The sequence below is a fragment of the Miscanthus floridulus genome, chromosome 14 (assembly GCF_019320115.1).
Source record: "Miscanthus floridulus cultivar M001 chromosome 14, ASM1932011v1, whole genome shotgun sequence".
Lineage (NCBI taxonomy): Eukaryota > Viridiplantae > Streptophyta > Magnoliopsida > Poales > Poaceae > Miscanthus > Miscanthus floridulus.
In genome coordinates this window covers 9538455-9610247 of record NC_089593.1, presented here as the reverse complement: position 1 = coordinate 9610247, position 71793 = coordinate 9538455, and the positions used below count along the sequence as shown (strand labels likewise).

General features: G+C 45.2%; 2 protein-coding genes and 2 pseudogenes across 5 annotated transcripts in view; 1 reads left to right on the top strand and 3 right to left on the bottom strand.

Moving 5' to 3' along the window:
- LOC136504628 (suppressor of mec-8 and unc-52 protein homolog 2-like) overlaps nucleotides 1-2753 on the bottom strand; it is a 12005-nt gene extending 9252 nt beyond the window's left edge. The window contains exons 1-4 of one of the 2 annotated variants that reach the window (XM_066499582.1): nucleotides 2494-2753; nucleotides 2330-2398; nucleotides 1382-1519; nucleotides 1234-1283 (exon numbers count right to left, since the gene is read on the bottom strand). In XM_066499582.1, coding sequence (XP_066355679.1) covers nucleotides 1234-1283; nucleotides 1382-1519; nucleotides 2330-2376 — 235 coding nt within the window. In that variant the 5' untranslated portion in view covers nucleotides 2377-2398; nucleotides 2494-2753. The remainder of the gene's footprint in view (nucleotides 1-1233; nucleotides 1284-1381; nucleotides 1520-2329; nucleotides 2399-2493) is intronic. The other variant, XM_066499583.1, reaches the window with a different exon arrangement.
- Nucleotides 2754-23676: 20923 nt separating this feature from the next.
- LOC136504596 (long chain acyl-CoA synthetase 6, peroxisomal-like) lies at nucleotides 23677-33150 on the bottom strand. Of its 3 annotated transcripts, none has more exons than XM_066499548.1 (24): nucleotides 32707-33150; nucleotides 31791-31851; nucleotides 31631-31708; nucleotides 31359-31430; nucleotides 31185-31266; nucleotides 30972-31077; nucleotides 30800-30876; nucleotides 30319-30363; nucleotides 30136-30222; nucleotides 29114-29203; nucleotides 28927-29006; nucleotides 28543-28636; nucleotides 27928-28016; nucleotides 27737-27825; nucleotides 27023-27152; nucleotides 26825-26943; nucleotides 26179-26302; nucleotides 26004-26090; nucleotides 25222-25325; nucleotides 25056-25141; nucleotides 24448-24534; nucleotides 24267-24353; nucleotides 24068-24177; nucleotides 23678-23987 (listed from the first exon to the last, which is right to left on the bottom strand). In XM_066499548.1, the coding sequence occupies exons 1-23, from the start codon at nucleotides 32807-32809 to the stop codon at nucleotides 24082-24084; spliced, it is 2073 nt and encodes a 690-aa protein (XP_066355645.1). In that variant the 5' UTR covers nucleotides 32810-33150; the 3' UTR covers nucleotides 23678-23987; nucleotides 24068-24081. The 3 variants fall into 3 exon arrangements, with proteins under 3 accessions (XP_066355647.1, XP_066355645.1, XP_066355646.1); XM_066499549.1 differs by having other exon boundaries at nucleotides 24080-24177; XM_066499550.1 differs by having other exon boundaries at nucleotides 23677-24177; nucleotides 32707-33007.
- Nucleotides 33151-38437: 5287 nt separating this feature from the next.
- LOC136503002 (uncharacterized) lies at nucleotides 38438-40336 on the top strand (annotated as a pseudogene).
- Nucleotides 40337-67179: 26843 nt separating this feature from the next.
- Nucleotides 67180-71793, bottom strand: part of LOC136505301 (phosphoglucomutase, cytoplasmic 2-like) — a 7384-nt pseudogene continuing 2770 nt past the window's right edge.

Below are 71793 nucleotides of genomic sequence, written 5' to 3'. Positions count from 1 at the left end.
GGCCACTGCGATACATCAAGGCATCGCTGGATCAAGCGATCATCTTCCCCAAGCACGGCGACGGGAGTGGGCTGCGGCTCACGGTCTTCAGCGAGGCACCCCCCAAGACCGACGAAGGTGAGCCAGAGCTCACGGTCTTCAGCGATGCAGACATGGCGAGCGACATCGACGGACGGCGAAGCACCTCCGGCATGCTAGTCTTCCTCGGGTCGGCTCCAATTGCTTAGCAGTCGCTGAAGCAGAAGATTGTGGCACTGTCAACATGTGAGGCGGAGTATGTTGCAGCGGCCACAGCGGCGTGCCAGGTGCTTTGGCTACGCCAGCTGCTGGGCGAGCTGACCGGCGTGGAAGCTCACCGACCAGCACTGATGGTGGACAACAAGCCCGCCATCACCCTCACCAAGAACCCGGTCCTCCACGACCGGAGCAAGCACATCGACATCAAGTTCCACTTCCTCAGGGACTGTGTCGATGGAGGGCAGATCGTCATCGAGTTCGTCGAAACTTGTCGGCAACTCACTGAGATCCTCATCAAGTCACTCGGGCGTCTTCGGTTCACGGAGCTGAGGAGGATGATTGGCATGGATGAGGTCTAGGCTTTGGGTTAGCAGCAAGATTAGGGGAAGAATTGTAAGATATAACCTGCTGCTCTCCCTCTCTCTCACGTGCGACAGCAATGGTCAGCCCTGCTGTCATTTCTAGTCACTGTAGTGACGTGGCAATAGGTCATGTATGTTGTACTAGGATTAGATAGGACTAGTTGAGGGTTGGAGTACTTGCCAACTGCCCTTGTACCTGGCAAGGTACAGCTAGAGTTGTATATATTCTATCCAAAGACAATGGAATACTTAGTTCAGCTAGCCACACTTGAAGCAGAGTTCGGCCAACGCTAGTGCTTGTGCTGTGTGTGTGCTCTGCGCTCACCCCCTTTCTTCAACCTCTAGCCTAGTGTGAGTGTGTAAGTGTGCTGGTGAGCTGATTGCTCACCTGTGCAGGAGTCCTCGGGCCAACAAGAACATCAAGCATTACCAATTTACCAAATTTATAAGACTATGTTAAACAGCTCTCATTTTTACAGAAGTCGTGATTCAGACAGCTCAAGCACAGGTATGCCCACTTGTTCATACACATAAAAAGCAGTACAACACAGAAGTAAGACATAGACATGCCAAAGGGAGTTTTGCCACAAAAAGGAAATTATCTCCTTATAGAAAGTATAGAATCATAACCAACCTCCGAGATATTTGCTTTTCTCAATTGAAATCTTATGAGCATCTGCCAACCTGTGACACAAATATTGCAGAGATTAGGATTCCAGAAAAAAATGAAATAAACTAAGCACAAATGGAAGTGTTGCATAAATGAACATGTGATCTATTACCTCAAATCAGTCCCAGGAGGTGCCACTGCATGAAATGAACCAAGTTCTGTAGGTTCATAATCTGGGTTTTGATCTTCACGACGCTCCTTAGCACGATCACGATACCTGGGTGTCTCTGGCTCTTCTTTTTTCTCCTCTCTGAATGGAAAACAAGAGATATTTAGGTTCGCCAAATCACTTATACAGTAAATAACATGAGTCCTAGTTTGCATCTAATTTTCCTTTATCAGTTACTACTTTAACATGATTACAGGTTCTGATACATATCCTAGAAGGCTAAAAACGTGAACGGATTATATCCAAGACCATAGTCCCTGAGTGTGGGATCCTGAATATTTTCATAGCTCCCTTGCTTTAGCACTTTAGCCATTTTAATGCAGTTCCTCTGCAGCAACAGCTTGTGACATGTATGCAAAATAGAATTCCACAGAGATGGATAGTGTATTAGAGAGACAAACAAAATGGCGGCTATTTGAGCTTTTACAAAGGAGTGCAAGTAACAGTGAATCACCACCAAAGGGTGAAGGTAAATCCAAGTAATGTAGCAGATGGACTAGGTGACTAGAATGTTAAGCTACAACAACAACCGTGGATGCATTAAGTTCCAGGCATTCATGTAATCGTGCTACAACAGTAAGAAATTAACGGTAGCATCAAGAGCTGTGGTTTCACCGACGAAATTTTCTGCATAATAAGTTTCAGACATATGAAACACAAATAAGTTGTCCCCTTTCCAGTCTCATTCAAAAAGCTGTTTGCATGAACAAAAAGACAGCTATCATTGGGGGGACAATTTGGCAAGAACTAACTGCAATAGGTTAGAGACAGCCCTAATTCTTCTTCTTTTTTTCGAAACGAACGAGCTCTAATTCTACTGTCCAATCCCGAAGCACATGGCACTAAGAAATGTGCAGAACAAATGAAGCAAATGTGCTGTGGAGCGCTTACTTCCGCCGCATCATCTTCTCCTTATAGTAGTTCTTCTTCGACGACATCTTCTCTCCCTCTTCTGTATCCCTAGAATCATTCGGTAGGGGAATTAGATAGAACCTCGGCGCAAAAAAATGTAGGCGCGGCTCACAGACTCGCCCGGAGACTCGGTCTTAGGGTACCTGCTCACAGTAGCTACGGCGGCGGAAGATGGGAAGGAGCGAGGCAACGGAGCTTGACAGACGGGAGGCAGACGGCGCCGCGGCGAGAAGCGGAGTGGCGGAGGCGAGCCGGGATGCGCCCGGTGGGAAACCCGAGCGGCGGTGGAAGACGAGACGGAGGCACCGTTCGGGGGCTGGAGAAGCGGCGGGAGACGGACGGTGCGGCGGTGCCGGAGTGACTTTTTCGATTTGGCCCTCGGATTCCGCTGGTGTTTGTCTGCGGCTGCACGGGACAGGACGGGACGAGATCAGGATCCTCTGTATCGACGAGATCCGACGGTCCAAATCAAGACAAGTGAGAAATGGAATATATACATCTGACAAATTTGTTGTTCATATATATAAAAACCATACGTGCAATATCTATATCTATACTATAGTATTAGTATTAGTATTTAGTATTTAGTATTTAGTATAGAGAGCGTGCAAGCCGACAACTTCCGTCGCTCTCACAGATCACTGTTACCGGCACAGTCAACGTGCGATGGTTTCTGTGGTGAACAGCAACGGATTTTCTGTGAATAGTACCGGGTTTCTATGAACAGTAACGGGTTACTTTAAACAGTACTTTACCCATTAATAAACAGTACGAACCTGTTTTTCTTTTTTTTTTCAAAGACGCAATATAAACCTTTTTCCCCCACTATTACCCGCGCAAAGCGCGGGGTTACCTGCTAGTTTTACTTTGTTTTCAAACCCGTATTAACAAGAAACGGGGAGGCGTGCTTTTTATTTTTTACTTTTTCGCTACAAGGACAGACACGACCACCTCCACAGCTCCACTGACCATCCAAGCGATTGCTTTTATTTTTAGATTGTATGGAGTTTGGTTTGCCGAGGGATCGGAGGACCGGCTGTTCCGTTGCCCGTTGGCAGCGACGGTGGCGCAGCGTGTTTGAGCAGACGCCTGTCGCATAATAGCCGCCGCCGCGGCAGTTGGAAGCACCCGTGTACACGCCGAGGAAGAAGCTTGTTTGTGGTTGAGGAGCGTCTACCTAGGCCGGTTCCTCGGGAAGACAGAAGGAAGCCAACCACAACTGCACGGAGTGCCACAGTTCGCTTGCTACCATTGGCTGATTCGTCGTGAGAGAAAGAGAAAAATATTATTTATTAACTAAAAAAATATAACTTATAAGCCAAACGAACAAGACGTACATCTTCGGCTGCAGGAACGGGAAGCATGCCCGTGTCAGAGGGAGCAGCAGGTCAGGAACCGGAAAAGCAACAGGATGATCCAGCGCAGCGATAAATAAACAATACCAATCCCTCTCTGCTCTGCCCGGAATCGGATCGGATCGACCAAGACACAGATTAGCAGCAGTAGCTTGCTCATCTGTTCCAACAAGAGTTGCGATCTGAACGAGCAGCTTTACCTTCCCTTCAATGTCAAACCAAAACTAAGTATTATCAAGAGAGAAGCACAGTGCCATTTACGCAAGCATGGGGCATTAAGCATGTAGATGGGCTCTGCCTAGCACTCTTTTGGGAAGCCATAAAACATGTACAACTGGTTCCATACTTCCATATCAAATTCCGCTGGCAAAAATAACCCAATGGGAGGCCTAAGCAACATAGAGTTCTGCCTACTTTTTCCATGTCAAAGATAAAACAGAGCAACACGGCGGTAACTTCTCTCATGCAAGTCAATTTCCTCAAGAAAGATGAACAATCTTCTTGGGCAGAAGGCCAGAAGCACACTGGCTGGAAAACCGAATCAGTCTTTTGCGTCCATGATTCCACCTGACGTAACCTGGAAAACGTGCTATTGGTCAAGGGAAACAAGCTACATGGCAGCTAGCACTTGGCAATTTGTATCATCTAAAACATTCGCTCATGGCAGCTAGCACTTGGCACGTAAGGTTCACTATCACTAGAGTTTGCTACGCAAGTTAAGCAAGGCAATAGCTAGATTTTAGCAAGCTATGAAAGTAAGGCGATCATTAGCGCAAGCAGTAAACATGGACCATCAAAGCAAAAGGAAAAGGATATAGCTTCTCCTTCAGGAAGGTTAGGGGCATCGAAGATCTTGCAGACACGCTGCTCGCCTTTGCCTTTCCTCAGCATTTATCTGATTGTGGCAGCATGTGCCATCACATGGCCGCCTGCTGGTTTCTTTGGATCGGTTATGAACATGCCGCCACCTGGATCAGCAATCACTGGAACACAGAAGGGGCACAGCATTGGGATCCATCCCAAATCTCTCAGCAATTGGCACAATGCGTTCAGGTCGGCTGAAAACTCATTAAGGAAACAATTTGGAGATGATAGAGATAAATACAAACTCTTGAGAGAAACAGCTTGACAAATTACTCATGAAATTCCAAAGATACAATGTTCCCTCAGTGTCAATGTAGGCAACCTTCCCATTCCCCCCATGCATGTGGATTGGAAGCTGCATTTTCATCAATCGGAAATAAGAAAGTAATTCTGTTGCTTCTTTGTTTCCTCAAATTCTATTGCTTCTATATTTACGTGCTATCTACAAAATTTGATATGGGGGATGAACCTGAGTGGAGACACATAGGGTATGAGCCAACTGGGTCTTCCCTGACCTGCAAGACAACCCCAGATGTCATGTATTTCAAACTAAAAAGCTAGAACTGAACTTACAAAAGCACATCATAAGTCAACATTCACTGTGACTAATTGGTTATTCTTAGTAAATACTTAAGAATTTCTTTCATGTAAGAGGTTTGTGCGCGATTGTGTGTTGTATACAATGGCAAATTATTCCCAGTCCCAGCAATAGTATACAAGAATTGTTTCATATACTGTTCAATTTAGAGAAAACAGAGATCCCACCTTAATTTCATTGTCATTAACGAATCACTTCACATCAAGAAAATGGCAAGAAATTGTATTCATGTGGTTAAGTTAGCAAAGCAAAAGCATGATGATTAGAAACTATAAGATGCACTGCTAGTGCTAGCAATACCTCTGGAAGATGAGACAACAGAAAAAGGCAGTACAAGAGGGTTGGAAAGGTTGTATCATCGACCTAAATACACTAATACATAACTGAGCTAGGCCTAAATACATTTATTACAAGTGTGACCCCATATCATAACATTCTATACACGTAATATGGCTCCTCAAGCAGAACTTCAGAGAAAAAGAAACAACAGGAACAAGAAAATCAACATACCGGAATTCCCCGAATGCCTCTGTGATGCAAAGTGTTTCAATCCCTCCTTCAAAATTTAAACATGTCCATCTATTAGACTAATATGATGGCATGACTGATCACACAACAGATTTCAGATATATTACCGCCAAGCAGCTCATCAAGTGCCTGGCTCCCAGTTGTAATCCGAACAACAGACTTCCGCTTCAAATAAGCCAAAATAAATCAAACAGCCTTAAAGGACAATGCATATGAGAAGTACTCCCTCCTTTCCAAATTATAAGTCATTCCAACTTTCTTGGAGGGTCAAAGCATCCTAAGTTTGACCAAATTTATATAATAAAATAATAACATTTATAATACCAAATAGGTATCATCTGATTTTTCATTAATTATATTTTTATAGTATACTTATTTGATGTCATGAATCTCTGTAATTTTCTCTATAATTTTGGTCCAACATGAGAATCTTTAACTCTCCAAAATAGTTGGAATAACTTATAATTTGGGACGGAGGGAGTAATTAAAAGTGCTCAACTAGATTCAATAACTGAACAACCTTTGTCAGTTAGTTTACATACTACAAGCAGTCAAGCATTAGTTATCACTCATCAGACACACCAAACTGGTAAACCATACACCGATTAGTAGCTTAAATGCAATTTTCTTACCTTAAGAAGGAGATCATTTCCTGTCATGACGCCCTGGTTCTGTGACAAACAAACAAGAAGAGAATTTGAAGATACTATATCATACAGAACTAGTTGCGTGGAAGTTTAGTAAGCAAAACCAACTTAAAGGATCAGACCAGAAGTTTTTCAGCTGCCTCGCAGATCTTATCAACTTTTGCTTCAAATAAACCTTTGATTCCTGTGAGGTTCTGCAAGATGATCCATAAATTAGAACAATATTTTTTTTGAAGAACCATAAATTAGAACAATAGCGATAAGTTCAGAATATTAGAATATTGAACAAATGAAAGCAAGCATGCAAGTGCCACAAACAAGATATCAATTTAAGCACTGTGCAACAAGAATTCAGACAGACAGAACAAAGATTTGGGTATCGGGATGCATAGTTCAGAACCTTCTTGGTATGCATCATTAGGCCATTGCAAGTGTAAATCCCTGCATCCTGCAGCTTCTTCACGTCTCCTGCATTTATCCCCTGAGAGATCACTGTGCCAAACAGAAGCATTCAACACAGATTAGCTTGAGCGCAGGAACTATATATGCTGAGAACTCAAATTAATAGCATTGGACACAAATAGAAAATACAAGGCAACGTGAATCCTGTTTCCCAACAAAACATGAACCCAAGCCTAAAACGCTGAGTGCCGAAGTGCAACGGTAGCAGTAGCACACACTGACTAAAACGAACTAACCGCAGAATTTCAATCAAACGTGGGGAAAACTAACCCATCAATTTAGCCACAACGCATCACTAGTTTATTCCCAAAACTCTAGAAATTTTTGGGGAATCGGAAGGGGCGCAAAACCCCATCACGCTCAAATCACACCAACTTCACTTCGAAGCCGCACCAATACAGACCGAAATTCCCGAACCCAAAAGCGAAACAGCAGATGGCAGAAGCGATCCACCATGCTCGGCGACTGGAGCATCGATCGATCAAGGTACGACACAAACGGAGATAATAATTGCTAGAAAAAAGTATTCACACAAAAGTCTCAGGATAGAACGAGCTAATTTCGAATTCCACTGCACTTCACTGATCATTTTGACAGAGTGAGGTCGTGAACTCAGACTGAGGCTAAATTCAGACCAATCTATGCAGAAGCAACGGTAGCACACACTGATTAAAACGAACTAACCGCAGGATTCCGAGCAAAGGTGGGGAATACTAGAACCCCACGAACTCATGCCATGATCAGCAAAACCTCAACTAATTTTGGAGGAATCAGAAGGAACGCAAAACTCCAACTAAGCGCACCGAACAAAAACAAACAAATGCCGACCCCAAGCACAAATCGCACCAAATTCACTTTCACCAACTCGGATCGAAATTTGCGAACCCAAAAGCGAAACGTCAGAAGGCGGAAACGATCCGCCCGCCGTGAAGGCGACTGCAGTGCAGCATCGGTCAGGGTGGTAGGATAGGAAGCCGCGCGCGCAGAAAAGTAATGCGGGAGGCGAGAAGGGAGGTGAGAGGGCGCGACGTACGCTTGTCGATGGACTCCAAGCACTCCTCAAACAGATTGACAGGTGCGGGTGTGCGTGATAGAAATCGGATGGTAAAATAATGCACATAGATAGTGATTTAGATAAGTTTGGGTCGTTTAATTGACGTAATACTCTATATCATGTGTCTTTGTTGTATTGTATTGAATATGAGGTGTATGTAGATATTGACTAGAGGACTCCTGCATCTCCTTATATACTTTGGAGAGGTTTGGTTATAAGCAAAATATTCTATTTGGTATTATACAATATCTTGCGGTGCACGTCGATCAGTGCTGTGTATGTCTTAATCTTGTGGGCTGGGGCATCTCTGATTGTGTGGCTCATGTCTTGTCTTATGGATACTGGGGATCATATCCCCATAGCTAGTCCCCGAGCGTCTTATATCCTTTGAGGAACGCTGTCTTGAAAGTCCGAGCACTTTGACGTGAAGCCGATCATTTTAACTGGTGATCCGAGCAGTGGAAGTCAAAACCGACCAGTTTAACTGGTGACCTGGACGGTGAAGGTCGAAACCGACCAGTTTAATTGGTGACCCGAACAGTGAATGTCATAGCCGACTAGTTTAACTAGTGACCTGGACGGTGAAAGTCAATGTCGACCAGTTTAACTGGTTAGGAGACCTCGGACTTAGCCAAATAAAGCTTGCTAGAAGGATGTAAGGGGCTCAAGATAAAATTTGAAAATTCCCACTTAGGAGAAGTGTAGCCACTAAGACTCCGTCAACAAGAAGGGTAAATCAAAAAATAAGCACTACATTCACCGCCAGGCGAAGTATAGCCACTTAGTCCCCGAGCTTGCTGGAAGATGAAGAATGAATCTTGTAGTAGGGTCAAAGAAAAGAAGTCTGAAAGCTTACCGACATTATCTGATATGCGCGTATCAAGACCCCAGACGTGCTGCAAAGATCAGCATCCTGATCCGAACAGCATGGAGCAGCTTGATAGTACACCGATGAGACGTAGCAAGATCCGACCACCAAGGGAGTTCTCAGCTAAGCTGGCGATGCTTGCACCAAGAATCCGAACACTGAGGAGTCCCCAGCATATCTGGCGATGTCCGAGTACCGAGGAGTTCCCGACGTAGCTGACGATGTCCGAGCACCGAGGAGTCCTCGGCGTAGCTGGTGATGTCTGAGCGCCGAGGAGTCCGGTTAATTGGTCGGCGACGAAGTGAGCATCGAGTAGAAGCAACCGGTGAACAGTCTGATCAACTGGTCGGCGACGAAGTTTATGAACCTAGCGGTCCGACCAGTTGATCGGTGGAGAAGTCAGAGCACCAGGTGGTCCGATCACCTAGACGATGATCCTGTAATGCAAATATGTAGAACGGATAGTACATGATGTAAAAATATATGAACTCCAGAGAAGAATCAGCAATGATGATGAAATAGCATATGCAGCTCGACGATCAGTTAGTGTGAACACTTAGTGTTATTCTAAAAATGTATTTATATTTAATACAAACCGTCCGACCAGTTAGTGTGTAGCTGAGTCTCCAGCCCTAACTAGCCCGTTAACCATAACGCGGAGCGCGGAGCCCATGTGCGTGTAGGAAGAACAACGCGTCGCTAAGGAACCGTTGCCGACCACCCATAACACAGAGGGCAGGCGCTCGTGCACGTGTAGGGATGAGCCGAAGACAGGGCCGTCTCTGGGGACATCCGAGCGTCAACATGACTGTTCAGGGGTTCGCCTTAGACTTAGCTGTATGTCATCTTTAAGATAGTATACATGAAAGAAAATCGTTTGGAGAGCAAACATAGAAAAAACAGCTCGGAGAAACATTATGGCGATATACGAAGATTGAGGAATATTTAGAAAAGTATTAAAGCGTGACTTAGCTTTAAACAGAACGTCTGGTCGGCGGCGTATGGCGTTATCTAGTCGGCGACGCGGGCAGCTCGCTTAGTGGCTGGAACGAAGTAGATCTCGTGTTGGAGTAGGACGGACGTAGTCGAAGCTTGGCGGTGTCAATCCGCGTACGAAGACGTGCGCCATGGTTGTCGAAAGATGTCGACGCGATCAGCCAAGTTGCCACGAAGGATGTTGATCTTGAGTTACGCCATCTAGTTCGCCAGGGATCTGTGCGCACGAGCCCCACGGTGGGCGCCAACTGTCGATAAAAGATGCTCGGCAGTCCTTCGAGGGATATCCCACGAAGGTAGATTGATCGGTGGAGGTGCGCATGATAGGAACCAGATGGTGACACAAGGCGTAGAGACAGTGATTTAGACAGGTTCGGGCCGTCTGATCGACGTAATGCCCTACGTCCGGTGTCTTTGTTGTATTGTATTGAATATGAGGTGTATGTAGATATCGACTAGGGGACCCCTGCCTCTCCTTATATACTCTAGAGAGGTATGGTTATAAGGAAAGTATCCTATTTGGTACTATACAATATCTTGCGGTGCACGTCAACCAGTGCCATACACGGCTTAATCTTGTGCGCTGGGCCACCTCTGATGGTGTGACCCATGTCTTGTCTTATGGATACCGGGGGTCATATCCCCCACATCGATCTTGTCGGCGTCTATGAGCTGGAGCTGCTCGCCCTCGTCCGCATGCCTGGACGGCGCCATGTGCCTACAATAGTAGCGCGATCGGGAGACGGAGGAGTTAAGCGCGAGCTCGGCGAGTGCGGGACACGCGAACGGCGGCAAGAGAGAAGGGGGAGGAGCGGCGGCGCGTACCTACAGCAGGAGTAGGAGGAGGAGGCGGTGCCCGCGAGGCACGAGAGAGCGAGTGTCGGTGCGGGACCCACGGCATACCCCACAAGGAAGGGAGAAGACCTAGTCTAATTAGGATTCTTCCCCTGTAATCTTAGTAGCAGTATTACTCTGTAATCCTACTAGGAACTCTCATTGTAAACTGACTAGGACTCTGGCCTCCTGACTATATAAAGGAGGGCAGGGCTCCTTGGATCGGGAGTTCAGAGAACAATTGTACAACACAATACACTTTACGATCAATCCAACGCAAAGGCTAATGCCGATTGGACGTAGGGCTATTACTCGATCATCGATCGAGGGTCCGAACCAGGATAAATCGACTGTCTCTTGCGTTAACCGTTGAGTTCTGCATACACTGAAGCCCGAACAATACTGCCCCGGGGACCCCCATGGCAAGCTATCGGTGGTCAAACATCGACAGCTGGCGCGCCAGATAGGGACTTTCGGTGACTTTGCATCCGAGAGCTCGATGGACCTCGACAACATGATCTTCCTAAAGGGATCAACATTCATCTTTGGTTCATGGATCTGTGAGGCAGGCGACAATGGCAAGCTCCAAGGCCGTCTCCTCAAAGATTCAGATCATCATCAAGACTTTTTCATTTCAGCGACAACGATAGATCAGCTTGCCGGAAGGTTCACGCACCTCGTAATATCCAATCCAACTCGGATTTTGCGACTTGACGCATCCAATTCAAACTCAAGTTCTACTTCCGAGATGAAGTCTTATCCAAGCTCTTTTGGAAAACCGAGTTCTTTTTCGACAAGGTTCCGAGGCACGATGTCAACTTATCAAGGAAACAACTCAGAGTATAATCAGAGTACTAAAAAGAAGTCGGGCCCTCTTCCGTTCGGACTCCACAACATGACAACATGGCCCGAAAGATCCACCTATCCCATGCTTAGAATGCCACTAAAAGGAGCCCAGGAAGGTCTCGTCTTAACTATAACCTCTCTAGACTACATCGTCCACTGGCCAGGTTCCGTTCCTGAGGATAGCGGCACTCAACTAGTCGACAACGCGACAACAACAGCTCTACCCTATCAAGAAGGAGACTCGATCTATGACCTTGAAGCCTTTATGGAAGTTATTAACAACTCTGGCAGTATGGAAACCAAAGACAATGACAGAACAACTCACGCTAGAGAAGTATTCATGATTCACCATTCTCGATCACCATTGATCCTCCCAGAAGCACCCGACATCAGATCTTCAGATGAATCCAAATCCAACATATCACCATTTATCCAGGGGCACGATGGTGAGACAGAGAGTCAGAGGCAAGCCAGAGAGAGAAAGAACAAATTGAAACAAGGACGTCAACGTCGTGCTAAGCAGCGAAAGGACACTTAGACCAAATATGAGTCAGACCTAGCCGAGTACAATAGAAGAAAATCAGAGCAAGAGGTCAAAGAAGGACGAGCAGCGAATACACCCTACGATAAGATCCGAGAAGCACTAGAAGAACTCAGAGCAACTTCACATCCCAATAAAAAACAAGAACAGCTTCGGGACTTTCTCCGATCAACAGTCCTAAGGATGCACGATGAAAGGGCCCGCTCAAGACTACCAGACAAGTCAACATCTCATGAACAGGAAGATCAAAATCAAAGGAAGTCTGCTTTCGAAAGACTTGGACCAAGTGGAAGTCACAACAGAGAAAGTAGGAGAAATCATAGTCAAAACGACCGGGTTAAACAAACAAGAAAGGCCAGAAGCAAAGCACCTACTCGGACAGCTATGCAAAACTACTCTCACCAAGATAACAGTTGGCAAGAAGGGGGCGCTGAATTAGAATATACAGAAGCCAGAACGCACGATAGATTCCCCTGTTTTGCAAACAGACTTGCTTCAATACGACTACCTCATAAGTTCAAGCCGTCCAACCACTCTAAGTATGATGGCAAGACCAAACCAAAGCAATGGCTCAGGATTTACTCGCAATCGATTGAATTGGCCGAAGGGGACGATGACATCAAGACCTTGTTCTTTCTCATGACCCTAAAAACTAAGCCACTTCAATGGTTTGACAAATTGAATCCAGGATCAATTAGAAATTAGGAGGACTTGCAAAGAGCTTTCTGTGAAAATTTCGAGGGTATTATTACACACCCAATCACCCACGTAGAGTTAAAAGGACTCAAGCAGAAAGGAGGTGAAAGTCTCAGAAATTACTATCGATGATTTGGTGAACTACGAGCTCAAGTACATGACATCACACAACGAGAAGTAATCGAAGCTTTCTCTCATGGAATCATGGCTAGGTGGCAATTTCAAGACTTCTGCAAAGAAAATCCAAGAAATAATAAAGAATTCAGACAGACAGTGGAAAAGATTATTACTGCAGAGGAGAAGACATGAGAAAGATTCCTGGATAGAAACAACAGAGACAACCCAGACAGGCAAAATCCTCGAAACAATAGACATCAGGAGAGAAAGTGTGGTCCAGACAACACAGTAGCAATGACTGACAAATCAAAGAAGTTTTCAAAACCTAGAAGATATGACGACATTGAGAACATATGTTGCCCCTTGCACCCCAATGGAAAGCACACCATCGGAAATTGCTACACCTTCAACGAAAGATACACAAGAAAAGATAGTAAGGGGAACAATAAAGAAGACAATCAGAAAAAAGAAGATGACAAACATGAAGACAAGGGATTCCAAAAATCTAGAGGGACAGTGGCAGTAATCTTCGCCGGGGTTCCAGATTCCAGAAGCAAACATCAAGAAAAGCTAGCGTTACGAACCATTATGGCAGCAGAACCTGCTACACCAAGATATCTCAATTGATCAGAATATCCAATCCAATTGTCAAGAGAAGACCAATGGACCAGCGTAGGAAACACAGGCCATTACCCACTGGTTCTAGATCCGACCATTGTCGGTATGACTGTTATGAAAGTACTAATCAACGGAGGAGCCAGACTCAACATCATCTTTTCAGAAACACTAAGGAAGATGGGACTATAACTCATCGGGATGATTACACCAACAAGTACACTTTTTTATGGCATAGTTCCTGGCAAGGCAGACATGCCACTTGGGCAAATCACTCTACTAGTTACTTTTGGGACTCCCTCGAACTATCGTACAGAGTTCATCAAGTTTGAAGTTGTAGACTTTAATTCATCATACCATGCAATCCTCGAGCGCCCAGCACTAGCAAAATTCATGGCAATACCACATTATCCATACCTATTGCTTAAGATGCCAGGACCTAATGGTGTCCTTTCTCTTCGAAGTGATTTGAAGCGCACCTTCGACTGCGACGTTCAGGCAATCCAAATTACAGCCAAAGCACAAGCCGACAATGGTAGAAAAGAAATAGCCATTATTGTCGTAGAAATAAGCACACCTCTGAAGAAATACGAAGACATGATGCTATACATTGTGGCAACTTCTACGGTGATCAGCACTGCAATTGTCGTAGAAAGAGAAGAAGGGCATGTATATAAAGTACAACGTCACGTATACTACATCAGCGAAGTACTACCAGAATAAAAAATCTGGTACCCGCATGTGCAAAAACTACTCTACGCCCTCCTAATCACTTCACACAAGCTTCACCACTATTTTGAAAGCCACAGGATTACCGTGGTGACAGATTTCCCACTCGGAGACATCCTACACAACAGAGATGCAATGGGGCACATATCTAAGTGGGCAGTTGAACTTAGTGCTCTTAATATCGATTTTACCCCATGGAAGGCAATTAAATCTCAAGCCCTGGCTGATTTTGTGGCCGAATGGACATAAATTCAACAACCTATGTCAAATACCATCCTTGATCACTAGAAGATGTACTTCGACGGATCACTCAAGCTAGGCGGAGCCGGTGCAGGCGTCCTCCAAATTTCTCCAGATGGAAAGCAACTCAAGTACGTCCTTCAGATATTATGGCAAGCTATAAACAATGAAGCAGAATACGAAGCCCTCATCCACGGGTTACGAGTGGCAATTACCCTCGGAATCAAGCGTTTACTCGTTTACGGCGATTCAACAGTGGTAATCAATCAAGTCAATAAAGATTGAGACTGCACCAAAGAAAACATGGGCGCTTACTGTGCTGAAATACGAAAGCACGAAAAATATTTTCAAGGATTAGAAATTCTACATGTCCTACGTGATTCTAATGTTGCGGCAGATATCCTCACAAAACTTGGATCAAACAGGGCGAAGGTCCCACCCGGTGTATTCATAGAGGAGTTATCAGCTCCCTCTATCAAACAACCCGGTGAGATAACCCCTGAAATCTCAGCTAAAGACACCCAGATTTTGGTAATCACCACTTCATGGACCCATATTTTTATTGATTACATCAAAGAGAATAAGTTGCCAGCGGAAAAAGAGGAAGCTACCCGAGTTGTTCGCAGAAGCAAGAATTACATCTTAGTAGGAGACAAGCTCTATAGAAGAGCCGCATCATCAGGAGTACTCCTAAAATGCATCTCATTTGAAGAAGGCAAAGAGATCCTAGATGAAATACACTCAGGTTGCTGTGGAAATCACGCCGCTTCAAGAACACTACTCGGTAAAGCATTCCGCACCGGTTACTACTGGCCAACCACTTTGAAAGACGCAGAAGAACTCGTCAGAAGATGCAAAAGTTATCAAATATTCGCAAGACAAGCTCATGTGCTAGCTCACAACCTCATCTGCATCCCACCCGCTTGGCCTTTCTTCTGCTAGGGGCTGGATCAAGTAGGACCCCTCAAGAAAGCAAAAGGTGGCTTCGAGTACATCTTTGTAGCAATTGACAAGTTCACCAAGTGGATTGAATTCAAACCACTCGCAAAATACAGCGCAACCAAAGCAGTCGAGTTCATCCAAGACATTACGCACTGCTTCGACATGCCCAATAGAATCATCACGGATTTGGGTTCTCCCTTTACAGCCATAGAATTTCAAAGTTGGGCACAGGACTGCAGCTTCAGAATAGATTACGCATCAGTCGCACATCTAGAGACCAACGGACAGGTAGAAAGGGCAAATGGACTCATACTAGCTGGATTAAAACCAAGACTGTATGAAGAACTAGTAGACTATGGATCAAAATAGATTGAAGAATTACCCAAGGTTGTATGGGGGCTACGGACTCAAATAAGCAGAGCAACCGGATACTCACATTTCTTCCTAGTTTATGGATCAGAAGCCGTGCTACCCGCAGACTTGATCTGGATGTCACCAAGGATAGAACAATACGACGAAGGAGAAGCAGAACACACCCGAAGATTAGAACTCAACAGTACAGAAGAAGTCAGAGTAAACGCTACCCTCCAATCAGCAAGATACCTCCAAGGACTAAGATGCCACTACAACAAGAATACCTAGTCTCAATCATTACAAGTCGGAGACCTAGTACTAAGAAGAATATAAAAAACTAACAGACGCCATAAACTACTCAGTCCATGGGAGGGTCATTTTATCGTCACAAAAGTCACCGGACTAGACACATACAAGTTGATAACTAAAGACGGAAAAGAAGTCAACAATACATGGCACATCAGTCAGCTACAAAGATTCTATGCATGAAAACAACTCAAGGGAAAATATGTATACAAGACACAAGAGATCAACGATCATGATCAACAAAGATATCGCTCATCAATAACATATGTATTGTTATGGCTTATCAACGATTCACGATCAATAAAGATGGTCTTTCCACAAAACATATGTCTTGTTATGACTTTCTCTGAAGTTGTCTTCAATAAGCAAAATGGCTGAAAAGACGCCTAAGCATACCGGCCGAGAGCAAAATAGCTGAAAAGACACTTGAGCCCGCCGATGAGGATAGCTAATAAGCTAACACCCGAACTAAAAAGCAAAATGGCTGAAAACACGCCTGAGCATACCGGCCGAGAGCAAAATAGCTGAAAAGACGCTTGAGCCCGCCGATGAGGGTAGCTAATAAGCTAACACCTGAACTAAAAAGCAAAATGGCTGAAAAGACACCTGAGCATACCGGCCGAGAGCAAAATAGCTGAAAAGATGCTTGAGCCTGCCGATGAGGATAGCTAATAAGCTAACACCCGAACTAAAAAGCAAAATGGCTGAAAAGACGCCTGAGCATACCGACCGAGAGCAAAAGAGCTGAAAACATGCTTGAGCCCGTCGATGAGGGCAGCTAATAAGCTAACACCCGAATTAAAAAGCAAAATGGCTGAAAAGACGCCTGAGCATACCGGCCGAGAGCAAAAGAGCTGAAAACATGCTTGAGCCCGCCGATGAGGGTAGCTAATAAGCTAACACCCGAACTAAAAAGCAAAATGGCTGAAAAAACGCCTGAGCATACCGACCGAGAGCAAAAGAGCTGAAAACATGCTTGAGCTCGCCGATGAGGGTAGCTAATAAGCTAACACCCGAACCAAAAAAGCAAAACGACTGAAAATAAGCCTGAACATAAATCAGAGCAATTTCAAGACAAGACCCTCCAGCTCCTTGTTCCAAATAGCAAGAGGCTCAGGGGCTACACTCAGAAGGTCCCAAGAAGCACCACACAGTTTTGCTCAAGAAAGCACTCGGATGACGCTTGTTCCCGCTAGACAAGACTTGAAGGAACAAGACGAGGCTTCCAAAACTCTACCATGAAGTGCTCGGGGGCTACACCAGAATGCTGATCACATCTCGAGTTAAGCAAAAAAGCTAAGATCACTGGTCCTAAGTCTTTTCAATACTAACAAGAACATAAAGTTTATCAAGACAACGATCTACACCGAGTTGTTTCACATGGCACAGATGAAAGCTAGACAAGTACTCGGCAAAACAAGAAAATTTGTCAAATACAACGATCTACATACACCGAGTGGTTTATACAACGCAGATGAAAGTCAGAACGGATAACTACTTGGACAAAATTCTGATCACTTGGACAACACATTTAAAGAGTAAGCAAGGGTTAGACATCCAGACAAAGAAGACGTCAACAAAGATAAAGGATCTTCATTCAAGAAAGCATATAAGTATTCTGTTACAAAAGTCGGAGTACAAAGGTCGATTACATTCAAGCATTGTCATCAGGAGTAGAGACATCAATGTTAAGATTATCTACAATCTTCCTAGCTAAGTCATCAACCTCAGGCTCCAACCTCTCAACAGCATCCAAGTACTCTTGGCTCTCGGCTTCATCGATGACCTTGGACAAAGGAAAATCCAGGGAAAGAACCCAGACCTAGGCAAGAACGTTTCTGGTGCAAAGATGGGCACTACGCTTCACGAACTCCTAGAAACGGGTTGGCACTTGGGGAATGAATTGAGCCCAAGAATGACCATCGTCTGCTGAAGTCTGAAGAAGGTTGGCTACTAAATGAAAAGACTTCCACAAAGCTTTCCAGTTTTCAGTAGCCGTTACCAACTTACCAGTCAAGTCCTCGACGGTCTTTTGGGCCTACACAAGATCTCTGTCAGCTCCACGCCTAATCAATTTAGCAAGCACGATTTCTTCAGCTTGAGTAATTACCTTCTCAGCCTTATTATGGCTAGTTCGAACGAGTGTCTTCATCTCCTTGATACCCTCTGAGAGCTTCTGTTTTTCAACTCGAAGAGCTAGACCAAACAAGAAAATACAAGTTAGCAGAGAAGCAAATTTGAATACAAAGGGAAGCGAAAAAGAACTCACGATACCATGGCACTCTTTCTTCATGGACTCCATATTTTTTATGGCCTCCTAGGCAGCCGCATCCCGCTGTTTTTCCACCTCAACTACCCAGGCACGAATGGCTTTCTCCTCATTCTGATGCGTCTGACGCTCAGACTCCAACTTGGCCCGATAGAGGTCAAGCTCAGTCTTTAGAGTACTCACCTCAGAAGACAACTTCTTCTCGTTCTCAGACAAGAAAAAGAAGCCGGTATGATCATGAGAAAAAGACTGAGCAAAAAGAAAGAAAGAAAAACAAGAAATGAGGATAGGAGAAAAACGAACACCCAAAGAATGAATTGTAGAAAAACTTACCTAGAGCCTTTCCCCAAAAGAAGTCGCAAGGGTCGACAAGCTTCCCTAGGCAGTGGTTAGCTCCGACAATCGATGAGTGGCATCAAACTCTACACCACATCATCAGCCGAAGGCGGACCACCAGAAGCAAGAAGAGGAGAGGAAGAAGACGGCTGAGGCGAAGAAGCCACGACCAGGGCAATCTCCTGGGAAGCAACAGCCAGTACCTCTGATGAACCCACAGCCACGGCCATGGTCACCTCAGGAGCCAGAACGGCCAACCCCTCAGATGAACCCGCTGCCATGGCCACGGTCACCTCAGGAGCCAGCAATTCAGCAACAGTAGACTCTATCCCCCTCACAGCCACCTCGGCGACCATACGTTCCGAGTCCTGAGACTCAGTACGCAAGGGCGCACCAGAGGTTTGATAAGAAGTCGACTGGAGGCTCGGGGAAGACGAAGGCCTGAAAGTTGATAAGGAAACTCATAAAAAAGAATAAGAAAAAAGGAGAATAGAAGCAAAGAAATAAAACTAGAATTCACTTACCCAGCTATCTTCTTCTTCATAAAGCCAAAAGAAGACCTCGCAGGGGGGACCACAGCGGCAAAAACATCACTGCCACCCTACGACAAGAGTGGTGTAGCCGGTACTAGAGCCCCAGAAGAGCTCGATAATGGAGCTATAGAAGAACTCGACGCCGGACCTCCAGAAGAACTGGTACCCGACAACCGATTACTACAAAGAAATCAAGACCAAAGTTAGAACAAAGGAGGGTTTCAACAACAGGAAAATGAAAAAAGAACTGACCGACGCGCAATAAGAGGCACATCATCAACCTCGTCCTCCTCACTCTCAATCAAGGCCACCATGGCTCTAGCTGAAAAAGGACAAAAGTACTCGGTCAAAGGTATAAGCAAACAACAAAAGGATAGAGCGTATTAATATGCTCACCTAAGAGCATGCTAGCTACGACTGGAGTACCTGGACGAGTACTTGTCTGACGGGACTTCTTAGCAGCAGATGGAGCAGAAGAAGAACTATCCACTCGCCCCCTCTTGTCGACACTATGAGGGCCTCGAGGAACTAGATGAGGAACATACTCTTCATATATGTCAGAAAATACGGAAGAAACACCAGGAAGCATTACGGTGGTTTGCGACTTACTAGTTAAAGAAACCCTAGCAAGACTACCCCCAGCCCCCACGATGGCAGGGAGGTCATGAAGGGGAATCGGGTCGACGAAGTTACGCCCCAATTCCTATGAAAAGAATAAGAAAACAAGACAAGAAAGATTAAGCGAAAATAGATATAGCAAAAGGAAATACAAAAAGTACCCACACCAAGAGAAAACAACTTACAGCTAGAGGCGGGTTCTTCGCACAGAACTCGGAGATGGTAAGCGGGACAACGCTTGCTCCTTTCAGCATCTTCTGAAGACGCTCGAGTACCTCCTCGTCGGTCAACTCAAGGGCAGGGACCATGCGTGAAAGATCCTCAGCCCCAGAGTACTCGAAGCCAAAGTTCTCTCGCTCTTTCAGAGGCTAAACACGACGATGAAGAAAACTCGAGATGATTTCAAAGCCAGTCAAGCCCCGCTGCTTTAGAGTGCTTATCCGCTCAAGGAAAGGTTGGATAGCCTGGAGCTTGTCCGACATCAAGGAGTTCTTTTCCCACTGGTCGTTAACTGAGGGACCAGATCTAGAATGTACAGCGAGAGAAGGAATCAAATTGGCGGCATAGAACCAGTTAGCACGCCAATCCCTCACAGAATCAACCAGGTCATAGTCAAAGAACTTGCTTTTAAGATCCTAGCAAAACTGAATCCCGCAGCCACCAAGAACATTGGTGTCTTCACAGCGGGGTTGAGGCTTCAGACGAAAGAAGTGATGGAAGAGAGAAAGAGAAGGAGGAATTCCAAGGAAAGCTTCACAGAGATATACAAAAACAGAAAGATGGAGGACGACATTGGAAGTTAGATGGTTCAGACTAACCCCAAAATAACTAAGAAATTGATGAAGGAAGGCGAAAGCAGGAAGGCAAAGTCCAGCATGGATAAAGGAGACAAAAAGAATAATCTCACCAGGACCTAGAGCAGGGACCCGATGCTTGCCTGGAACTCTCCATTCCGCAATGCCCTTGCTCTAGATCAGACCATCACCGGCAAGCTCGCGAAGCTGGTCTTCAGTCGTTGTCGGAGCCGGCCAAGCCTTCTGGGCAGCCCTCATGGCCACGAACTCTTGGTTCTCGATCACGAAAAGAGACGACTCCTCGTCCATGAAGGTTGCATGGGACTTGCTCGTGGCTTTCTTCCTACCCATGAACTAACAGAGGCAAAAAGGCACTAGGGAAAGAGAAAGCTTGGACGACAACGCTCAGATGGCGGCAGCAATAATGACGGTGGAGGTGCAAAGGCTAGGGTTTTCAAGGCAAAGGCATGGTACCAAAGAAAAGGAGGAGAAAGGCCTTTAAATAGATTTTACACCGGTAAAAACGCGGCCCACCAGGCCCGTTTTAACACGACATGAGGACGCAACAGTTCATTTACCGACGCAGCTAAAATGACGGACGACTCAAATCCACACAATGGTACAGTTCAACAGGCAGATTTCAGACTTATCCATCCAACACCACGGCAGAGTTATCATATCACCACAAAAAGAACTCATCAACAATGAAGCAAAGAAGGGTTATCTCACAAGGAGCGCAACAACCCGGTCCTTACAGAAAGAACTCAGAAATCTCATCAACAACCAGGACAACAGGAAAATAAGGAATTGCAACTCAGAAGACAAGATTCTTTCCATTATAACTAGTTTCAAAAATAGAAGATTACACATCTTACAAGACCTAGCGAACTCGGTACCACGAAAAGCAAAGTAGCAAAGAGGAACCCGGACACGGCTAGGCTCTGGAATGACTACGCATTCCAAATTGCTACTCAGAAGGACAAACCGCCCTCGGCTACACTGATTTCTTCAAAGGACGGACGCAGTGCATCCAAGGCGAAAATCAGCAGCACGGTGGGACAACATGGAGTAGAGAAGGCCGGCAGGCATCTGTCTACCCAAGACTGATGTGATATTGGATATGGTGTTGATCTGCACCGGACAGTTTTAGGATAGACGACGAGGATCAACCAAGAACTGCCAGATGAAGAAATGAAGCCCACATCACAAGACTTCCTCCAACTACCGCCACGTACATCCTGGTACATTGCTACTGCGGGATTAGCCTACCTCTAATCCCTATCACAAGACTCCCTCCAGCTACGGCAAGACATACAAGAATTGCAAAATACGCCCGGGGGCTGCTCTACTTCACAAACTATCATATTCATGACTACAGAGACTTCAGAACAAGCAACAAAATGCTCAATGAATCAAAACAGCACTCTAGGAGGGTATTTATAGACCGAAGAAGCGGTGCACGTGGACCAGGAGCACAAACGAAACAAGCCTAACAAAGGACACAGTGAAAAGACAGAATTCAATGAAAAAGGACTCAGGCGTGAAGGAACAGTACTCAAGGACAAGCATATTTGAAAGGATATACCAACACTGTACAACTCGTGAACAAACAGCATTCACACTCAACCACCACCATACGACTACATCTGACAACAGCAGACTACCAGAGAATATGCCAAGACCCTGCATCCAAGTTCTTCCTGAATAAAACAACCCGGATAAACGCTCGGGGGCTGCAACAGGAGAAGTTCTCAGTTCTTTTCAAACAATATAAGATTCAAGACCCTCCAACTTTTTCTTTCAAATAGCAAGAGGCTCGGGGGCTACACTCAATGAGTGCACTTTTTCCTTTAAAAAGCACACGTCACCAAGACAACTACCTCAAGACAATAGTTTTTCAAACAATATAAGATTCAAGATTCTCTAACTTTTTGTTCCAAATAGCAAGAGGCTCGGGGGCTACACTCAGTGAGTGCACTTTTTTCCTTTAAAAAGCGCACATCACCCAGAAGACTTCTTCAAGATAGACGACTTCAAGACCACACGACAAAAAGAACCCGGACATAACTATATCCGAGCTATTTTCAACCAGGAACCCGGGTATATGCTCGGGAGCTTTTTGACGAAGAATCAGGACGATTTCAAGAAAAGACCCTCAAGCTCATTGTGCCAAACAACAAGAGGCTCGGGGGCTACATCCAAATGGGAGTACTTTTTTCTTCAAAAAGGTACACACCACGCAAAGATCTCACGAAGCGCTACACGGTTTCGCTCAAGAAAGTACTCGGACGACGCTTATTCCTGCTCGACGAGACTTGAAGGAACAAGACGAGGCTTCCAGAACTCAACCATGAAGTGCTCGGGGGCTTGTCGGTGCGGAACCCACGGGATACCCCGCAAGGAAGAGAGAAGACCTAGTCTAATTAGGATTCTTCCTCTGTAATCTTAGTAGCAGTATTACTCTGTAATCCTACTAGGAACTCTCATTGTAAACCGACTAGGACTCTAGCCTCCTGACTATATAAAGGAGGGCAGGGCTCCTTGGATCGGGAGTTCATAGAACAATTGTACAACACAACACACTTTACGATCAATCCAACGCAAAGGCTAACGCCGACTGGACGTAGGGCTATTACTCGATCATCGATCGAGGGTCCGAACCAGGATAAATCGACTGTCTCTTGCGTTAACCGTCGAGTTCTGCATACGCTGAAGCCCGAACAATACTGCCCCGAGGACTCCGTGGCAGGCTATCGGTGGTCAAACATCGACAACGAGCTCGTAGGGTGAGGCTTGGAGGAGGAGCAAGCGGAGGTGAGAGACTGTTCTCGTGTCTCGTGGGATGTTGTGCGGGGGTACTTAAGGCTGGCTACCCGGACCTTCTCGTTCTCGGACGGGTCGGGCTTGGCTTATCGTTGGGCTGGGCTAGGAATGGGTTGATGGGTCTCACCAACCAAGTTCAGCCTAGATTAGTCGCCGTCGCCGACTGCCATGGGATGGGCCGACACGATGAAGTGGACCTGGACTTTGAGGCCCATAGGAAGCTTCCATGCTCGCAGTCAATTTTGCTTAGCAGTTGTTTCTGCTTTCTACCGTCCGTACACGATCAGTCAGATCAGGCATGATATGCCATACCATTACCATATACCGACAGAAAGACATGTTTCTGTATTCGTCAGCTTCCAGCTCGTTCCGATCAATCAACTTGCTTCACCACACCATGATGTTGAACTGTGTCGACATAGTAAAAAGAAAATACCGAACTTGCTATACAACCGCCCGACAGTCTTACAGTTCGCAACGACTGTTTACTGTTTACATTTGCAGATTTTTTTCCCTATGATGTACGTATCTTCCATTGAGGCTAACGTGGCACGTTGGACAAGGGAAAAAACTCATGTACTCGGCAAGTCGGCATTCAGTTCTACAAATTCATAACGAGGACTGCCTCCGTCTGTCCTCATTCTTCCTGATCATTGCAGGAACCATTATTTGCTGCGCCAGTAAAAGATTAAGTTATTATTCTATGCATGATATATCAGTATAAGCCTGTATGTATCACTTCTCTTTCTGACCATTACACGTACGATCACAACTTCGACCTGGGTGCCTCCGCCTCCCGCAACTCTGCATACATATCTGAAATTTCCTTTGCAAAGTATGTCTTAGCTTGCGGTCTTTTGACCTGCAGAAGTATTGGGGATGGGAGTGTAAGCCATAGCCACTCAGCATTTCAGGCTGTAAATTTCATCTAGAGTCACCAGTGGGGCCTACCTTGAATGTTGGGGTGAGGAGACCATTCTCCACTGTGAATGGCTCAGCAACAAGCCGAACAGCTTTAGCAAACTCAAAACCTCTTAGCTGGTACAATGGGGCACAGAAAATCAATAAACGATCAACAGTTTCACTTGCATTGAACATTAGAATTTGCTAGGTCAAAACAGAATAGAGAAACCTGCGCTTCCTTCCCAACAGAATCCATATCAGCCAGGACAGCAGCTCTTGCTCTAGGGTCAGCACAAAGCTGTCTCAAGTCTTCGCACTACATGTTAGAAAGGACAGTTTAGAGCACAAAACCTGTGCAAATGTTAAAGGATTGCTTGAAGGTCTATCTGTGCTGAGTTTTACTGTGAGGAACAGTGGACAACATATCCAATAGAGAAACAGGTTGCAGGCATGAAACACTCAAGGAATGTGCAAGCGGCAATAACACGGTACAGTTGGATAATATTTTATCTAGTGTGATCTATTGGGCGGCAAAATAGTTGAAAAGTAAACTGGCTCTTTAGGATGGCAACTAATAAAATTCCACCTGATCTACACGTCCTTTGGACCACAGGCCGCAGCTGAAAACAGAGGATTTAGTGTTCACAACAGCCATTCTAAGAGGGAGTGGAAGAGACTGCCACAGTTCTATTCGATATATGATTCAACCAAAGCATAAGATGGAAAATGAACGCCAGTTTTCATAATTATAAGTTGGATCAGTGTCAGACTACTTACAGACATTTTTTTGAAGGATGAAATAAATAGGTGGCAAACGTTACAGTTTAAAACTTTTACCTGGATTCCTTCAGATGCAGCCCAAGCCTTCAAAACCTCTGGTTCAACTGCAACAATAGCAACTAAGGAAGAGTTTAAACTATCACCTGCATCCAAAAGAAGAGATTTAGAACATGCATGGCCATAATTGATGATCATAAAGCCAACATAGAATCATAAATATTACCATATATAAAACATTGGGCAATGAACTTGCATTTGGCATAAACATTTTCAATCTTCTCTGGAGCTATGTATTCTCCTTGAGCTAATTTGAAAATGTTCTTTTTCCTAGAATCCAGGAGAAAATGTAAGGCATTAGTAACATAGGAAGAAAAATAGTCAGATCAAACAGCGCCTAGGGAAAATGTATATCAACAATATAACCAAGGAAAAGTGTTCTGCAAGAACACAAGTTCTGAATGGATAATGAGGTTTTGATTGATCATTCGGTTGTACAGAAAAGCTCGCAAGAGCAAAATGAAGGATCTTCAATAATTCAGTTAGTTTTTGGATGGGCTGCATCATTCATATTTAGTTATGTAGCTTTGCAAGGCTATATATATGTTTACCTTTGTCTGGATCTATTCAAATTATGCTACTAATATTATTGCTATTAATATGCTATCAAGTACATTATAATAGAAAATGTATGGACATGAAAGCAAAAAAAAAAAGGATAGTTTCCAGCAAGCTTCGGTTTGTTGAATCGAACTTTAATAAAATTTTCTCCTTATGAAGAACTAGTTCAAACTTGGAATGTCACACCAGATAGTAGTTCTATTCTAGCCCGAGATTGGAAAGCTCGAGATTATTTTATGATGATTTTAATGGATGTTGTGTCGAGAGTCCAAGAGAACTAAAAATAAAAATTGCAAATTATCGTGGCTTAATGAGAGCAAAACATTGTAATATTATTATGTTAATTCCATAAGAGAAGCTAAAATATAAAACAGTGCATCTTTTTACCTATCAATAATCTTTAAACGCCCTCCAGGTAGCCACAGACCTATGTCTCCAGTGTGCAACCAACCATCTTCGTCAATGACTTCTTTTCTGTAGTTTTTTAAATGTATTTATTGATCTACTGCAGTTGAAGCTCATTCAGTACAAAAGTAAATTTAAGTGGAGGATAGAAATTTACGTTTGGACTTCATCTTTATAGTAACTATGGAATATTATAGGTCCTCTAACACAAATTTCTCCACGAGGATAAGGCTGATCATCGGACGTATAATTCATTTCTGGGACATCCACAAGTTTCACCTCTGAAAATGAAAAGAGAAAGATCTACATTATGAAACTGTGAGAACAATGCACAAGCACAAAGGCATAACCAATTATTTTGGATATGGATGTCATTTGACTAGTGTCATTGGTAAATAATATTGACATCTTCCTCAAGAAAAAGGCTAGTTTTATTCCAGAAACATGATCCATTCAACAAGGTGACTACAGGACCTTGCTGCACGTTAGACTCAAAACTTAAAAATAACCATGAAAATATTGGATGTAAGGCATAGAAACAATAATTTAGGATAAGTTTGTTCAATGCACTAATTTCAGTGGACATCTATTGGATTTTCAAAGTACCACCATCATGGCATCATCAATATAAGTAACATCCAAAAAAAATTAAAAACAAATAAAGGCCTCCTAACTTTAGCATGGCTTCTCTACGTATATTAATATATTATAAGTTGAATTCATGGACAATATTTTCAACACAAAGTGCAAGTGCTACCCAAGCAAATTTATTATATCCTTGAATTTGAAACACAAGAGCTTACCACAAGATGCAATTGGGGATCCAACATGACCAATTGATTTGTCACCAACATCCATTGCAGATATGATACAGGATGTCTCTGTCATTCCATAGCCTTCAAGAATTTCACCACCAAAGCATCTATAGAAATTTAAACAGTAATTGTCACTAAGCCAAGTTCCAAAAATCATCCAAGAGAGCTCAGAAGAAGACAACTTACATCCTAAGGAATTCCATAACATCTGCTGACAGTGGAGAAGCACCTGAACTCATAAGTCTCACTCGTCCACCAAGCCTAGCTTTTATTTTGTTAAATACCAACTTATCCCACACTGGGGATGGATTTTTCCCTAATAGCACAAAGTATAGAAGTGACATTTCATTGCGCATACATGCGATGAAAACTGGATTAAGATGGCATCAAAATGTAAAATTAGATTGATTCAGTTTTTTCTTGAACATGCAGAAGAGCTGCGTATCTTATATTAAAGAGAGAAGAAAATGGTCACTTCATGGACCCCTACAAACAACCACTCTAACTCCACTAGAAGGTACTGGAACATCGACCATTTTCTTCCGTTCAGATCGGGTCAATGCTCTTGCTGGCCCTTTCAGGGGGGAAAAAATACATGTCAAGTTTCTGTGCAACAAAAAAGGAAAAGAAACCCCCAGGAAATGTAAAAATAAAGAGGGGGGGGGGGGGGGGGGGGGTGAGACCCTTCACCTATTCCTTTCTACCCAGGAGATCTCCTTACCATTTTACCATTTAATTTACTACGTTAGTAAGTTGTGCAAGTATCCAATTATCCATGTATGGCTGATTGGCTATATCGATCCTATGCTTCATCATGGATGCAGAAGAAATTCTCATAACTGTTATACAAAAAACAAAAGTAAGGGCATCTAACTTCAATGAACTGCATATTATTCTTACCTTTAAGGATTGCTTGCCTCTTGGCATTGTATGCAGTATGAAACAATTTTTCTTTCAGCCCACCAGACTCCTTCACAGCATTTGTAATTCTACACATCGAATAAGCAACTAGTAGTTAGCAGTATGAACTGAACGTATCATTTTTTAATAATTTACACTGAACATAGAAGCTAGTGGTATAGTTTTATTACGCGGTATAAATTCTGTTATATAACCGGGGAACACTTGCGAATACTGTTGGTCTCAAAGCAGCCAGATCATCCATGAGCTTCAAATTATCCTGGAATTTAACGTAGTACGTAAAGATGACAAAGAGTCACAATTGTAGATTTGTAGGTAAAATTATGGGATGCAAGTACGGATGCGTAACTTAGAAATGCCACATAAAATGTTTGCTTCATACAGACCAGCAAACAAATGGGAGATAACCATGCATGGGTATAGTTAACTGGTGTGGTGTGGACACAGGAAGTCTACAGAAGGAAAAGTATTTGGGTGGTGGGGGGAGGGTTACAGTGACCAGCAAGGGGACATAACAACTACTACGAGTGAATTTAAATTGATAAAATATTGTATTGACGATGAAAGATCGTCCAAAGTTTTAAAAAAACGTCATCCAAACTGAGAGCAACTCAAGTGCACAATGCATATTTGCAATAGATGATCATATTCCTACAACTACAGGCACCAACTTATAGATGAACCTTTAGTAGTTTAGTGTTAAATAATTCTCAGAATGCACATAAAAATTGCTCTGTAGTTACGTAGTTATAGCTACCATTCCAAATAAAGTTGAATCTTCATACCCCTTGGTAGAATCCAATGGCAACACCACAATGCAGTGCTGCAATTTGGTTAACCCTCTCGTAGATGTGAGCCAAAGGTAGATATGAGATATACCTGAGGAGTGATCCACAAAGTTATTGTCACAAATGTTAAGAGCTAATGTGAATTGGATAAGTTGCTAAAAAAAAAGGGCAGACCCAGTGCCGGAGGCTCCCACATGAGTGGGGTCTGGGGAAGGGATAAACCGAGACAAGCCTTTCCCCCGCAAAATCTGCGGAGAGGCTGCTTCGAACCCACGACCTGGTGACTCAGTGAGACAGCTCTCACCACTACACCAGGCCTGCCCTTCTATAAGTTGCTCAAGCACAAACAAATTTATTTGAGTGTATATGTAAAATACTCACACATCGGAGGGGTAAAACTTAATGTTCAGGCTTGATCCTGCTACATTTGCAATTAAGTTCTCATGAGATAGAACAACTCCCTGGGGAAAAAACGATATCCAACATCACAGATCTGAAATGTACAACTGTACAAGTAAAAGAACTTTGCTGATGAAGCTAAGAATAATCAGAAGGATGGCTGATTTACCTTTGGCGTGCCAGTAGTGCCACTAGTGTAACAAATAGTGGCAATATCTTCAGGTTTCGGAGGACGAAAATGTTGAGGACTAGCCTTTCCCTGAGTTGAAGAATTGAAGGATTACAGAAAACAGGGCGCACAGTACATAGGAGCAAGTGGAAAACACAAGGTGATGTGCCCTTCTTTATTCTAAATTAAAACACTAATTACAATGTATTAACAACTTAAACATTCAAATTTCATAAATAAACTAATTAATATTGAAACACATACACATGTATATATATGCAAAGTAAAGGTAATTCCCAGCATTAGCATGCTATGTATGCCTATAACCATTAAATGCATGTAGATACAGCTATGAAGCTTGAAAAACTGTGAGTTGACCAAAGAGAACATTTGATCTGTGATCTCATGTGTACTTTGCATACAACAAGTAAAATAAAAATTCCCCTAAAAAACAAATAAAATAAAAACAACTGACCTCTGCATACAGCCATACAGGCATGCAGATACAAACATCGTCCCATGTCAGGTTAATCTGAACTGGAAGATTCAGTTTTGCATTCTAGATAGATCTAACTTCCACCCAACAAAGGATGGAAAAGAAATCATGGCATCCCATGTATAAAATCTAGGAAGACAATATATAGCATAAGTACATATGTGCGGCTTAGGTGTTAAATCACATCAATTTGAAAGGGCCAAACTCTTGAAGCACATAGGCAAGGAAAAAGAACAAGAAAACAGGGAAACAAAAGGACATGGGATACTTATATTTGAGTGCATCTACAAATTTGGCTTAGGCCATTCCAGATTAATGACAATGAAAATGGCTGCCGTGCGGTTGTATCAAAATTTCTTTAAGTTCAAGTACATTGAGAAATAAGGGTATCCACTTCAGTAAAATCATGCAGTTTATGGAATTTATACCATTGTATCCTTTATGTAGTGTTTGAAATAGTTAAAACAAAAAAATCATCATGAGCAAAACTCAAGGATGAGCAAAAAAAAAAAAAAATCATGAGCACCTGGATGAGCAGCCTGGAGTAAGTTATGATTTCCACTCCAGTAGTAACTGGCGTTGATGGCATATTTGCATCGTCTCCACCAACTACCTAGACAAAAGAAACTAGGAAAATTAAGGAGGAAAGGTCCTTGAATAATCATGACTGTTACATTGTGTCTGTCAACAGTAAGCAGTCCGGACTTACCACTATAAGCCGAACACATGGCATTTGAGCTATAAAGCTTAGCAGCTGCAATCAATAGATAGCCATGAGTAAAATAATAGTCGTAAGTTCAGTCTATGTCTTTTAAATGTAGAATGACATAATACTACAATAATGTGAAGTTGAAAGCTAAATGACATCAATAAACCAATGTAGCTTTCAAAATAAGAACAAAAATGTTATTCTTTAAATACCAGGCCCCAGTATCCACAAGATTAACCATATCTTTCATGTATATGGGCCTGCAAAAAGGTTGTCATGGCTGCCACTTGTACCATACTATACGATGTTTTTTATGCTAGAGAAACCAGTACAAATAAAGAATGGTCCGAATCCCTGGAGCAGTTCCAGACTCAATAGTTAGGACTAAGATGACTTCTGACATGCAGCCTCATCATAGGCTTCATTTGCAAATTTTATTTTAGGAACTAGTAATTGAAAGAGAGAAGTGATTAAAGCTCACAATGCTTAGAGTTTGAGGCACACAGAATATAGCTTCCACCGCTGCATGGTTCACAATGAATTGAACAGCATCTGGGCCTGAAAGTACAAATGTACAATGAACAAAAACTGTCACTAGACAAACCATGAACGACCAAGAGAACTATAGTATAGTCATTCTGTTGTGAACATACCAAGAGTGTCATAAAGTGGCACAGATACATATGAATATGCAGAACAAGCATGGTCAACTATAATCCACTCGGGTCTGTTTATAAAATACAGACCAATGCATGCACCCTGATTCCAAACAGAAATATGTTCGACGTAAGCTCAAACATAATCGCAACATATCTGTTTTGTTAAGAACAAAAGGACAAGAGCTTGTTCAGATCATGATGACTCACTTCACGAACTCCATGATAGATAAGACCAGAACCTATTGCAGTCCTGCTCGTGCTAGCTTCTCCGTATGTCATCCATTTGTAGCTACAACATTATTTGTCACTTGCACGAAACAGTCTGGATAAAAAGGACGCTGCAGGCAATAATAAGGAGCGTATTAGATAGCTAATCCTTACTCTCCAATTGTTCCATCTGTTCTGATTCTTGTTCCCAGGTATTTACAGTCTGTAAATGTCTCGACTGCATACCTGCAAAATAAATGGGTTTATTTCTAGTGTGCCTTCGGTAATAATCTCAACGACTACAGCAGCACCATTTTACACAGATGGGTTTGCAAATAAATGGTAACAGATCACGATGTTGGTAACAACAGAACTTCTGACAGAAGTTAGATGGAAAATAAAGATATAAAAAGTCAGATTGAAGAGAGAAGGTCCCAGTTTCTTACGTGAAATTATCATGCAGTGTTCCAATGTCTGGGTTGTCGGGATATCTACTTATCAGCCTTAGAGGTGAATGCGCGGACCTGCAAGGTGGCAACAGGAATCACGAGCCGGCACAGGAGCCGCAGAACAACGCTGTAGCTTATGACAACACGAAGCACATACCGGTACACGTTCCACTTGCCCGTTTGCAATTTCTCAGGGAGAACAACACTGTAGCCCTGCGCTGAAAAGATTATGTAGAGTGGTCAGTAACGGTAATCTGTTTCTGAGGACACTATGTTTTTGAAACTGGAACTGTACGTTGTTATCTGGGATGGGAGGACAATGCTAACAGCATCTTCAACCCAAACAAGCGCAAGTTGAAATGGAGCAGAGATAGGGTGGTATTGGGCACTGGGAACGAACCAACGAACTGTGTATGGAACAGGTAGTAGCAGTATCATATACATGCATGTATCCTTAATTAGCACTTTAACTCTGTTGTGGCCTTGTGGGCATGAAGGTTAGAGAGATATGATTGTGTAGACTAGTGGCCTTGCTTTCCAAAAGCATGTGCACTTTTTTTCTATTCTACTGGTTTATAAACAGTTCAATTTACATACCAAACATATTCTCTTTCTCACTAGGATAAATGTGTAGAGGTGTTCACTCATGGTAGTTCGCTGCACCATTACTGTGAGTCAACAGGGGATGGATGGGTAGGATGCGCAGCAGTAGTGCAGTGCGGAACAGTACAGAGCACGCGCACAACTGATGAAACTAAACTTCCCCAACATGCCTTAATAAGAGTTGACTGGATCCTGACGCTGACAGACATAGAAAAAAAAAAGGCGAAAACTTCATCATGTTGGAATCAGCCCCCAATTCATCTACCTATCTAGTATCCCCGAGCTAGCAGCCCCCAATTCATTCCACTCAGCGCGAAAGCACCGGGGGTTGTATTGTACTCTCCGTTGTCAATCGTTGAGAGCAAGTTGGGAACGGCTCGCGGACAACAAAACCGCAGGCGGCGGGGCGGAACGGAAGCTGACGGCAGGCACACGGGAGAAGGGAAGGGAAGGGAGGCAGAGCGACGCACCGTGGACGTACTCGGCGGCGGTGGGGTTGACGGCGAGGCCACAGCCCCCGGCGGGCGGCGGCGGCGAGCGCTGGAGCTGGAGGTGGGCGGCGGCGTCCTCCATTGCGCGCGGTTGGTGGGGATTTGGCGGATGGCTCTCGGTGGGGGCGGGCGCTGGAGTGGAGCAAATTGATTTGGCTGTGACTAGCCTTGCTATTGCGTGGTTGGGTTGGGACGTTGGGTTGCGTTGCGTGGAGGGCAACGATGCAAGCAAGGAATGGGCGGAGGACGGTGTGGGGAGCCCAGCGGCCGCAAGCGAGGCGAAGCCCAAGCAGAAATGTATCTACTCTCGGATCTTTCTCAGTCTCTCGCTGAGGCTCAGCTGAAGAAGAAGAGAGTCATCGATCTCTCTTGGTGGGGGAGGATGCCTGGATGTGTGGGTCTTCTACTCTGATCACTGATCCTTTTACGTAGTCGTAGAGTGGAGCAACGTATACTAATTGACCATCATATGGGCGACGGACCTTTGCGTCCTATTTGCTCGCCACGACGAAGCTCTCACTCGTGCCCCTTTAGTAGGCAGCGTGACCAAAGACGGTAGTGGTAGCGATAGGTGACGAGCAATGCAAGCTAATTGAACCGATGGTCTCATCATTTTCTTCATGACGTCCACACCTTGCTCTTGTTCTGCCACTACCTGTCGTGTTCATCCTTCTCTCCCCCTCCTCTTTTTTACGTGTGGATTATCTTCTCTCACCTCATATGCTTCTGGCTTCTACAAGTATTTTTTTTAAAAAAAACTTAACTAGTTAATCACGATTACGACAATGGCACGTCAAGCTACGTGACTGTCGTTAAAATGTTAGCTTTTATTATGTTTTTCTATTCTGTGAAATCTGTCGTTGTCGGTGCCCCGAGCGTCATCCGCATATATCCTTCTCGCTTTCGTGGCTCAATCTTTCTTCTACAGAAGAGGTTAACAAGGAAGCCGCTTGCTTGACTTCGCCTAGTATAGCAGAAGAAGAAAAGAGAAGGCTGTGCGACTTACACGCGGCCCCCATAAAAATAATGGCCCCACTTTCACTGAACACGTGTCACGGACACACAATCTCTCCTCCAAATCCCCAATCCCATCCCAGCTCCACCACCGGAGGGCGGAGGCGGAGGCTGAGGCTGCATCATCCGCCGCTGCCAAATCGTCCCTCGCCGTTGACCAATCGCCCGTCCTTTGACGCTCATTGCGTCGACCCACCCGCCGCTGCGCCGTCCGGCCTCCACGAATGCCTCTCCTCTCGCAGTCTCGCGCCCAGCGCCACCGCCGACCGCATCGACTGGTGCAGGTGCAGCAAGCCAGCGGTTCAGGACCCAGGACTGCGTGCGGAGGGAGGAGGAGTTCTACTCCTCCCTGTTTGATTCCGCCAAAGGTAACGCACATTTAACTCTTGGATGGATGGGGATGTCGGTGTCGATTTTGTTCTTCTGAGCAGCTAACAACCGGTAGCGGAACTCTGGTACTGTATTATAAACTCTTTCTTCTAATACAATTATACGCAGACTCGTGCGTATTCGAGAGAAAAAAGACAATATCATATCATGGTGTCAAAATCTGCGTAGATGTGCTGCGGATTTGAATGTGGGTACCGGCCAAAAAAAGGCGTGATTGTGGATCACCCTCACCATAACCTGAAGGATGCCTGCATAACCGGTTTTAATGGCAATGGAGGCCAAGTTGCGCTGGTAAAATATATCCTTCGCAATGCAGTACAACTGAAGCGTATGGCTGTAGATCCGAGAAGAAAAATACTGGGGCAACTGGTAGAAGAATTTGAAGGCCGGGTGGTAGCCGAGTCAGAACTGGTGCCACATGACAGGGACGGCGTGCTGACAATTTTGGGGTGACACCTACCTATAATTTATGGCTATTCGACAAAAGCCTTTGATTTTTATAAGGAGTCTACTAGCATGTATGATTAAGGACAAGGTAATGCTTAGTTACTGCTGCTGTTATGTAGATAGAGATAGTTAGCATCTCGATCAGATTAGTAGCATGTACGAACATGGACAAGATAATTTGCATCAACAATTCGACGACATGACCTTCCCGGGCACGGGGCACCCATGGTCCGCCCATGCTTCACAGATTATTCACACGTTGCCTATCACCTCAAATTGTTCCAATTTTGACATACTGCCTCTATTTTAAATTATTTTCGTGATACATAGCTTTTGCTATACACTTAGATATTCAATATGTCTAGATACATAGTAAAAGTAATGTAAATAAAAAAGTCAAACGTCTTATAATTTAGCATGACTCTCGTGTTTGTACTATGCTAACACGGTCCAAAATATTTCGTGTTGTACCGTGCTCTAGACCGTACCAAAACAACTTACCACGATCTACCCACATATAGCGCGACCCAAGTTCCAGACCTACCCTCAAATTGCGTGATCCAAGTTCAAGCGCGGTGAGAGGGTAGCTGCTGCTTTGGAACAGAGTCGCACCATGTGTCTTTTTGTGTCGGGATTCTAACGATCCTACAACCCCTATCACGGTACTAGTACTACGGCGAATCGGCGATTCAACCCAAAAACGAATAAACGATTCATGCAGCTCCGTTGCATTGCGGTGTTAAATAATCTGGCGCTGCCAAGATTGCAAGACATTAATTAACATGGCTACATACTAGCTTACATGGCAAGAGCATTCCATCACAGAGGTACCATTCTCAAGAAGAAAACAACAAATAAATTAGTATTCCATTGTAGGGTCTCGTTTTCTTTCTTTTGGTTGCAAATTGATTGCTTTTATTTCACAACATTTAGATCTTCCTCGTTTCACAACATTTAGATCTTCCTCGTTTCACAACATTTAGACGACCATAGATCACATCGTCGTCTCTTGCTCTTGCGCTAAGCAGGTTTGGTGGAGCATTCATAAACCAAGCGCTGCGAAACCGAGACAGCACCAGCGAATGGTGGGAGGATTGGAGAGCGCAGTGGGACAATCTTCGCCCTAGTCGCATGAGGAAAGGAACGCGATATGCTTCCGAGTAGTCCTAGCTACCACATCCGATATAGGGTTCACTTCCGTAGAGGCTCAGAGCGGCGTGCGATACCCTCATCTGAAAAAAGCTGCAGGCTGTCATCCAAGCCTTGAATTGTGTGAACGATACAGAGGCCCACCAGGGCCCTTATCCGTGATATATTTGGTGGTTGTTCAAGTAATATAATATCTATGGATATTCTTTCTTATTTTCCTTTGTTACATGTTTTTATTTTATTTTATTTTATTTCCCCATATGTCTTGTAGTGATGTCTATATATTCTTGTTTTTTTTCTCCGTTACCTATCTTTTTCATATGCTATGAGATGTCCCACGGCATATTTTTGGTTTAGGAATTATTCTTGTCAGGTGTAATATTTTCTATCATATATAAATGATTTGATAATTTAATAATAAAAATATTTGAGTTGAATGCATGGGCAGCCCCTGAACTTACCAAGAGGTGTTAATTAGGTCCATAAACTTAAAAAATAGATTTGTAGGTCACTAAACTTGACACACGCACACAGCAGCAATTTGGAGTTGACAAAGAACTTTGTGGCGACGAACGCCTTTGGCAACAAACGGTATTCGCACACAGCAGCAATTTGGAGTTGACACAAGAACTTTGTGGCGACGAACGCCTTTGGCAACAAACGGTATTCGACTGTACCGAAAACACTACTACTACTAGCCACATGGCTTTAAAGCCCAGCGACGTACTGCCGAGCAACAACCTGATGGCCGGAACTCATGCGTGCGCGTGCACATCGACACGCATGCACATCCGGTCCTTCGAGTTGACAGCCACGTTAGCAACAACCTGATGGCCGGAACTCATGCGTGCGCGTGCACATCGACACGCCTGCACATCCGGTCCTTCGAGTTGACAGCCACGTTTTCCCCTAGTGACTCGACGCACTGACACTGACATGCAAATGACTGGGCATGCAAGTGCGCCATCGCCGGGAGCTACAACCCGCCTGGAACGACGACCAGTAAATGTGGCCGGTGTACGACCTGTGCACGGTGCTTATCATCGGTGTGTTCGACGACGAACGACCCACCGGCTACCGCCGTTGATTCGTCAGACGACAGCGGCAAGGACCCGCTTATCGTGATGCTGCCCACCTGCGGAAATTGGATGGGCGGGCCATCCGGTTCTCCACCCTCAGGTCTATGCTGGACATGCTGCATCCTGCAGACGTGCGACCGACCAGCGCTTCCCGCGATGCACCACCAGCGGCCCATCCCAGCAGTGAACCGCGAGGGGAAGGGACCTCCAGGGCCGTCGGCGTCGGCTGCTGCGGCGGTGCGGCCAGGGTCGCCAGCTCACGTGGGGGCAGGCTGGAGCGAGGAGCTGTGTGCATGTTGTTGAGACTTGCGGTCTCAGACAGTGTAGAGGAGGTAGGGGCCTCCGCCCGCTAAGCGCTGCCCTCAGGTGGAGGCTCGGGAAACAGGCACGACAAGTGGACGTGTAGGGAAATGGCACGTAAAACTAGGGTTTCATTAATTCATCTTCCAACAACCCCCGGTACGGTTACAAGTGTTCCCTATTTATAGGGCTCAACTACAACTTTTACAGAGTTTACAATAGTACCCTTCAACTGCTACAGTACATTCTCAGAATATTCCACTACTCGCCTTTCGTCTCGGGGGTAATCTTGTCATGCCGCCCTCAGGTACTGGGCCTGCGCGATCAGCCGGCCCATCAGGCCTCAGGATTCAGCGATGGACCTTTGGACCTCCGCCGTCGGTCTCCGCCCCATCAGGCCTCAGGATTCGGCGACGGGCCTTTGGACCTCCGCCGCCGGTCTCCGCCCCTGGGACGCCGAGGCCACAGACCCCCGACGCCAAGTATTGCCGTCCTCCTGCTTGGGTCTCTGCCCCTACGAGCGGAGGCCGAACCGGCGCGCCCGCGCCGTCCACGAGCGCCTTCCTCTGGTTACCTGCACACACACGTAGGTAACGTTGGCACTTGATTAGCCTTGCAGCGGGGCGGCCTCCGCCCTCTCCGCCCGGAGACGCCTACGAGCTAACCGGGCGGAGGCTGCGCTAGGTCACCGGCAGCGTCCTGCAAGCAGTCTGAGAAACCGTCATCTTTCTGGGTCTGGAGGCGTGGTAGCTGGGCCTTTGCTTAGGTAGTTGGTCGGAGACGTCTTTGCGAACTGCTGGCCGCGTAGGTCTCCGCCACTCTCGGAGGCCGTGTTACAACAGTTCCCCCTTTTGAGACCACGGTCCGCCCGAGCGTGTCGTGAGCTCAAAACGCCCTAAGCAAGGACATCCGCGGGGGCTGAGACTGCGCGTAGTCATGTCTCCGACCGATCCCGTAGGTTCCCCCCTGGCCTGCTCTAGCGTGGCCGCTGGTCTTGTCATAGTAGCCGTTAGGCTTCTGAACTAGCCGTTGTCCTGCGCTGTGGCCGTTTACGCTGTATTGCTTTCCGTTGTTTACCTTGCAACTTCTTCGGAGATGACCGTTGGGCGGCAGGCGAATTCTCCGGAGATGACCGTTGTACGGCGGGAGCCGAACCGGCCACCCACGGCCTATATAAGGGCGGGGTTGTTGGCGGGGTCCCCCCCCCCCCGCACGGCTCATTCGCTTTCCTTGCCTTTGAGAAATTGCTCTCTGCTCTCTTCGCTTTCGCTTGAGCTGCCTTCGCGCGTTTTGTCTTTCCGCTTGCGTCTTCTGCCTAGGCTGCCGCCACGATGGCTTTCTTTCCGGCCTCCGCCCATACTCGTCGGCCCGCCTTCTTCGGACCCTATCGCCACCTTCTCGGCGTTAGGGCCGCCGGCTGGAGTGCACGCTTTGAGGAGTGCATGCTTGCCTCCGCCTCCACGTTGGAAATTGAAAAGCTAGTGGAGGAGGATTTGGGGAGTGTCTCCGCGTCCGTCGGAGACCTGATCGTTGCGGATTCCAGAGACATGGCGATAAAGTCATGGGATTTCGGCCCCTCCTCCATTACTGAAGAGGCGGTCGCGGAGATGTTGAAGGAATCGTATTTTCCTTCTTCGAGGGTAAAAATCCCTCCGCCTGGCCAGACTGTTCCGGAACCGGAGGAGGGATATGCGGTGGTGTTTCGGGACTTCTTCACTTGCGGCCTCCGCCTTCCTTACATCCCCTTCCTCCGCCGGGTGTTGGAGACCTTCAATGTCTATCTCCATCATCTGACTCCAACTGCCTTCCTCACGCTCAGCAAATTCTGCTGGGCATGTGTTTCTTATGGCGCCGAGCCAGATGTGGACACCTTTTGCACCTACTACGAGCTGCAGAAGCAGCCAAAGAAGAAGAAGGAGATGCGGGAGGGCAAGGAGGTGGAGGTGATCTACCAGTATGGTAGTTGCACCTTTATGTCGAAGAGGAACCAAGGCGTAGACCGCCTAGAGATTTCTTTTTGCCAGAAGGGCAAGTGGGACCGCGGCTGGCTTGAGCAGTGGTTCTATGTGAAGACCTACGAGGTCCGCGGCACTACCAAGGATGGTGCGGAGGTCGTGGAGTATCCATTGACTTCACGAATGGAGGAGATGGCGCTGCATACGCGCGTGGATCCGCCGGAGGAGATGTCTCCGGTGAGGAAGGCTTGCGACCGGGCTTTTGCGGCAGCGTGCCGCTGCTCCGGGGGCCGCGACCTGGTGGAGGAGATTATGGCCTCCAACTACTGGCCCCTGGGCAGAGACAACCCAGCCTTTCGGCTAGAAAATGTGAAGGTTCCTGTTTTTGGGCCGGAGGCTGGGATTTCGTTCCCCCGGTTCGGGCAGTCTTTGGGGGAGGGGGTGACGGAGGACAATTTCGTCTCCGAGGTTGAGGAAGCCACTGTCGGGTTGGTTGGCAAAATTTCTGAGCATGAGTACACGTCTCGGAGAGCTGTGGCAGGCACCATGCCGCGGCTCAATTGAGTTTTTGAGGAGGTCGGGATCGTCTACCGGGAGCGCGAGGTTCCCGCCGAGGTCCTGGCTTCGATTGAGAAGAAGAAGAAGGCCTTCGCGAAGAATGTTACGGCGGAGGCCGAGTCCAAGAAGAGGAAGGATGTCGCTGTTGCTCAGGTGCCTGCGAAAAAGAAGAAGACCGGTGCTCTGGTGATCGCGGCGGCCGCGTCTTCGGCCGGTAGTGCTGGCATTGCCTCCGTCGGTAGTGAAGACGTTCAGAGCTCCTCCGTCCTGTCAGTGGACGTGCGGGTCACGAGCGGCGGGGATCGTGGCTCTCCTGGAGCTCCAGTGCGCCCTGTGCGCGGCGCTGTGAGCGGTGCGGAGCGTCCGGAGGCCAGCGCTGCTCCGGCGCACTCCTTCCATGGTGCTGCGAGTGCCGCCGAACAGCCGGAGGCTAGCGCCGCCGATCCTATGCCCAACATTTTTGGCAGGCTGTATTCAAGTTCTGAAGAGGGCACGGAGGAGCACGCTCCTTCGTCTCCCGCCATTGTTGCGTCTTCCCCCGCGCCAACGGCCGACATCGGGCAGCCGGAGGCCGTGCTTACTAAGCAGGCCCTGGTGGCTCAGTCTTCTTCGAGCCCTCCACCCGCCAGGCCGCTGGCTGAGGAGAGCCGGCCCTTTGGGCCTTCGCCGCATGATATGGCGGAGACTTCTGCCCAGGGGGCTCGGCAGGCGGCCTAGCCTAGGCTTTTTATGAGTAAGTTTGTTTGGCGCACGTTTTTGTGTTTACTGTCTTTGCCCGGTTTATTTGTTTATGTATTCTATCAAGTGCTAATATCGTGTACTTGTTGCTTTGTAGGTGATGTAATGGCTGGACTCCTCACCCCAGAGGAGCGAGCGGCCGCTGCCAGCATTAGATTTGGTCCGGGGCAGCCGGGGCCGATGGCGCCGGGTCTGAGTGAGTATAGAGTGTTTTTATCTTACTCGTCTTTTGGCTTGTTGTTATTGCCTATTTCTGATCGGCCCTCTGACCTGAGTTGTTGTTGTTGTTGTTGTTGTTTTTACGCAGTCTCCTCCGACACTTCTATCTCAGGTTGGGAAGAGTGCTATCTTGGGGTTCTTGGAGACGTTAGAGGTGGTCTTTAGCAGTTGGTGTATGTATTGTGAGATTTGCTTTTCTCACCTTATGGTTTTGTGTTTGTTTGTTCTTCTTTGAATAGATCGCTTCAAACAGCGTCTGAGGGACATGGATTTCTTCCAACTTCTCCGTGTTCATCTAGAACACCAGAGCTTGGTGCGTCTTCGGCGGTTTGCCTTTTTTGTTGTATGTTCGCCTTTAGATTTGTTTTTGTTTCTATTGCTGATCGCCTTGGTCTTCTTCTTTCTGATCGCAGGGGTATCACACGGCCGTTGTTATGGAAGAGCGATGCACTCATGAGGTCTCTGACCGAGATACTGCGATTGAAGCGCTCAAGGCGGAGAACGAGTGCCTGGAAGGTGAAAAAGGGGGTTTGGCCAACTCCCTTGCAGGTCTTCGCCTTTCTCTGGTGGAGAAGGAACAAGAAAAGGAGGCTTTGAGGGCCGATATCGCCAAGGCCCGGGATGCAAAAGCTTTGTCCACCGAGTAGGCCCGCAGGGCGAACAAGTTGGTCGAGGGTCTCCAGCGAGAGCTGGTCTCTGAGAAGGAATCCGCAGCTGCAGTGGGGGAGCAGCTGTCTTTGACGACGAGGCATTTGGACTCGGTCAAGGGGGTCCTTGCTGCAACCGTTGGCCATTACCGGGCCATCATCGTCGAGTTCAGAGGCGAAACCTCCGCTCCTCCGGAGGAAGACAACGTCTCCGCCCTCGCCTCCTGGCTAAAGCGTCACCTTGCAAAGCTCCCCGGTCTGATCAATGGCTGCACAGACTACGGGGCACTGGCGGGAGTAGCGAATTACGCCAAGCTTTTGGTGCGCGGCAGGTGTATGCATACCGAAAGTATTCCAGAGGGAGCGCTGCCGGGTCCGGAGGAGCTTGGTGAGACTTCTCTTGGTTTGCGAAAAACCTTGAGAAATTTCATTGGGTACTTTTGGGCTCCATTTGGGAGACCTGCTGCCCAAAATCTGGCGGAGGAAAAGAGGGCGAAGGTATTTCTAGTCTTTGTAGCCGCTATTTTTCTCTCGTTGCTTTTTGCGAAGCTGCGAAGGCTTTCGTTGCTTGTGCCCTTGATATTTTAGGCTGTGCTACAGGATGCGTAGAAGAGTCATGCGGGCAGGCCTCCGCCAGTTCCGCACTTGGCGACCGCGGGCGACGCCTCCGCCACCGCTAGCGTTCCGGTGGGTGCTACGATCGGCGGTGGTGATGGTCGGAGGCCGCAGGCGCCGTCCCCACCCACAGTTGATGCGGGCTCCGTTCCAGGGACTTCTGCTGCGGCCGGGATGCCGGAGGTCTAGGCTCTTTGTAGGACTTAGCTGTTTTGACTTGTATATTGTAGTCCAGTTGGGCTCTTGTAAATAAAGTTTCTTTTGTTCTGAATGTTTTTGTGGGAAATTTTAATCTTGCGCAGGTTCCGAATCATGAGCCTGCGCAAGATGTTGTGCCTTTGACTCTCTACAACGACGGTATTTATGTGAGCGGAGAGCTTTGGGAGTATTGGCGTTCGGCCTTTCCCCGCAATGTTGCGCGCGATGTGTTTGAGTCAGTTAAGTTTGACATAGACGACGAGCGCGCTGGGTTTACTCGCGCGCTTGCTTGGCGCGGACCTCTACCACAATAGTTTGGATTTTATTGTGAGTTGTGTCCTGTAAGAATGCTACTTGATGTTTTATGGAATGCACAATAGATTCTCTTTCTTGATTGTTTGTGCGGAGGCTTATGTTTGTTGTGCTAGTTTACATATCTTGTCTAGTCCTGGGCTTGCCGCCACGACACTTGTTTTTCCTCTGTCGCGATGTGGCTGCCGACTCTGCCTTCACCTCCTCCTCTGCCTTAGCGACTCGCGACTGCATCTATCCGGTGCTGTCGTGTGTCGCGTCTCCGGCCTTGCGCATCGTAGGCCTTTGCTTGGGCAAACGTGCGTGATACAGAGGTGGTGGCCAGGACCTCAGCCCCTTCTTCTTCCCTTCTCTGTGCTTGCTTGATGGCTGGGATAGAAGTGTTGGTAGTTTTTTTACCGGTGGAGGCATACTTGAAGTCCGCCTGGCGAGGCTTGCTGAATCGGCGTGTGATCCGATAGGAGGTTTGGCGCGACTTGTGCAGACGGCGAGGACTTTTGGTATTTCTTTAGCTGGGTGTTTTAGCTGTCTGGTGGTATGGGCCTTCGACGCTGCACACCCATGGGACATGTTTCATTTGTGGAGATGGCAGGTTAGGTCTCCGACGTTAGGGGGATGTTACGAGATTTCGTGAGATATCCCCCTTCTTCCGTAGGCCTGCGCTGTTCATCATCGTGCCGTAGTTCCTGTCTCTTTTCCCACTGTCTCCGACCGTCTACCGGTGCCTCTGATTTTATGAGTTTTTGTACAATATCTACGGCCGACTTAGATATCTAAGGAGACCCCTGCCTCCATGGCCGTTGCTGTGGCTTGTGCTTGTGCTCTGCCTTCTTCCCCCCTTGCGTCTTATGCTAACTGAGGTTTTAAGGGCATGGGGGGAACCCGTTTTATAGCGGGGTGGTGGCTTTTGGTTGTTAAATTTTTGGTACGTTGTTTATTGGAACGTATCTTGGCTTTAATGGCCTATATCTTGCTTGAATTATTCGTGCCTTTTGAGATCTTTTGAAGTAAATAGGCCTAGTGCCTAAGTGACAGGGTTTTGTCAGACCTTTTCCTCGTTTTGTTGTTTTCGATGGCGGAGACCTTCTTCCTGGTTCTAGCACCATAATGGTGTTGCCCCTGATGCTTGGGGTGGTTTTTTGTTAATGTTGGAGGCCTGTTTGGCCGAGGTTGTTTTTGCTTTGATGCCTGAATTTGTTCAGGTCTTCGTCAAGGTCGGAGGCCTGTTTGGCCAAGGTTGTTTTTGCCTTGATGCCTGAATCTGGTCAGGTCTTCGTTAAGGTCGGAGGCCTGTTTGGCCAAGGTGGTTTCTGCCTTGATGCCTGAATTTGGACAGGTCTTTGTCAAGGTCGAAGGCCTGTTTGGCCAAGGTGGTTTCTGCCTTGATGCCTAAATTTGGACAGGTCTTTGTCAAGGCGAAGGCCTGTTTGGCCAAGGTGGTTTCTGCCTTGATGCCTGACTCTGGACAGGTCTTTGTTAAGGTCGAAGGCCTGTTTGGCCATAGAGGTCGTTTCAAATTGCCAATGCCTGTGGCCGACGCTTTGAAAAGACCTGTGCTTATTTTTGTTCATCGAATATTGCGGCGCCAGAGCTGGCCGCTTTCGGTTTTGGACTTTTCAAGCGTTCTTTTGGAGAATTACCTCTTTATACTTCTAGAGGATTTTTACATTGAGCCTGCCTCGTTAAAAACCTCACCTTCGCTTGGAGTTCCCCTGTGAGGAAAAGAGTACAAGCACTTTGCTTTACTGAGTGCTAGGATCAAGCCTTCATATTCTGCTATATTGTTTGTTGATCTAAACTGTAGCCTTGCTGTGTATTTCAGTCTGACGCCGGAGGGTGCCGTTAGGACGGTGGAGGCTCCTGCTCCGGCTTGGCCCCAGGCTCCATCCGTGAATGCTATCTAGCCTTGAGTGGTTGGTTGTACCTTGGGCTCTGTCGGAGGTGTCCAATCTGCTATAAAATCGGCTAGTGCTTGTGATTTGATTGCTGTTCTGGGGACATACGAGATACCAAACAGTGATAGCTCTGTAGCCCATTTGCCTATTCTACCAGAGGCTTCTTTGTTTCTGAGCAAGTCTTGCTGTGGCAGCGATGTTGGAACTGAGATTTCGTGGGCTTGGAAATAATGCTTTAGTTTTCTTGATGCCATCAGCACTGCGTAGGCAACTTTTTCTACCTCAGTGTAGTTTAGCTTGGCTTCGGACAGTGCTTCTGAGGTAAAATAAACTGGCTTTTGAGTTTTGCCTGATTCTTTTTCCAGCTCGTGAACTAAGACTGCGCTGACTGCATGGTCGGAGGCCACCATATATAGCAATAGGTGGCTGTCCGATTCTAGGACGGAGACCACCAGTGAGTTTGCCAGATACTCTTTCAAGTTATGAAATGCCTCCGACTGCTTGGACCCACACTCAAAGTTGTCTCCGCCCCTCAGGGCTTGGAAGAAGGGTAGGCTGTGTTCTGCTGATTTTGAGATGAATCTGTTGAGCGCTGCTATTCTTCCCGTTAGCTTTTGCGCTTCTTTCTTGTTTTTGGGTTCTGCCATTGTCATTATTGCTCTAGTTTTGTCTAGGTTCGCTTTGATGCCTTTACTGCTTATGATGTATTCGAGCATCTTCCCTTTTGTGACTCCAAATATATATTTTTCTGGGTTGAGGCGGACACCAGCTATCCTTAAGTTTGTGAAGGTCTCCTGTAAGTTGGAGACATGATCATCCTTGTTCTTGCTCGTGACCACTATGTCGTCGACGTAGGCTATGATGTTTCTATTTAGTTGTGAGCCCAAAACTTCCTTTTTCATTCTGGCAAAGGTTGCTCCGGCATTTTTTAGGCCCTTTGGCATTCTGGTGTAGCAATATGTCCCAAATGGAGTGGTGAAACTTGTCTTGTCTTCGTCTTCTTTTTTCATCTAGATTTGGTGATACCCAGAGAAACAGTCGAGGAGAGAAAACCTCTAGCATCTGGCTGCCTTGTCGACGGAGGCTTCTGTTCTTGGCAATGGGAAAGGGTCTTTTTTGCAAGCTTTGTTCAGATCTATGAAATCTATGCACATTCTCATTTTGCCATTCTTCTTTAGTACCAGTACTATGTTTGCAAGCCATTCTGAATACTTGACTTCCCTGATGACTTTTGCATCTAGCAATCTTTGCACCTCCGCCTTTGCTACCAGGATTCTGTCCTCCAACATTTTTCTCTGTTTCTGCTTTCTTGGCCTCATGTTTTCATTGATGTCTAGTTCATGCTGTATGATGTCCCTGCTGACTCCCTGTAGGTCAGAGGCTGACCAGGTGAAGATGTCTTTGTTTTTTACTAGAGTTTCCATGAGCACTTCCTCCTCTACTTTGCTCAATTCTGAGTTGATTGTTACTTTTCTGTCTGGTAACTCCTTTTCTAGAGGGGTCACCTTTGTCTCTTCTTGACCTGCCATATCTGTTTTTCCTCTAGGCATATCCGGAGGCTCTAGTTCTTTGCCTGTCGACTCGACTACATTGATTTTTCTTTGGGCTCTGTAGATTGCTTTTTCTATGTTTCTTGCTTCTTTCTGGCTGCCTCGGACTGTGATAATACCATGGAGTGCTGGTATTTTCATGCACAGGTAGGCCATATGCAGGGCCGCGTTGAATTTGGTTGTGAATCCTCTGCCCAAGATGGCATTGTATGGGTAATACAGATCGACGATGTCAAAGGTTATGTACTTGGTTCTAGCATTTGCTTGGGTTCCGAACGACACTGGGAGTGAGATTTTTCCTAATGCTTGTATTTGCTTGCCTCCGAATCCTATCAAAGGGGATTCAGAGTGCTGTAGTTGATTTCTGCTAAGCTTCATTTGGTCGAAGGTATTTGCGAAGATGATATCTGCTGAACTGCCAGTGTCAATCAGTACTCTGCTTATCTCCCATGCTGCTATGTTGGTCTTGGTTACCATTGCGTCTGTGTGAGGGTAGCTTTCTAGCTGGAGATCTTCTATGAAGGTGATTGGGACTCTGGACCAATCTGTGTATTTTGCTGGGCCTTGGACTGCTACGTTGTTTACCAGGCGGAGGTGATCCTTTTTCTGCTTTTTCGTTTGAAACTCCATTGATGATCCTCCGGTGATTGGTAGTATCATGCTTATGGTTGGTAGCGGTCCATGGGGGTTGACTTGGTTTTCTTAGTTTGGCTCATTTTTTGGTGTTTGGGGTTGGTTGTGAGGTGGTTGCGGAGGCAATTGCTGCATATGTTGCTGTTGCGGTGGAGGCTCGAACCTGCTTTGGTTTTGTGACGATGGGTTTGTTTCGAGGTAGGTTATGTGAGGAGGTTTTGGGTTTATGTAGGTCAAGCTTGCCTCCGACCTGTAGTTACCCGCCGGAGGCTGCTGCGAAGGCACTGGCCATCATGCTGGTAGGAAGTTTGGGTAATAGGCATAGGCCAGTGTGGAGGGATGTATTTGGTTTGCGTTTAGCGCTGGGTACATTGGGCAGTACTGCTGGTGGCTAGTTGTGTAGGTGGTGTTGACCTCTCTTGCGCTCTACTGTGTCATAGGTTGGGCAGTCTGCTTGTTCTTCATCCTTTCCTATGTCTCTTTTGTCTCTGGACAATCTTTGGTGCTGTGTCCTGCGCTTTCTCCGTGAAAAACGCAATATGGCCTATGTTGTTTCTGCTTGTGGTTTTTGTTCTAGTTTTTGCCTTGGTAACCTTACCGACCTTGGTTGCTGGTCTGGGTCTCCAGCCCTGCTAGCGCTGCCAGTTGCCCTTGTTCGGGGTAAGGTTGACCCTCGATGCTGAGCACCTGCCCCTGGTCTAGTTTCTGATTTGATGCATTCTAGATCGTATAGCTCTTCTGGGAGTTTTTGCTGCTATTTTGCTGTCTGTTTTGACCCTGCTCCTCCAGCCTTTTCTGGAGGTCATTGTCTGATCTGCAGTATTTCTCAAACTCATCATACAACTGTTGTATGGAAGTTGGTTTCTTTCTTGCTAGGTGTGCTGTGAATGGCCTGATTCGGAGGCCTTTGATTGCTGCTTCAATGGCAATCTCATCTGGGATGTCTGGTGCCTTCGCCTTTAGTTGCACGAATTTCCGGAAGTAGTCATGTAGTGTCTCTTCCTGCATTTGCTTGCACTAGAATAGATCTGTGGAAGTCAGCGACTGTGCTATTAGCCCCTTAAAATTTGCCAATGTCTTGTCCCGGAGGTTTTCCCAAGAATAGACTGTGCTTGGTTTGAGCATAGAATACCAAGCCAATGCGTCGCCTTCGGCAGCAATGACAAATGACTTTGCCAAGACGGCGTCGTCTCCATCGGCGGAGGCTACTGCTGCCTCATAACTCATAATGAACTGATGGGGGTCTGTCTTTCCGTTGAACTTTGGTAGTGTGATTGGCTTGTATGCCGTTGGCCATGGCGACTGTTATATGCCTTCAGAGAGTGAGGACTTGAGATCGATAGGCCTCCGCATCACTTGAGATGGCATCATGGTCGGGCTGATCACTGGCGGAGGCCCTTGTGGTATGGTTGCAGTTGGTGTTGCTGCGGAGGCTAGGATTGCGGAGGTTGACGCTGGTACTGCATGCTGCATACTTAGCATCTCAGCATGTAGGACTGCCAACTGCTGCCTTATTTATGCTGCTTGTGCTGACACTTGAATAGCTTGCTGATTAGCTGTGAATGCTGCTGCCATTCTGTCCCTCTCTTGTTGCGCTCTTTGCAACTGTGTTTGCAGCTGTTGCAGTTCTTGCTCGAGTGTTGTGGCTGAGTTTGGTTGGGCCTCCGGATCTTGAATCTCTAGATCTTGGGGTTCTGGTGGTTGACCCTGGGCATCTGCTCTGGTGTTATCCTCTGCTGGCGAGGTTGCGTAGGTGCTACGAGTGGTGCGCCTAGGCCTTCCTCTCTGACCCATGGTCGTTGCTGCTCTGGTGGTGGTTTTCTTTTCCCTGCCATCGTTGGTTTGCCTTGGCCAAACCACGGTGGGCGCCAATCTTGAGACTTGCGGTCTCAGACAGTGTGGAGGAGGTAGGGGCCTCCGCCTGCTAAGCGCTGCCCTCAGGCGGAGGCTCGAGAAACAGGCACGACAAGTGGGCGTGTAGGGAAATGGCACGTAAACTAGGGTTTCATTAATTCATCTTCCAACCACCCCCGGTACTGTTACAAATGTTCCTTATTTATAGGGCTCAACTACCACTTTTACAGAGTTTACAATAGTACCCTTCAACTGCTACAGTACATTCTTGGAATATTTCACTACTCGCCTTTTGTCTCGGGGGTAATCTTGTCATGCCGCCCTCAGGTACTGGGCCTGCGCGATCAGCCGGCCCATCAGGCCTCAGGATTCGGCGATGGACCTTTGGACCTCCACCGTCGGTCTCCGCCCCATCAGGCCTCAGGATTCGGCGATGGGCCTTTGGACCTCCGCCACCGGTCTCCGCCCCTGGGACACCGAGGTCACAGACCCCCGACGCCCAGTATTGCCGTCCTCCTGCTTGGGTCTCTGCCCCTACGAGCGGAGGCTGAACCGGCGCGCCCGCGCCATCCACGAGCGCCTTCCTCTAGTTACCTACACACACACGTAGATAACGTTGGCACTTGATTAGCCTTGCAGCGGGGCGGCCTCCGCCCTCTCTGCCCGGAGATGCCTACGAGCTAACCGGGCGGAGGCTGCGCCAGGGTCACCGGCATCGTCCTGCAAGCAGTCTAAGAAACCGTCATCTTTCTAGGTCTGGAGGCATGGTAGCTGGGCCTTTGCTTAGGTAGTTGGTCGGAGACGTCTTTGCGAACTGCTGGCCACGTAGGTCTCCGCCACTCTCGGAGGCCGTGTTACAACACATGTGCCCTCACGCAGCCTCTACTCCCATGGTGGGTGACTGGGTGAGGGATACGAATTGTCTAGCAAAGCGAAAAGGATTGACACTAATTAGTAAACAGACAAAATTACATGGGCTTAATTATTTTATTTTCGTCACCCATCAGTGTTTATTTATACTTACATAGATTTTGTATTATATGTAGAAAATATCCAAAACATTCTGAGGAACTAAAATTATGTTGGTATATTGGTTTAATAAGATATTGATACTTTGTATTTTAACCTGAGAATTTAACATGCATATGCTCTAATTATTTGTTGCCTTTTGCAGTTTATGAAATTCATGATTATGTTTCATTCTATGACGAGAAATTGTCTGTTTCTCTGCTCATCACCTGAGTGCTGAACTTTAATCAATTTTCTAAAGTTCTCACTTATGCTCCATTATATTCAAGTATAGTTGGGTTTGTGTGGTTCTTTTGTATGGGATCTTACCCTATGTTTTGTTCTCTTCTTAATATAATGATACTCACCTCTCCTGCGTGTTCGAGAAAAAAATATATTCTAATTTACTTTATATCTTTGATGGCATGATTTAGACTTCATGCAAATTTGATTGTCATTGCAGTGCATCATGGCCTCATAGTTGCAACATACAGTACTTTCTCTAAGTTCATGTTCTATTAGGGCAACCACAAATCACAAACCAGAAATCATAAGTGGCTTACAGTTGGGATGTTTGATGTTTTGGTTTGCTATATTGAACCAAGGGTGCCGTCGAAACTGTGTACGCTACTGTTGAGTGTTCTGATAAACCGAAGGTTCAGAGCTGCTCCTCCTTGTCTCTTTTTCTGCTTGCTTCAGTTGCCTACACTCAGAGCCACCTACTGCTCCATTCTAACCAACATGCAGCATAGAATGTGAAGATCTGTAGAATCAAACCCAGACTGATATGAAAATCTTACTCCCTTCATTCTAAATTATAAGTCGTTTTGGTTTTTCTAGGTTCATAGCTTTTGTTATGCACCTAGATGTACATTATGTTTAAATACGTAGCAAAAGCTATGTACCTAGAAAAGCCAAAGCGACTTATAATTTGGAATGGAGGGGGTACTACTTTTAGATGATAGAATTGCTGCAGTTCTCAATATCTTAAACGCTTGCACTCTTGTTGTAAAACGACATAGTGATATCGACTATAAGAAGTTGTGTTGTGAAGTGTGTCAGTTAGAATCGAAATGTGTATACCTCTCTGTGTAACCCATAGATCCGTAGTTAGGCTCCTCGACCTTGCGGAGCTTCACCGCAGCGATAGCGTGGACGCCGATGTTGCCCTGGATGTAGCCTCGCGGATGCCAGTGCTCGGCGTGGTGGTGAGGAGGCGAGGTGGCGATACAGTGGGGCGTCGAAGAACCTGCATAGGCGACGGCAGTGGTGGTGGCAGGCTCATCCCGTCGCTGGCAGCATGCTTTAGGATCGGATTAGGGTTTTCTCTTTAGGTGGGTGGCGGCTCCGTTCAACCTTGTTCCCGAGCCCTCACCCCCACCTTCCTTTTATGTGTGCTGTGTGACAGGGGCCCACCAACCGGATTAGGGTTGGGCTCCCCCGATCAGGGAGCAGAGATAAGGGCCCAATAGGCCGTTGGGCCTATTGGTGGAGATCAACTAACATTCTCCCCCTTGATCTCATTCCATCTTTCACTTTCATATCATTTGCTTTTGTTCATTCCATTACAGATTAGCTCATAGAGCATGTCTCATCATCACAGTCCATTGTCGATAGACTTAATAGCTACAACTCACTACTCTGTTCTGAAATAGATACTTATCTTTGGGCCTTCTTTTGTCCAGGAATATTTTAGGCTTTCCCTTAAACCCAAGCTAGCTATATGTTCTCTGAACACCATGTCCTCTAAACATATTGGGTGGTAAGCCTTTTGTAAGTGGATCCACGAGCATCCTTTCTGTTCTTATATGCTCAAGACTTATGACTTGATCCCGGACTTTATCTTTCACAACATAATACTCTATGTCAATGTATTTGGTAGCACCACTTGACTTATGTTGTGAGCATCCTGTACTGCCAGATTATAATCGCAGTATTACTTTAGTGGTCTATAGATGTCGTCAACCACCTTCAAACCGGGTATGAACTTTGTTAGTTAGTTCACCTGCCCATTGTCTCATAACACGCTACAAACTGTCATACATTGTGGACGATGTAGTGACAATTTGCTTTGAGCTTTTCCATGAAATAGCTCCCTTTTGCGAGATGATAGAAAATCCACGTCTGGATATGCATTCACTCTCACATAATCAGAATCTGAATATCCCACCATATGGAGTGAATTGGATCTTCTATATGTCATCATGAGGCCTTTCGTTTCTTGCAAAAAATGCAAGACTTTCTTTACTAATTTCAGTGTTCTATTCCAGAATTGCTCTGGAATCTGCTAAGTAAAACTCGGTAACAAATGCCAAGTCAGGGCGCGTACATACTTGAGCATGTTGCAAGCTTCCGACAGCTGAAGCATATGGAACCACTTTCACTTTATCGATTGAGCTCATATTGATTCCTGGGGCATTTAAAATCCCCATATTTGTCGCCCTTGACTATAGGAGCAGGTGAGGGACTATATTTGTGCATACTGAATTTCTTTAAGATCTTTTCCATGTATGCCTTTTGTGATAGTCCTTATACCCTTTTTCTTCTATCTTGGTGAATCTCGATCCCTAGAACGAACGAGGCTTCGTCAAGATCTTTCATATCAAGTTTTGAGGACAAAACTTCTTTGTCTCCCATAGTAGACTGACATCACTAATAGCAAGTAAGATATCATCCATATACAGGACAAGAAAGATAAACTTCCTATTCTTAAACTTTGCGTAGACACAATTGTCCTCTACATTCTCTTTTAAAACCCAAAATTCTTTATTGTCTGATCAAACTTCAAGTACCACTGTCTTGAAGCTTGTTTTAATCCATAAATAGATTTTTTAGGCGGCATCCCATTCATTCTTTTCCTTCCATGACAAAACCTTTCGGTTATGCCATGTGAACATTTTCCTCTAAGTCTCCGTTGAGAAATGCCGTCTTTACATCCATCTGATGTAATTCTCAATCGTAATGTGCCACTAATACCATTATGATTCTGAAGAAAACTATACATGAGACTGGAGAAAATGTCTCATTGTAATCAATTCTTTCTCTTTGCATAAAGCCTTTTGCCACAAGTCACACTTTTTACGTCTCTATATTCCCTTGAGAGTCATGTTTAGTCTTATAGACCCATTTATAGCCTACTGTATTGACTCATTTAGGAATTATTTCCAAATCCCAAACTTTATTGACATTTATCGATTTCATTTCATCTTCCATGGCCTCAAGCCACTTTGATGAATGATCACTTCTCATGGCTTCTTCAAATGAGGTGGAATCATCCTCCATTTGAAATTTCTTAGTGTTATACACTTCATAATCAGCAGAAATAGCTGATTTTCTAACTCTTTGAGACTTTCTAGGGGCCTCCACATTTGGCACATCTACTATTTGAGGCTGTTGTTGCTCCCCCTCATATGTGGCAATAGGTTCTATAGAATCCTGAAGAACAGGTTCCTCATCGTCATTCATTGTTGCCACAGGTGGGATAACAACAGGTGCTAGCACCACAGTATCTGGCACTGTCGGTGCAGCTATAGCAGGTAGTGAGAAAAATGGCTCATGAATCATTGGAGTGAGCGCATACACCCGCTTCACTTCAAGGTCAATTTCTCGAGCTACCATGCTCCCCCTCATCTTTTCATCCTCTAGGAAAACAGCGTGTCTCGTTTTCACAAACTTTGTATGTCACTCTGGATAGTAGAAACGAAGACCTTTTGACTTTTCTTTGTAGCCAATAAAATGGCAACTTACTATTTTGGGATCTAGTTTCCCAATATTTGGGTTAAATACTTTAGCCTCAGCAGGGCTCCCCCACACACTCAAGTGTTTAGTGAGGGTACTCTTTCTGTCCACAACTCATACGGTGTTTTGGGCACCGACTTACTTAGTACTCTTTTGAGAATATGAATGGGGTTTTTAACGCCTCCATCCACAGGCTCAACTGTAAGGTGGAGTAATTTATCATACTGCCCACCATATCCATCAGGGTACGACTGATTCTTTCAGCTACTCTATTTTGCTAAGGTTCGCCCAGTGTAGAATAGTGGGCTACTATGCCATTCTTTTAGGGTATGTCGACCGTAGTACTTTCCCACGGTCAGACCTGACTATCTTAATCTTTAATATCTTAAATTTATCCAATACATCTTTTCTTTCTTTGATTGGATAAATATAGCCATAATGGGAGTAATCATCTGTGAATATTATGAACGAATCATAACCATCCACACTCTTTATAGGAAAGCCAACCACAGATGTTAGTGTGGATAATCTGTAAAATTCATGTGCTTCGTTTGTCATCTTTTCTTAATTCTTTTTACGTACTTTCCTTTTATGCATTCTCTGCATTATTCTGAAACTGAGAGCTCTAATGGAGGAAGAATATCATTCTTAACTTGTCTTTCTATTCTCCTCCTCGAAATATGGCCTAAACGATAGGGCCATAATTTTGACAACGCATCGTGAGCTCTCTTATGCCACCATTTCCAGAGTAACACTCTGTCACCAGCTGCTTTATCAGCTGGGTAGCATATGTCTTTGAAGTGCCAGTGAACTGACTCTTTATTCTATCGAGGTACTTATCATAGCCAAACTTTTTCTTGTTGGTAGTGATTCATTTCCTATGCCCAAGGAGTCATAGGATATCTTTTGGGATTCAAAATCCCTTTCTTTAGTTGCCCAAGTGGCATTATTCTCTTTTGCCTCCCTCACCGGTGCCACAATCTCAGTAGAACACGGTGAGGTGACTACCCAGTCCACCTTAGACATGATGAAAACCAGGTCAAAACTTTTCTTAACATAAAAATAACACCATTTGCATGCCTTGATTCCAACGTTGGTCAAAACCAAAACATACAACTATTCTTATACACTAATTCTACATCACCGTTGAGCAGAAAAAGAATTAATGCATAAATCTTTAACTTTCACAACTATTCTTACACACTAATTCTACATCACGGTTGGGCAGAAGTAGAATTAATGCATAAATCATTAAAATTAACATCTGTTCTTATACACTAATTCTACATCACCGTTGGGCAGAAGTAGAATTAATGCATAAATCATTAACATTACGATACTGTTATTAACAACGTTGGTCAAAAAACAACAACATCATAATCATATCTAAACTCTTTTTCTCCAATTAAATACCACATTGATTCAAAATAACTGGAGAATCAACATTTTCTTTAGCAGCGGAAAAACTTTCTTTTTCTCCAATTAAATACCGCATTGGTTCAAAATAACTGGAGAATAAATAACTTTTCTTTAGCTGTGGAAAAATTCTCTTTTCCTTGAATTTTATCCACAGGAAAAATTGTATTTTCTATTTTCTTTAATCCATTAATCAATTTCCAGGAAATAAAGATTTACTGGAAAACTTTTCTTTTCTCCGGTTAAATATCATGTCGGTTTCAAAATCATTGGAGAATATACTTTTTCTTTAGCAGCGGAAAACGTATACTCAATTTCTTGAATTTTACCCACAGGTAAAATACATTTTTCTATTTTTTTCTTTTGAGCCAATTTGCAATTTTCAAATTTCCAGGAAATAAAAATTTACTGGAAAAAAATGAAAACTGATTCATTTCTTTACTATTCCTTCGGCCCAGCCGGCAAAACGGTTCGGCCCATCTTCCTTGCGCGACGCCCCGGCCGCACCCAGGCCACAACTTGGGCCTGGGCCGGCAAAGCCGTTCGGCCGCGCGCGCCCGCCTGGGCCGCATCGCTGGCCCGGTCACTCGCAGCCGTTCGATCAAGATCGACGGTTCAACTACCTTTTCGCGCGAACAAAAACCCCCAGCTGCAGCCAGATGCCCGAAAACCCTAGTTCAGTTACATTCTTCTCCGTCCCCTCCTCTCTTTTTTCTCCGCCGCTCTTTCTTTCTTAGCGCAGCGAGCACAACCGAGCGAGCAGCAAGCGAGGACAGCAGCCATGGCGCCGTCGCCGGCCCCCTCGCCGGCGTGCGCGCTCCCCAACGGGTGAGCACGCCGCTGTCGAGCGGCCTGGCTGCGGCGCCCCCTTTGCCGAGCCCGGGCGAAACGGCTCCCCGGCTCGGTCTTCTTCTCCCGCGCCGGCGAAGGTTCTCGCGCGGCGAGGTAGGACTGTCCCCCTTTTTTCTCCCTTCTTCTCTGATTTGGAGCTTGATTCTCTTATCCGAAATGAAGGAGGGGATTAGGGTTTGGATTTCTTTGATTCCTTTCCTTTCTTTTGATTCGACCGATTCGGTTTTCCTCTTTGGAGTTCATCCGAATCGGGATCTAGGGTTAGTTATCTAGGGATAGGGTCCGTGTGCCGACCCTTGTTCTTTTCTCTTCTTTTGAATTTCCTTTCTTTTCTTTTCTCTTGTTTACCCGAAAAGGGGATCTAGGGTTAGGGTTCGATTGAACCCGATTCTTGTTCTTCTTCTTTCTTTGGATTTTTCTTTTCTTTGATTTCTTTTCTTTTCGGATTTGTCTCTGATTGGGATGAGGATGTGTTAGTTCATCCGAAACTGTTCTTTTTCCCGAGACTGATTCTTTCCCTTTCTTCATGCGAGTTAGGGTTAGGTCTTAGGATTCGGCCAAAACTGAACCCATCCTTCTTTATTCCTTAGATCCGAACTGGATCTGTTCGGTTCTTTACTTTTGTCGTGCATCGTCGAACGGTGCGGCTCCTTTCCCCACGCGCGGTGGCGGTGATGACTGGTAGACCGTGAGCCGGTCTCTCTTTCTTTTGCTTTTACCCGGTTAGGGTTAGGGATACACAGAGGTAACCTCGCTCCGATACCATTGTTAGAATCGAAATGTGTATACCTCTCTGTGTAACCCGTAGATCCGTGGTTAGGCTCCTCGACCTTGCGGAGCTTCACCGCAGCGACAGCGTGGACGCCGATGCCGCCCTGGATGCAGCCTCGCGGACGCCAGTGCTCGGCGTGGTTGTGAGGAGGCGAGGTGGCGATACAGTGGGGCATCGGAGAACCTGCATAGGCGACGGAAGTGGTGGTGGCGGGCTCATCCTGTCGTTGGCAGCACGCTTTAGGATCGGATTAGGGTTTTCTCTTTAGGTGGGTGGCGGCTCCGTTCAACCTCGTTCCTGAGCCCTCACCCCCACCTTCCTTTTATGTGTGCTGTGCGACAGGGGCCCACCAACCGGATTAGGGTTGGGCTCCCCCGATCAGGGAGCAGAGATAAGGGCCCAATAGGCCGTTGGGCCTATTGGTGGAGATCAACTAACATGTCATACAGTTACAGTGTCAGAACTCACAAGCACAGGGTATTCAGGACTCTAGGGGCCCTTTAGTTAATCTTGTTTCATTGATATATAAAAAGTTACAGTCTGAGTGCATTTCATTTACTGAAATATTGAATTACATTTCTCTTTCAGGGAAAAGGATACTCGGCCCATCTCATTTTCAGCTCCATGTCATGAAGCCAAAAAAGGTAAGGTGGGCCACGATCTGGGTGCATTTCCTCATAATGACCGTACCTACCCTTCTGTAAGCCTTATACCATCGTGATCTCTTAAGGGGTCAGCACAACGAAATGCTGTGTTCAAACTTTATAGTGTGGTTCTGTTTAATTTCATCGGTAGAGCTGTGTTCCTGCAATAAGGTCTCTGATCTGTTAAATTTTCACTTGTTCTCCTTTTCATGAGTGCATCTATTCAAACATTCATATGTGATACATAACAACAGTGACTTTTTATTGTGATGCCATATTTCGTTCAGAGTTCCTAAGATTGTACAGGTATAGAGCCATTACATTTTCTCCAAAGCAAATTCTCATACACAACTTAAAATATCTACATACTCCAGACAGCTCAAATAGCTCAGTGCCTCAGTTGCTTGCAGCTGTGATTCACCATGTGTATGCTCCTACATTGGCTATTAGGGTAAAAAAAGATAGTCAAAGCTTTACATTCTTATTCTAATCTGTTTAACAAAACATAAGGTGATAAAAATTTGACTTTACAGCCTACCTCAATTGGTCCAACTCCAGCTGAAGATCAATGCAATTGAAGTCCAGCACTACCCAAGCCTACCTACTTTTCAAATTAGAATAAAAACTTCTACGCTGTTAATATAGTTATTATGCTAATTCCAACGCATCTTTATCTACTTCTTGCTGATTAATGTTGATAACAACTATAACAACTTTTGAATTAATAACAAATGGCCATCTATGTGTGTCATGATATACTATCTCTCTAGTTAAATTAAATATATTTGACTATGAATTATATAATTGTCTTTTCATTGTTCTCATTTGTTGCTCATAGCAAGCTATATACAACATTCAAATGTATTAGGTCAACGTCCACAGAGGGCGCGCGTCTGTCACCAGCACAGTGTCAGAACTCACAAGCACAGGGTATTCAGGACTCTAGGGGTCCTTTAGCTAATCTTGTTTTGTTGATATATAAAAATTTTGAGCCTGAGTGCATTTCATTTACTGAAATGCTGTATCGCAATTCTCTATCAAGAAAAAGGATACTCGGCCCATCTCATCTTCAGCTGCTTGTCATGAAGCCAAAAAGGTAATCTGCGCCACGAAATGAGTTCATTTCCTCACAATGACCCTACCCAACCTTCTGTTAAGCCCTTTGCCATTGTGAATTGTGATCTCTTTAGGTGCCGGTCTACACAATGAAGTGATGTTATGCTTACAATTACAGGCTCACGATTTTGTTTATGCTGTTGTGTTTCATCGATAGATATGTGCCAGCAATAAGGTCGTGATATGTTGAAGTTTCACTTCTGTTCTCCTTTGCATGGGTGCATCTATACATCAGCATTTATGTGTGATACACCATATAACAACATGATGAGACAAATGTTTTGATGGTTAGGTGCTGTAGTTTTATAGGAGATTTAAAGCTGCATTTGTAGGACCAGTTCTGCCCTTTGCTGTGGCCATAACATCCAACTTTCTGATTGCTTGCCACTTTTGGAACAGGATGGAATCTGTGAAGAAACATCGTTTAGGCATGGAATCTGTGAAGAAGCAGCATCTTTGAGGCATGGAATGTGCACATCGTTAAGCAGGATGGCCTTGCAGAACCACCAAAAGCCAGGATGTAGAAACGTACTTTGAGCACACTGGAAATGACTGTAAATTCGCCGCAGTATTGAGTTGTAATGGAAATGCTGTCCAGAGTTCTCATTGTTAGCCGTCCTGTGAATAGTGGCCACATGAAACTCAATTTTCTAGTATTGCTAGCTTGGAAAAACTTCTTGTGTGCAGTGCACTGATTTGGTCTGAAACTTGGATGGTATCAGTTACGAAGCAGACGGAGATGGGTTATTCTGAAACTGCCTTTTCATTCAGAAAACCTTGTTGTGGGAATGTGTTTCTGTCCCTCCAAGCTTGAAGGATGCATTGAAAAGACTGCAAGGCATCCGAAATTAAAGGTTCTGAGACGGTGATGCGGTGGCGGCGATCAAATCCAACTGGAAGGAAGAAGAAACCGGAGGGCTGGGTCGCAACAAAAGGGATCTCTCTCTGTGCGGATGTGGCAACAAAAGGGGCTCGACGCCTACTCGGATCGGAATCCGAACGGGCCGCTCCCTTGCTCGCGCCGACGCGCGGAGCTGCTCCCTGCTCCCAGATGCGCCACGCGCCGGCCAGCCGCCGCCGCTTCCGCTTGCGGGTTGGGGCTAGGGCTTGGACCTTAGAGGGGGGCGTCCGACCCCGGTGGCTCGTAGCTTTCTGGGCCACCTGCTATTTTGTTCCCCGCGCGCAGAGGCCCACACAGCTTTTCTTTGGCTTGCAGGCCCACTCGCTTCCCGCGTCCGGCGCCGCTGTTCCGCGCGACGCAACCTCGCTTCCTGCCATCATGCAGTTAACGTTGCTCTTCTTATATACTGCCCATTGCTGCCCGCGCTTCGCTGCGGTTGATGTGCTTGGTATAAGTGGTTCATATGTTTAATATGTTTCTCATCGTATTAGTACGAAAGATTGGTCTATTTGGTAAATTAAACGGGTAAATACGGGAAGGAAATATAACATGGCTTTTTTCATTACAATGTTGTAAACGAACATAGAGGTTGGTTGTCATTACATAGTGCCTATTGTAGGCCAGCAAATCAATGACATGTTAGTGGAAAGAAGTATTTGATAGAGTTGGGCTCAAGCAACTAAGACACTTAGATTCAAAGCACAACATTGGCTAGGATTGCATTATAGGTGGAAAGAGCAAAAACTACAACACAAGGCCCCGTTCGCGTGCCCTTAAACCCAGCTTGATCCGCTTCTTTTTTCATCCAGAATAGTGTTTTTCTCTCACAAATTCCTCCAGATTCATCCAAATTCCTCTAGAATTTCTCCAAGCGAAACATGAGGGTTTACAAAAGAGTGAATTAGGAACCACTCTTCTTAGGCGAAACTACAACACATTTCATAAATCTGGAATCACACGAAAGACTACATGGCGTCGAACACTAAATTACACCGGGATTTAAAGTTACATGGTTAAGAGCAACCTAGTATAACCAAGGCTTAGTCCAGAAGTCGGGATAGACGAGGGCAATGGAGAAACAACAAGATAATGATTATCCAAAACATGGCGTATGACCAACAGATCCAGAAACAGGAGACTGAGAAGTAAAACATCGTTAAACCTAAGACCAAACTAACCAATGGTAGACTTGAACTTCTTTGGAAACCAGATCCTTTCTTCTCAGATTACACCATCACCTCTGTCAGATGAACCTAGTTCCACAATGACGACTGGATCTCTTAGCTCTGCTTCGGATTCGAGAGGGATGAGGATGAAGGAGAAGAGGAAGGACCAAGGGCATCTTATAGTGGCGAACGTAGATAGGGCGCAGCACACCGAAAGTGGAGATGGCATGAATGGGATACACTGTTGGTTCACGTTGTGGGGATACAGCCGGCCATGGCGTGCTTCCTGCGCAAGCGAGCGGAGGGGGGATAAAGGAGAGGAGAGAGGGTTCGCTCGATGAGGGAGGCGTGCGGGCGGCCTTGTCCCCAAAAGAAGAAAGAAGGGAGGGGGGTCCGGTACGGGGACGAGGGCGAGTATCAAAAGCAGACCGGAGGACGGGAAAAGTAGAGGCGCACAGCGCACGAGGACGACGAGTGCGGCATGATGTCGTGGCCATGCGAGGACAAGGTGCTAATGGGCCCGACACCGACGGCGTCTTGGGGGCACGCGGTGACAGTGACCCGACGTGCGTAGTGTGGTCAAGCTGGGCATGGTGCTTGGGACTTGACATCCACTCAGGCTTTTCTAAGCACTCCCTAATACCCAAGGCTAACTTTTCCTAGGTGTTCTTCTTTCCTTCCCTTCATTGTCCACAATATGCGCCAACCTTTGTATGAAGTGAGATCGTAACATTTTTTCAGAATTATCTGAACCATGAGGATGCCAGTGACCTCTGTTCAGGCATGGCTCCCTTTGCTTTGCTCTGTTGTCTATCTATACCACACCCTAATACCCACATCTTCTACACCGTACTCGAGTGTTTCTCGAGCGGTGAGCACTCGATTTTCTATGGGTACGATCTAGAACCGATCCAACACGGACAGCCGCCCGCGCCTGTGCACGACGCGTGCCCCGGAGTCCCACGCGCGTCGCCCCGAGGTGCATGGTCTGGTCTGCCTCTGCACCGACCAGTTGCAGGTGCATGCATGGTGTGCTATGGTGTGATAGACCAGACCAGAGTCACCCGCTGCCATCAATCATCTCACCCGCTGCATGAACCTATGCATGCATAACTATTTGTAGCGGTAGAGAAGTTTGACTTAGGAAAAAAGCAAAATAAATTTGTTCACGGTAGAGAAGTTTGACCTAGGAAAAAAGCAAAATAAACTATAATTTGGATTGGAGGGAGCAGTGGTCAACTCTTTTTGAGCAATTCTAGTAGTCATTTAACATTTGGGTTGCACGGTTGGATGTTCTCTCTTTGTTTTCTACAGGTAAAATAATTGGATAAGAGTTTTGCAGCCCCTAAATAGACTTGTTTGGTTCATGGGCTCATGGGCAAACTCGCCAAATCATGGACACAACATTATTTTATCTAATCCTTTTTTTTTGCTTTTTTTTTTACTTTTTTGTATGTTCGAATTGGTTTCCCTTTAGAATTTTCCAATTTGGCTTCCATACAAATAATGACTGTGCTAATGCTACGGCAACATATAATCATACAAATCAAATAACCAAAAGGCATATATGCCAAGTTTAAAATGGCTAAGTATTATAGAGCAACAAACCCAATCATCTATTACTTGTCAACTGGTGGACAACAATTTTCCTGCATGGTTCTTTTCGGCATATGAAAACACAAGCAAGTCAATGCACATAAGCAGTTAACTATGAGAACAAGTACAGGTTCAGTTAGAGGATAGTTAATAGCAGCTAATGTACATAAGCAGGTAACTTAGATAACTCGGAGTTTAGAGAAATAAGCAAGTCCAGGTTCAATGCAGTAAGTAAGGACATGTTTCATAAAAAGCTTGTACTGTAACCATAAAGCTGCAACAGGAAGGAGATATGATTCATAGTCTACCTTCTTTTCTTCATAGGCTTGATTTTAATGCTGCCCGCGCTTTGCTACGGCTGATGTGCTTGGTATAGGAAAAATTTTGAGAAATATGGCTTGTATGTCTAATATGTTTTCTCATCGTGTTGGTACGGAAGGTTGGTCTCAATATTGTAAACGAACATAGAGGTTGGTTGTCGTTACATGGTGCTTATTCTAGGCCAGCAAATCAATGACATGTTAGTGGAAAGAAGTATTTGATGTAGTTGGGCTCAAACAACTAACACACTTAGATTTAAAGCACAATATTGGATAGAATTACATTATAGGTGAAAATAGCAAAAACTACAACACAAGTAGGGTTTACCAAAAAGTGAATTAGGATCCACTCCCCTTAGGCGAAACTACAAAACGCATCCAACAACTACGAACGACAACAACGGCAAGAGTACAATATAGGAGGACAGCGATGAAAAGCACTACTACTACGGGTACAGCATCCCAAAGCAACTAATCTACCTTGGAACCACACATCTTTATTCCTGTGCTCGGCGGATTCTTCTACCGCCCTGTCTATGGATCTGCATCTTCTCGTGGCAATGGCTGAGTGAGAGAAACCAAGGGTTCTACTTCTAACACTTCCGAAGGTGGAGGTGCTGGTGGTTCTGCATCACCGGTTCTCCTTCTTTTAGGAGGGTGGATAGGGATCCCCTCCAAGATCGGGGCATCCTGCCTTTCATCAACCAGCGTCCTCCGCTTGGCCCTAGTGAACAGATAGGCCTCACCTAGCTGATGAACATGCCGATCTTCGGCCTCCTTCAAAGCTTCTAACATGGCAGTCTCCCGGCTCTCAGCAGCTGTAGCACTGGCATGCGCTTCGGCGAGCTGCACCTGGAGCATCCGAGTGAAGATCTCGGCTTCTTCGGCGCGCCGGAGGCACGCCCTTAGCTCCAAGGCTTGCCGGTCATACTGCTCATCCAGAGCAAGCAGGTATGTGGTCAAGTGCACCATGGTAGGACTATCTTCTTGCGCATCCTGCCCTTGCAAAGCCTCTATGCGAGCCGTCCTTGCTTGCCGATTTCTATCCAAGGGTGGAAAGAACCTCATGGGGGTACAGGCAATGGGCTCTTCATAGAGCTGGCAAAGGTACCGCAAGGCTTTGCGGGCCACAACCTGGTAGGTGTCGGTGAAGCTAAACCCAGTTGCGGTCACACTCCAGGCTTCGGTGATGTCGGGGAACTCTTCACTCTTCCCAATGTAGACGGTAACCTCACACCGATCGGTGCCATGCTTCTCATACTCACGGCCCTCATACTCGGGACGATCTTTGACTTCGAGCTTTTGTAAGGTGGCATGCAGGATTCTAGGAAAACCCTCAACATTCAGGCAGTAACTACTAACCCAGGCTCCTGCCATTTCTGGCGGTGGCTACAAAGAAGGGCTGAGCAAAAAGCTTGCTCAAAGGGAAAACCTAAGCGAGCTAAAGTGCGCCGAGCGGTGATACCAATGGCTAAGCCAGGCTCTGCTTATAAAGGCGGAGCGGTCTGTGGTCCTAGCGCGGTTCACTAGGGTTTCTACACGGGATCACTACGAACGAATCGACCAAATCCGGCGCGTTTGAGGCGAGTGGCGTGCGGTACCATTACTGAGTAGTACGACTGCAGGGCAAGGGTCCGACAAGAGCGCAGAAAAGGGGTATGTGGAGACGTGGGTCACTGCTGATGTGACTCATGGGCGAACGCGGAGCACAAAGCCACAGTGCAGACCTAACCCTGTAACAAGAATGAGTAGGCCATGCACACTACGACACGCGTGACACCTATGGATGGCGTATCTGCCAGCAATACGACACAATAATGCACAAACAGGATATGCATGAATGCACGTCCTATGCGTTCGAGGTGAGCGATGTCCAAGGCCATTAATGACTAATACGGTTGCAAGCCAAGGTTCCGACAATAGCCCAAAAAAGAGTGCGGGCAAGCATGCATGCAGATGCAATTATGGTAGCTATAGTTATGGCGACCAACCCCAACTACCGACCATCTCGGGAGCAACGTGCACACAATCCAAGCCGTGTCTTAGATGCATGGATGCATGTGTAAGTACAAATGGTCCTGCATGGTCGGTGAATTATTTCTATTTGATGGTAAGGAGGAGAGGCATTAAATGTGTCCACATGTCCGACTTGTTTTTATCTGATGATAACATGAAGAGGAGGCATCAAATGTGTCCACCTGCTGTCGACCCACCCTGCGTAGGTGAAGATGTCCAGTGCTTTCAAACTCACTTAGTAAATTTCTAGATACCTTAGGGAATGGCTTCGGACACTGCTCGTTTCGTGCGTGTAAAAATACTACCGCTCTCCTTTTATTGGTCTCCGCGCCAGACTAAATAGTGGACTGCGCTAGGACCAATGACCGCTCCACCATTACAAAAGGCTAGTGTCAATGTCTCTTTTCCAACCAACCAGTGTTTTTTTTCTTTTTCTCTTTCCTTGAGCTGGGGTTTCGGTGCGTATTGATGTCTCAGTCCAACTGTCCGAAGTTGTATATGTTTATTTTGAGTCTGGGCTTCATCTACTTTGTAATATAATCGGCAACTCTCTCCTGCCTGACTTGTTTTTTTTAAAAGAGAGAGATTTGGAAAAAGATGGAATAGAAAGACAAGATACAGGTAGAGGAGGGGAAGTTTGCAAAGTTAGATAAGCTTGGAATGAGCATAGGAACATGTATTGAGATGATTCCCATGGTTTAAGCATTGCCACACTTGTGTAAAACATTTTTCACTTGTGTACTTGTCGTAACCTGTAACCGATATCACTTGTGTAAAACATTTTTTAGAAATGAGATTTTTCATTTCTGTTTTCTTCCAGTCATCTCGTGTACCATGGTTTAAGCATTGCCACACTTTGTTCATACAACATTTGCACGCACATAAGTCAAGCACCAACAGCAATTAAATCCACATAGATACTAAGTTGTACAATAAAAAAACAATAGTTTTATCATCAATCTGTCGTCCATGCAATATAGCAAAAGCTTTTTTGCTCAAGGTTATTCTCAAACTGCACTACAGATCCATCAATGAAGTATCCCACATCACTAAATGCTTAGCTCAAAACGGAGCAACCACACACAAATGCTACCGGTAAACAGCCAATGTCCTGATGCCCTCACTGGCCCCTGCATAGAGCAAATCATTTCCCAATGAATAAAGAGAACGGTTCATGCAAACAATGAAGGTACACACCAACCGCCTATACCGTATTAGTTTGCTGCTGAAGCAAAAATAGTAAATAAAAGGTAAACAGCAACATAGTTCCAAAAGATTAGTGTTGTATTGACATATCACCAACAGTGGCTATTTGCACCACATTCTCAGGCACCTAAATGACGGATCAGAATGTGGCAACGTGGTCATAACCAATAATAACCATGATAACTAATCAAATATGAGACCACAGCTATGATCACAACCCACACAGGTCAGACCTAAGATAAAATGCTATTGTATCACGCTATATACAAATGCTACTGTATAATGCGGCAATTCTTCTGTGCAATGAATGTTCACTTGTAAATTAGTAACATATTTTCATGATTATAAAATAAACAAAAGGGGAAACTCTGGGATGCTATTCTACATTTCAGTGTGCGCCTTTTTATTAGTTCTTGGATTTGTAAGCTACTTGCAACTGGTCAATTCATCAAGAACATTCTAGCAGGTTAGACTAAAAAATAGTGGGCTACTGGCTGCCTATCAGAACTCAGATAGTATATGGGCAATGCAACTTGCAAGGTAGTATGAACTGTGTATAGGAATATATGCTGAAAATACATGACATCAGGAAATGCAATATTTTACATAAATGTATTGAGGCACCAAGAAAGTTCATTGGCATATGCATCTACATTCACTACTCACTAGACAAATTCAGCGAGAAAAAGGTACAGAAGTCTTTAGAATTAATATAACACTTAAGATGAAATATAACACTTCTCACGGGATAACTCTATTACTATCTGAAAAGGAGACAACTCTCTTAATCAATGTGACATGTATGGAGCTAATTTCAGATCAAGTAATTTGTAACTTATGAATTACTTTGATATTCATAAGGAGCTAAACCAACTAGTTAGACTCTTATGTTCAGTAGGGTCACAAAAAATATTGAATTCATTATTGGATCATACACTCGGGTCATAGGTTAGCTATTTTCTCCACTTCTGATTGTGAGCACATGGAATTTATAAATCTCTGATCTGAGGGCAGTGTGTGCAGGCACTCTACTATTTATAAAAATTTCACCTTATTAGGCATTTTTTAACAGACAAGAAAAGAGATTACCCAGAACTTTGCTAATGGAGCTCAAATTCTAGCGATCATATAACCTAATAAAAAGGGATTAAAAGAATCAAGCCTAAATCAGCTAGATATAATACCAAAGGTATATAAAAAGGATGGAGTGCCAAATTTGCAACAAATATGATAAAGATGCAATATCAAATTAGTGACACAAACCTGTGCAACCTAATAAGTTGGATCACCACATGCCATGAAAATATCTACCAAAAGGCTCCTAAATTTGTAGCATGTTTAACATCCTGGTACTACCATACAGCGCACCTGTTTAGTGGATGTCTAAGTGAGCTAAGGATGAGTTGGGTGCAAATGAAAGTATTCCATCTGAACTATGGATTCTCAGCTCACACAAGCCTTCCAATCCAGCCCCCTGGACCAGCGTGGAACTGCGCTCAGAAGTCAAAATTCTCCTCAGCGCAACTCAATCCGCAAACCCACTCAATTCCACTAAGCATGGTAAATAGAACTTCACCAGGCATTTCGTCGAGCACTTGGCGATCGCAATAGGACACATTCCAATTTGTCACCGCAACCCACTAATGTCTGATCAACAAATCAACTGGCAAGAGATGGCAAGCACAAGCACACAGAACTACAGAAGCGTTGCGCTAACAGGTACAGGTATTGGTGGAGATGGGAGGGGAGTCTCGATGGGAGGGTGGCCCGACCTGATCTTCTTGATGAGGATCTAGCGGAGCTTCTTACCGAGATCCTAGGACCGGACGCGCTGCATAAGCGCCTTACGCGCGAGCACGTGCTTCTCCGAGTCCTTGACGTGGTGGTGGGTGCGCGCCCAGATGAGGCGCTCCATGCCGCTAGACCGCATCTTGTGCTCCATGACTGACAGCAACATAAGCTTTACAATTTCACCATTATGCTGATAGTACAAAAAGAAGGAACGAAACATAAGCTTTACAATTTCTACATTTGTACAGCAACAACTCAATCCATCTGGTTGGCTACTACAACTTTTTAACTTCAAGCAGAGTTTGCTCTTCGCTATATTATATTTTACTGAGAAATGTCTGCAGAGACCGAGAGGGAGAGGAAATGAGGAAAATTGGTGATAGCCTGATAGGAGAAACCTCTTTTCACTATGCTTTACTGTGTTGTATTTCATTTATAAGGCCGGTGTGTTTCAGTGCACATCACTATGCAACTATTTATCCTACCAGGAGTATGTGGGCCTCATCAATTGAAATCTTAATGTATCATTTCTTCGTTTGAAACTCAGATTCAAATTCCTTTTGTAGCCGATCATGTGACTCCATTCTAGCCGCTAGTATAACATCACTGATAAAACTCTTATATGGGAATTTATCCGGCACAAGGCTTCTGTAAATATCAAACTGCTTATCTGCGGCTTCTTTTCTGTCTAAAAGTGCATACACAATGCCCTGCAGAACCAACACCATAGATAGACAAGATGCACATTCAAAGTCAAAACGAAGGTACTTCAGAACAAATCAAACTCAGCAAAATAACAAAGAGTACCTGGCAAAGATGAGACCGAAAATCTCGAGGATCCTCATTTATAAGATTTTGTAGTTTCTCAGATGCAACATCCAACTGACCCTGTGCCATCAAAACTTGCATTTAGACACCAAAAACTGTCATGGTCTCAGATTTCCATCCTATTTGAATAAATGTTACCATGACAACATGCATTTGTGCGATCAAAAGCTTTATGTTGCACTCTTCCGGGACCCTTTTCTCTGAAGTTGCAAGCTGCAAAGCATTCTCAAGCATTTCAAAAACAGTAGGGCCTTCAAGTTTCTTCTGCATACATAGTGCAAGTCCCTGCAAGACAGCAAGAGTGCGAGTTGTTACCAGACATGAGGAACTACTAATCACTTAGAGAATGTCACAAGGATGGGATTCTAATAAAGAGCAAGTTTTAAAAGTCTAAGACAACATTGGTGTTGAGAATTTGCTACTCATGGCTGAACACAAAATGTCAAGCAGACACGTCAAGTAGTAAAGAACTGGCTCTGCTTCATTCCTCATGAAATCAAGAAGTATATTATGGTTGCAATCAATCAAGTAAAAATTGCAACACTTAGCACAGTCAGTTTTTGTAAAACCTAGTCTGTTAAACTTACAGTAACAACATATCTAGATGTTATATTAGCAGCACAGTATGGAGGAGAGCTTTTCACCTGGCAACTCCCTTGAGGCCAGAAGCAAAGTAAGGAATTGATTGGACAGCATTGGCCGCGATAATGGCAACAGAGTCCGATGGTGCCACAAAGAATCTATAACAAGGCAAAGGGGGAGTACCATGAATTCCTTGTGCTTTTCTAGAATCCAAAACAAATTTTCTACATAGTGAGATATTCGAACATATCATACCTTTTACCCAGAATCATGTTGCGATCAGCATCTCCATCAGCTGTAGCGCCAAATTCAGGGGGCTCAACATTTGAGGATGACTTTCCAAGATCCATCCGTTCAACCAACTCTTTTGCATAGGTGAGGTTAGGATCCGGATGACCACCTCCAAAGTCCTCCTGCAAAAACATAAGTGATGAATTAATACCAAGCCACATTTTAAGTAGAAATTTGTGACAATAGAAGAGCTCATTACTTTCGGGACATAATTCAACAGCGAGCTTTCATCAGCACCAAGCTCTTCCACAAAGATGTGTTTGGCATAAGCTCCAGCAACACCATGGAGCACATCATAACTAAAAGAGCACAGCAAGATCTCAGATGTGTTACAGTAATATTATTACGGCAATGGTGACATGGTTGCAGTCATAGATGAATACCAGAATGTAAACTTTAGGGAAGTCAGCAGCTTTTTTATTGCTTCAAAGTCAAAAATTGTCTGGAAATGATGGCATTAATTAAATCATTAGATTCCCTTGTTACACAACATGATCCAGGTAACATGTAATGATATAAAGCACAGATATTCTCACTTCAATGAAAGAAAACACGAAAGAACAAGCTACTTACTTCATTAACTTTATGTAATGTACACTAGAATCAAAGACATCCACATCAAAGGGGACATCGGGTCCACTGAAGCTGATGAGACCGACAACAGAAATATCAACCTGCAGTAGTAAAGTAGGAGAAAATAAATAGTCCACTAACCTATCAAAAGGAACAGTGAGAAAATACTTAGCAGGCTGGCACTGAATCATACATCTGGAAGGTCTTCAGAGATGAGGTATTCAGAGATTGTCGTTGTATTAGAGAAAATCTTGTCAGTAACGGATTCAGGGGCTGGTCCACCATTTCCCATATTGTATTTGATACCCAAGTCCTGGAAAGTTCAATGCAATGTATTCAATAACATAGAGCACGAGTGGCACTTGTGTTGCAACAGAGATACTAGCAGTGAAGTTGGTACCTCCGTAGGACCACCTAGGTTATGGCTCGCTGTCAAGATGAAGGCACCAGTAGCCTTTGATCCCTATTTACCATGTGTTTATAAACCAATAGTCAGGTTATTCATTAGTCATTAGACCGTATAAAGGAGTAACAAGTAAATGTTCATACTGCTAAACATTGTCCTTTATTAAGAAATCAAACTTACATCTGCACCAACTCTTTCACGGATGACAGCAGATACAGCAGGAGTAGACATGAGACTGTTTAGTCCAACCCAAACACGTCTTACTCCATTGGCAGCAACCATTTTTTGTTATGATCTGTAACAAGCAAAAGCAATGGGATTCTATTTAGGTGATGAAAACCAAGTCTATTAAAAAAACTCGGCCTCAGAGAGAAGACAATACTAAGACTAGATCTGTATCGGAATTGAAGTCTACAGTAGCTACAATCAAACAGTATACAAATTGCAAAATGGGGTTGGAAAATATATAAGGGAGATGGATAGTATTCTAAATCACCTGAATAGCATCTTTTGAGAAATAGCGGCCATCACCAGAGACAACAATGGTTGCACCTATAAGAAAGGAAAGAAGACATGACTAATGAGCAACAATTGCAGAGAGAGAACAATGGAGATCATGAAAATTTTGGCGACGGCAACTACATTTCCCATTTACAATTTCTATGTATACATGAAAACTGCTCAATAATAATTTACTAAAATCTTGCGGTATCCTGAAAACCTTGTCTGAAACAGGACTGGTATTTATCCGATAAGCAGGTTACCTTTAACTTGGTCCGCAGGAAGGGCATTGAATGTTGATTGGACAAAGGTCTGCAGATAATGAGGCTGATGAAATACAGTAACCTGGTAATATTAACAGAAGATTAATTATAAGAAAAAGCCAGAATGAATTGTACTATGCTACAGATGGAACCAAGTATTAAAGTAACAAAGTATCTGATGACAAAATCACTTGCATCTGCAATCAGTGACCATTCATACATTTTTTCCTTGATTAATTCCCATCAAGGGAAGGCTAGTTAACTAGGAACAAATGCTATGCCCAGCATCAAAGAAAACAATGCATGTGTATAAACACCAGGAGTCACACTGTTCAAGCTACACAGACAGATATAATGGCCATAGCTGCCTTGACTGGAGGATAATTCCTTGATCTATACCAGTAATAATAAAATGTGTTATTTTAATGTTTTCCTACTTAATAATGTGTAAAAAGTAACAACAAAGATACAACCATATAAAGACAATCAGTATTGTGTGAAAACATTAAATTGATAAAATTTAGAATGGATATTGTATAATTGTATACCACTCTGGAGATGCATACACACTAGTACAAAATACTCAGATCACACCTCAAGCAATTTGAGGCGTGCCACAGAATTTTCAGAGTGGTGCCATCATATGCAATCAACAAAAGGTCGATGTGAAATCTAAATAACTTGCAGCATAATTTCCACCTCTATGAATCGAAGACACCAACTACGTCTATAAGCCAAGGGTATCAACTACAAAATCAAAATACTCTGCCCCTCATTCCATTTTGGAAACACACGATCCACTCAAGCCTGAACCAGGATGGAAATGAATTCCATGAATCTCAACATATGATGGGTTGGGATTTAATGAATGTTGAACCAACCCAACCATATGCATTAAATGATGCCACAACAATTTTCATGTGAACATTATCTCGAATGGAGTAATCATGGAGAGACCAAAAAACCATATCCACTATTATGCACGAGCTAGGAAAACAGAGAGCACTGTTATCTTCTAAGCCAGTAACTGAATCAGCAAGATCCGGTAACAATTAGCAAAAGCTGATGAATGCGAGTGCAAATCGCATGGATCAAAGCCATGCAGGCACAAGTCCAGATCATTCCAACCCCGCACAGGTCCAGCGTTCTATAGGAACCAACGGATCAAGCTAGCAGGCATGCTCCGAACAACACCCATCCGACAACGGTTTCCCAGCAGATCCAAGCAGAAGGACAGATAGAACAGAGCTCCGAGATCCTGCGCGAAAAGCCGCCGCGGCGGGATCCGCGAGGTGGTGGGAAGCGAAAGGCTGTCGCGCAGCGGATCCGAGGCACCAGAATCGAGCACGAACCCGCCGCGTCAGAGAAACAGAGAGATCCGGACTGGTCACCTAGAAACTTGGACGGAGATCGGGGGCGAGAGAGGTGCTCACCAGGTCTGCTCAGCAGTTGGCACTCGCAAGAGAGGGGGTGGTGAGGCGGTAGCGGTCCGGCTGCGGCAGGGGCGCCTGGTCGGACGCGGAGGCG

What these genes read in the sequence shown, in the direction of transcription:
- LOC136504596 (XM_066499548.1), bottom strand. Translation starts at nt 32,809, where the DNA reads ATGGAGGACGCCGCCGCCCACCTCCAGCTCCAGCGCTCGCCGCCGCCG. An exon ending in TCTATCATGGAGTTCGTGAA is followed by an intron (nt 31,078 to 31,184) that starts GTGAGTCATCAT and finishes GTTTGGAATCAG; the next exon opens with GGTGCATGCATTGGTCTGTA. An exon ending in GCCACTTTATGACACTCTTG is followed by an intron (nt 30,877 to 30,971) that starts GTATGTTCACAA and finishes TTGTACTTTCAG; the next exon opens with GCCCAGATGCTGTTCAATTC.